Below are 67120 nucleotides of genomic sequence, written 5' to 3'. Positions count from 1 at the left end.
GAAAAACGCTCCATGTCAGCAACCCCAGAATTTCCCCAAGCAACAACACTTTCTTTTACAATTCCAAAAGTTGTTTCATGAACGCCAAAACACCATCACCTCAAATCCTTTCCATTTCTCCTCTCACTCAAAGGATTGAAATTGAAGTACCTCTTTGTGGATCCGAGTTCAGATCTGAGGCTGAGAAAAAAATAATGAGAATGAGGACCAAATTAAAGAGATTAGTGCAGTAATACAGAGGACAGAGAAAGCAAAGCAACCAGATCTGAAGGGAATGACGCGAGTTCCAGATTAGAGAGAACGACCAGCCACACAACCAGATCGAACCAAATTGAAGAGAATGACAACGAGTTCCAGATCTGCTTTCTTCTTCATCTTCTTTGTTATGATCGAAAAGGACGACAGCTAGATCAAACATTGGTGGGTATGTAGAAGAAGATGAAGAAGTGTTGCTGCGAGGTCATTGATGGAGGAGGTAACAATGCAAATGGGTTCGGTGGTTGAGGAACCTGGGGTTTGACAAAGGATAGAAGAGGTCGAGCTTTTTATTTTCCTCTGTTGTGGAATTTCTGGTTTGAGTTTGAGAAATTTCAGAGAGGGTGGCTTGATTGAATGTTAGCTGTTAGGGATTCTGAAAATCTGGAAAAAAAAATGAATTTTTTGGTTTTGAAGAAATTGAACTTTATGGGAATTTTTTTTTTTTTGAAGAATATGATGAAGATGATGGAAGGATGCATGAAGAAGATGAAGAAGGGGATGAGTTTTCTGGAAAATCCAGAAAACCGTTAGTTTTTGGATGGAAAAGTGAGAAGGGACCAAAAGTGTTGACGGAAGGTAACGTCGGGGATGCATTATGCTATTTTTAAAGTTTAGGGACCATATTTGCACACATAGCATTTGTGGGGGACCAAAAATGTTTTTAAGCCTTTTATAAAACAAATGGATTAATTGTGTTCTCAAATAAATAATTTACTCTTTCAAAAAATATTATTAATAATTAACTGTTTGCACATGAACTTTTTTACTGTGCATATCATTTTTACTAGTGTTCTTTACCTGTGCGTTGCACGGCGATTAAATTTATTCTAAAGATGAATCAGTAGAAATATGTTTTGACTTAGTTTAAGCTCTTTTAAGTAAGTAGAACATATATGAAACCAAACATATGTTACAAACATGTAGATGAATGAACCACAACAAATATATTAATTTGATGAGGTTGTATAGACCTCACAATGTCAACATTTGAATAGTAATAAGAACCAAATTTTTAAGAAATGCATTACATTGAAATTGAAATAAGATAAACATAACAATGAAAACAACATGAACCCTTATTAGAAGTTGTAGTCCATGATCAATGATAAAAACTTCATAACCGATCTTGTAGTCAATCAAACATATGTTACAAATATGTAGATGAATGAACCACAACAAATATATTAATTTGATGAGGTTGTATAGACCTCACAATGTCAACATTTGAATAGTAATAAGAACCAAATTTTTAAGAAATGCATTACATTGAAATTGAAATAAGATAAACATAACAATGAAAACAACATGAACCCTTATTAGAAGTTGTAGTCCATGATCAATGATAAAAACTTCATAACCGATTCTTGTAGTCAATCAAACATATGTTACAAACATGTAGATGAATGAACCACAACAAATATATTAATTTGATGAGGTTGTATAGACCTCACAATGTCAACATTTGAATAGTAATAAGAACCAAATTTTTAAGAAATGCATTACATTGAAATTGAAATAAGATAAACATAACAATGAAAACAACATGAACCCTTATTAGAAGTTGTAGTCCATGATCAATGATAAAAACTTCATAACCGATCTTGTAGTCAATCAAGCATATTTGAGCTATAGAACCTACAAAAGAAAAAATTTATATAAGAGTAATAATCAGTAACCAATACAAATATAATCTGTATATAATTTGAAAATTTTTAACAAACCTTTTAGAAACTACAAAGTAACAAATAGGTAAGAGGAAAAGAAATTTAGACCGTATGTAGGGGAAAGAATGATAAATAAATAAGGTAATGTGAATATATCAATATTAGATTTCCTAATCTACGAAATTTATGTTGTTCCAACTTATTTTGATTATAGAATAAAACTCTTCACATTATTATTTAGATTTTATTCTAATATTAATCATATTTTTACCATTAAAACGTGGATTTCCTCCAAAAAAAAAATAGGATTGGAAAAAAATGAAGTTTCATAAGTTGTTGTAAAGAAAATTAAAGGTAACACTGAATACTGGTTGATCAATAATAGAGCATATCTTGCATAATTTATCTTCCATAATAGATGCAACCACCTGATTACTTAAAATTAGATTTTTTTTTTAAAAACTTATTGAATAATCCTTCTCTGATATTCATTTAAAAAATTCATTTTTTCATAAATACGAATCAGGTTTTAAAATTTTAGTCAAACCTTAATTAATTGTTTAGATATTATTCGAATATATGTTTCCTCATATACCAAAAAAACGTGGGTTCCTCCACAAAAATAGGATTATAAAAACTTGACTTTTCCTAATTTGTTGTAAAGAAAATTAAAAGTAACATTGTATACAGGTTGATCCCAATTAGAGCAAATCTTGCATAATTTATCTTTAAATAAAGAAAAAAAATATGGAAGATTAATTATGGTTGATTGATTTAATCTATTTGAATTTGAATATTGATTTTTTTTGAACGAAGCAAATTTGAATATTAATTTCAGATATATAACTTTTATAATTGGAGCGAAAAACGGTGTGAACAACATAAAAAAATATCCGTATAACAATTTTTTTTTGAAATAAGAATATTAATGAATTAATGCAATATACGTATAAGAAAAGGGAATATTAAAAATCGTATAACGAAAGACAAAATTTGTTTTTAGCATTAAAGGATAGTTTTAAAAAAATATATGAAAAAGAATAATATTTTAAATGATTATTCCATAAGTAATTTGTGATGAGTGGAGATGTTTGATTCAGCATTAATGAACGGTTTAAATAATCATTAAACAACAATTAATAAGTTATTTCAAGATTATTTGAATGCTTGACAATGATTGGACATAAAAATAAAATCAAGGAGAAATTAATCTGGCCATAAATTAGTTAAAATGAATTAGAGCTTGACACTTGTCAGCTAAAGAGGAGGGTGAGTGAGAGTGAACTTGGGAGTGCCACCTCATCTAAGTGGGTCTCACAGAGTTATTCTTTTCTATATAGTATATAGATAGATTGTCACATGATTTTTTTTTTTGATAAGCCAATAATTTGTATTTAAATTGACACAAGGGGTGCCAAACCCAAATACAAGAGAGAAAAAAAGAGTAGAAAGAAAAAGCTACAGAACAGAGCCTGATTCAAGAAAGCTATACCCAAACCCAATTACAAGAAGAGAGGCAATAACACTCTCAAGTTACACAATCCCACCCCTGATATTATCCACCATCCCAAAATCAAGGCCCATCCAACGACAAGCAAAAAGAAGCCTCCATATCATATCAGATAGAACCAAAATTGGAACCAGACTTGAAATGAAAAGCCACAAATAAATAACACCTCACACGCTGTCAACAAATCCTCACCCACGGGTAGCTTCATGGTAAACATCAGACTTGCCAATTTTAGAGAGATGCAAGGCACGCCATCGGAGATGATTTCCATTCAAATAGAGAATAATGAAAATCCCTAGCCTTTGATTTGATCCAGTGCCAGGTGCGAACTTGATTTAATTTCAAAGCAGAGCTCTCTTCCAGATTTCCATCCTTGAAAACAATGTTATTACGAATAAGCCAAAGTGTCCAGCAGGTAGCTAGCCAAACCGCACTTTCCACCGATCTCTGGGTTTTGTTCCTCCCAAATGCAGAGAATTGTGTAAAATGCATCGAAGCGGAGGCTGGTAAGACTACTGAGATACCCCACCAGCAAGCCACAGATCGCCATAAATCATATGAAAACCCACATGTGAAGAAAAGATGGCTGCTACATTCTGCAGCAAGGTTACAGAATGAGCAGCGGGCATCCTCACTGCTTTGAATGACCCTTCGCCGTCGTAAATTCTCTTTAGTCTGTACTCGATTCAGCATTAAGCGCCATGAAAAGGCTTTAACATTGGAAGGTGCAAAGCCCGACCAGATTGAGGTAAAATCAAGCTCCAAGTCTGTCAAGTCATGTACCTGCAAAAAAGAATAAGCAGAGTTAGTGGTATAAACCCCCTCCTCACCGGGCTCCCACAACCACCTATCCGGCTTCCCCTCGCGAAGGTTCCCCACATTTATGGCCCCCAGCAAATCAGTCATCCAACTCACTTCCCGCCCCATCAACTCCCTCCTCCAACTAAACATCCAGCGCCAAACACCATTGTCCCACTCACCAATGTCTGTAATGAGAGCGTACTTATTTTTAGAGAGGTTATACAGACGGTGAAAGCGGTCCACCAATACCCTCGTTCCAAGCCAGTTATCATGCCAGAATCTAGTCATGTCACCTGCTCCCAGGGATTTCTTTATCCCTAAATCAAACCAATTCTCATTGGAACACAAAGCTAGTACATCCCTCCACCAGGGAGAAGAGCACCTCCCATCAACAGATTGGGATTTAATGACCCTACACCAGAGACTGTTGGGCTCAGTTAGAAATCTCCATTTCCACTTGCCAACTAGAGCTTTATTAAAGGTATGTAAATCCTTTATGCCAAGGCCTCCTAGCTCTTTAGATTTGCAAACATCAGACCATTTCACCCAAGCTATCTTGTTTCCGTTATCAGAGCCTCCCCAAAGGAAGTTACGCATGATTCGCGTGCACTCCTTAAGCACACCCGCTGGCATTTTGAAGAATGAGAGGAAAAAAAGTGGCAAAGCCGATAGTACACTCTGAATGAGACAAATCCTGCCCCCAAAGGACACAAATTTTTGTTTCCAGCTAGACAATTTGTTCCTGAATTTCTGTATAATCGGTTCCCATAATTCCAAGCTATTTGTCCTCCCACCAACTGGAATACCCAAATACACAAAGGGAATTGACATCTGTTTACAGTTCAGCATCGAAGAAAAAATAGATAAAAGTCTCCCTTCTACTGCTACACCTGCCAATTTGCTTTTATGGAAATTAACCTTCAAACCTGAGGCCAGTTCAAAACACCTCAGAACCCCTTTGATAACAGCAATATTCTGTATATTGGCCTCACCAATAAAAATTGTGTCATCGGCAAATTGCAGCATAGAGATTTCTAAGCCACTTCCCCTTCCGAACTTGAAACCACTGAATCTGCCTCTGCCCACAGCCTGCTGAAAGAGAGAATTGAGTCCTTCAGCAGCGATCAAAAATAAGAAAGGGGCTAAAGGATCCCCTTGGCGAAGCCCCTTTTCCATCTTAAATTCACCACCTGGACATCCATTCACTAAGACAGAAACAGAAGCATATTCAAGGTAGCTTCTGATCCAACTAATCCACTTTGAACAAAAATGCATACGCTCCATCATATACAACAGAAAGTCCCAGCGAACTGAATCGTACGCTTTCTCATAATCCACCTTGAAGACATGATAACTCTCTTCTTCTTTTTAAAGTCACATGAGAACCTCTTCTTTGTTCTTTTTCTTTTTATTGGTCTTTAGTCACATGATAACTCTCATTAAGAATTTAAGGTGACAAAGAGAAAAAATAAGAATAAAAAGACAAAAAAAAGGTCAGATTTAAATTTTTGGTCAAGTTAGGATAATTTTTTATTTTAGACTGATTTATGTTTACATAAAAGTTAAAAAAATTACTTGTATTATTTTCAAACAATGTTAATTATATTATTACAAATTAATTCTTAAGTATATTTTTTGAACTCTTTTTTTATAATATAAAAATAATGTTAGTTCAAAAAAAATGCATAACGTTTTATTTTTACATTAATGCATCGGGTTATCATTTGATGAATTTGAATTCTCATGTGATTGTTAATGTAGTCAAAATTCACATAAGGAGTTAACTTATGCTCCCATTAAGATTTTCAAATGACTATATTAACAAATTACACCTTTTTCTCATGTTGATTCTGTTTTAAAAACAATACAATTTTTGATATTACTGTAATTTACATTTCAAAATTAAAAAAATCAAAAAGATAATATATCCCTGATCCTGCCACTAGTTTTATTTTTTAAGTAAAGCATCATAATAACAAAATATTCTTATGTAAGTTCAAAAAATACAATGACGTTAGTTTAGTGGTAAAAAAATTAAATTCTTGTAAAAATAAGAGTACAAGTTTGGATTGTTAAGTCAAAAACTTCCTATGTATACACCAGAAAACCAAGAAAAATAGAGAACAAAGGAAAACTAGAAAACCAGATTTCACTGCTATTGTTCGAGTCTGATTTCTCCCACCTTAGACAACATCTCACTGATGCAAGTGTCCAGGTTGAAGTACCAGAAGTCATGAACCTTCTGTCCAAATTTCAGCCTGATCTAATATTGAACAAGGCACAACCGTAAATCTCGTTCAACTTCTTTAAGTTCTAGCGAAAATCTCTTTTTTCTTCTTCTCTCACTTTTCTTTTGCCTCTCTTGTTAAAGTGAACTCTCTCCACTAATCTGACCCATATCCACCAAAGTATGTGAGACATATAAGGTTGACATATTTGAGTCTTTCTCCACATAAAAAAGGAGCCCAAAATCCAACACTCTTTACCGATATATAAATTTATAGTGTCTATTAAAAATCTTCATCTTTGAACAAAAGATTTTGTAACGCAACTCAACCCCCTGTTGCTGTTTGTTTGTGTTTCCTATGGTTTTAAAGTTGTTATTAGAGCTTGATCTCTCTATTTAGAGAAGTTTAAACGTTGTTATTAGAGCTTGATCTCTTAATTTATGAAGTGTTATAAAATGGTGAAGAATTTGAAAATGCAAACTTTGGACTTAAAACTTCTTTGAACCAACTTTGAAAGATTCTATAATAACCAGGTATTAAACAATTCTGCAAAAGAGGAAAAAATATTGTCTGGAAGATAGGTTCATAATGAGGAACTAAAGTTTTATCAATGAGACATTTGTTAAAAGGCCAAGTTTAGTATATAATGTATCGTTCATGCAATGAGCTTTCTCCTCTTTTGAACTTTAATTTGTATTATCCTTTCAAAAAAAAATGTTTGATTTGTATTATTGACACAAAGTCACTCCCTCAACTTCAATCACACTGAGGACAATGACTTTTGACACTTGGACTATGTACAAGGAACACCAACGACAATTTTGGTGTGGACAAGTGGGTCTAACTTAAGCATTGATAATAAGATTGCATGAGATTTTCAAATGTAAGGATTAATATGAGAAGAGTAATCACGAATTCCTGCTCCTTCCCACCCCATCCACTCTTCCCACAAGTCCTCCAAATCTTGATCATTCACTCCCTTAATTGCCTCATCAATGCCTGCCTCATACATTAGTGATGTGTTGGATTCACCTCTCAAATTGGCCATCACAACCTGTTTTTCCACATATGCAACACCAAAATCCCAATTAGACAATTGTTTACTGTTGTCCGAGTCTAAATTCTGCTAGAACCTGCAGGCCAACAAAGATGGTAGGCTATTGCTTTTGTTGCCTTAGAACAATGCAAATCTAGGCACTTATCAAATCATACAACTTCGTAATCCAATTTGTAAGTTCAGCATTATTATTCCAATTAAAAAGGATATGATTCAGCTCAGTATAACTTTCCTAATAACCAGCCCAACCTACATAAATGCTCATAATGCAACTGAAATTCAGAGAATACTAAGCAGGATAACTCACATCATAAGCCTCGTTGATGTGGTGAAACTGCACCCCACATTTGCTGCCTTGGCACACGTCTGGATGGTACTGAAACACAATAAAAATTATAAAATAAATTGAGTTTTTTTGTTCTCAGAAAGAGTCTCAGACACACATGAATCCGAAGACCAAATAATGTCAAACATCCAGATTTCAAAGAGACAAATTAGCAGCTGCATTAGGGAAAAAAGAATAAGATAATTTCATAAAATCATATTCATAGAACAAAATTGTTCTTGCAATGAACATTGATAAAAGGTATAGTACCTAGAGAATGGAGAATTGCGCTAGAGAGAGAATGCTGAATTTCATGTATGATTTCATCAAATGAGCAAAAGTCTCTTACAACTGATAACTACCTCCAATTTATAGAGCTCGGGTACTACCTATTGGGCCAATTGGGCCTCCGAGATGAAGGCCCAATTTAAGGCCAGGGCCCCGCCACGGGGCGGGCTATATGCTGGGCGTTGCCCCTCTAGGGGCTCGCCCAGTCCAAAAATCTAAATGCCCCCTTTGTTTTCGAGTTAAATGTGCATCAGCATCATTGAGTTCAACGGAAATCCAATGCAAAATGAAAAGAAGGGTAGAAAGAAGCCTCATTGAAAATAAAACCAACCTGCAGAGCAAGGTGCCGGAAAGCTTTCTTAACCTCAGTTTGGGAGGCACCTGGTTGGACTCTTAAGGTCTTATAAGAATCCATCAAAGAAGAAGAGCAACAAATCATAACCCTGTTGTGATTCCTTTCTCTGCCTTTGAATTGCATCCATGACAATGAATAACCACCAATAACCCCAGCAGCAGCAGCAGCCATTGCAAAATCTACCCTTTTAAAGGTTGTTAATAATCAAACTATCAAAGTTTGATCTTTTCAACTGGGCAAGACTAAATTAATGAGATTGATTCTTTGGAAACTCAGTAATTGCAAAAAAAAAAAAATACATCAAATTAGTGGGAATGAAATAGAAATAGAATTGAATGATTAGAATGGAGAAGGGAGAAGGTATATATAGGAATAGAACGGTGAATAAGGGGCATCTTGATCTTCATCTTCATCTTATCCATTGTGTAGCAGCGTGGCGTGACACGGCACACGCTCTATTTTGAGAGAGAGACAGAGACAGAGTCAGTCTCCGACAGAAGATGAAATAGAATTGCAGTCTTCAGAGATTATATTTAAGGTTGTTTAAGGGGACCCTACATTCAATTAAAATGGTTTTTACTTATATCAAAATCATCGCTTCATTTATTAAACTAATTCTATTTTTGTATAGAATAATAAATAAATAATGCAATCATTAATACTAATGCTTTTTTAAATTGACACAAAAATGAAAGAAATATATAATATTTAAACTTCGTCGAAAAAAATATAATGTGTAAATAATTACTTATATTAACTTGAGTGAAATCATGGTTGTTTGAATGGTTTAATAATATTTTGACAAGTGTTTTAAGAAATTCTAATTCATAACCGCGATTTGGGTGACAGAGGTCAGGATGGTGAGGGCTTTCTACGGGAGTGTGTCACCCTATATTTATCATGCTTTTATTTTTTGATTTTTCAATGTCTATGAGTTAGATTTGAAAAATTTTACCACACAATTTTATGTTTAGCTTTTTATCACTGCATAGCCCAATCTTTTTGAATGAATGTGGTATGTATTTTGCAGCACTAAAGCAGAGCCTTATATTTACATTTGCCAAACAAGCCCTTGTATAAGATAATGTCGATTGAGAAGGGCGGGTTATAAGGTGCAATACATGTTAGGTATTGCACCGGTGCCAAACAGCTGAGGGCCAATGGGATTTACCATCTGGCAAGAGGTTGAATGGGAAACCGGTTTCACCTGTTATGTATTTTTAAAATTTTATAACAATTTTAATTTGTATATTACCATAAAGCCCTTTTAGTGTGTGTCTTCTCCTTTCTTTCTCAATCTTCTTCAGCCTCATCACCAGCAAAACCCAGAACATACGAGATGGCTAGCCACTTCCAGTATTCCCCAACATCTCAAAAGCATTTTAGAGTTCAAACATCATCACCAAACATCATTATCTTTAGAGCAACCAAAACAATGAACAAATAAATTAAAAACTAAATTGTTATCTTGATCTAATCGAACAACCAAACCCTCTCCTTCTAAAATTAACCAAACTGAAAAAAGCACTAGCACCCAATTCATGATCTTGCCAAAAAAAAAACACATTCCTCCTTAGTCCCAAAGTCTTGATCTTGCCGTTGGATAGATAGATTGAGTTATACCAAGCACTTGAAGGGAGGATATCGTAAGATTCCATAAAAGGCTTGGTCTTACCAACAAACACAGGGATTGCATTTGGGAATCGGAACAACCACCATAGCCCAAACATCAAGTTGCACAACACCATGGGTCTGATTTCGTCCAGATCTGAAGACGCCATGGGTCTGATTTCGTCCAGATCTGCGAAGATGCCACGGGCTCCAACACGGTGAGGATGCTCTGGATCGAGCCACGTTTCTCTTGTTCGCGTAGATGTCAGGAGATGGCGTTGATAGAACTGGCCTTTGAGGTAGGGTATGATGTTGACAGAACTGAGCTTTAAGGGTTGAAGAAGGCGGCTGGCGTAATTGTGCGCGGTGGCCGGAGGCAGTACGACGTGGTGGTGTGCAGTGGTTGAAGTGGTGGACTTGGTCTTGGGTTGATTCTGGATAGCGGTTTTGAAGTGGGGGCTACATTGTAATCAACCTTTTTTATTTTTTTCTCAACAGGTTACCAATACCCATTATTGTGGGTTATTTTTGCTCTTGCATGGTGCAAGACCTAGAGTGCACTTGCACCCTAGAGGCCACCATTGAGAAGCACAAAAAAGTGTACTTTTTTTTTTTGGGTACATAGAAGTGTACTTTTCTAGCATAGAAGAATGTAAAACATGTTTTTATGGAGAATACTTTTAAACAAAATTGGCTTAATAGCACTTTTGGTCCCCCACGTTTAAAAAATGTGTAAAAAGAGTCCCCCACGTTTAAAAATAGCATAATAGTACCTCAACGTTTATCTCCGTTAGCAGTTTTGGTCCCCCACCTCATTTCCGTTAAAAACTTAACGTTTTTGTGTGACATGGCTTTTTTTTTCCTGATGTGGCACTCAGACTAGGAGAGAGAACCGGTTTTTTAAGGAGCTCATATGCCCTCACGTGACCCTAACCTCTTTACATCTTCATCTTCATCATTCATCTTTACATCTTCATACATTTCTAGTAAAAAATAAAACCAACCCAGATTTCTTCATCTAACCCCAAATTTCTTCATCTTCATCTTCACTAGAATCCCAAAATAAACCCAGATAAAAAATCCAGATCTTTCAACATTTCACAAATTATACAGACTAGCACTCAATAAAGAATCAAGGGAAGGAAAGCACCACAGATACAGATATTCAAAAGCAGCAGAACAACAGGAAAGAGGAACGGGGGAAGGAAACTAGGCAGTGACAAAAGGACAGAAGAACCCAAAATCTTAATTGCTTTCATTCCTTATCTTTTCTCTCAACCAACCAACCCAAACTGCCATTGTAATCGCGCCACTTGCAAGGGAAGAAGAAGAACCGATTCAATTAACATCACACACGAGTACAGGCCCTAAACCTAGCAAGAGGGTTGGAGATCTGGAGACTCGGCCACCCCTGGTACTGTAGCCAGACAACCCATGAGAACCATCGTTTCTTCTGTGCGATTCAGGTACCCTGCGACTCGAATCAGCTTCTAAATCCCTCCAATTAGGTGTGGCTGAAGATCCTCCCATGGTTAGAGCTCGCGATATTGGGATTTGGGGGAGAAGAAGAGGAATTAGGGCTCGCGATTTTGGGTTTTGAGGGAGAAGAAGAGGAATTAGTTTTGGTGATTTTGGGATTTGAGGGAGAAGAAGAGGAATTAGGGTTAGTGATTTTCAGATTTAGGGAAGAAGATGATAAAAGAGAAGGTGTTTCTCACGTGAGGGGCATGTGATTTCCCCCCCAAAACCTTTCTCTCTCCTAGTCTGAGTGCCACATCAGGAAAAAAAAGTCATGTCACACAAAAACGTTAAGTTTTTAACGGAAAGGAGCCGGGGGACCAAAACTGCTAACGGAGATAAACGTTGAGGTACTATTATGCTATTTTTAAACGTGGGGGATTATTATTGCACATTTTTTAAACGTGGGGGACCAAAAGTGCTATTAAGCCAACAAAATTATATATAAAAAGTATCATAAATTAATAGATAAAATCCAAAAGCTTTCATGGGAATATTAATTTGTCTTTTACTTTTCTTTGCTATTTTTATGTGATTATTCTTATTATGATTGAGATTTCTTTCATAATTTTTGATTAGTTTATTAGCAATTAATTAATTGGCTGGTGAAATTAATAGAATATCAATCTTCGCACATAGGGGTGTGCATGGTTTGGTTAAAAACCAAACCAAACCATATCCAATTAAAAAAATTCCACTTATATGGTTTATGTTTAAAATCGGATAACCTTGTACCAGTAGAAAGAATCACCTCACCATGTTCCATTCCTCCCAACTTCGTCTCGGTAAAGAACCACAACAGTAGAGGTTGAATTAGAGCCAAAACATTGTGCTTTCAACAAGTTTTACCTCCATGGATGAAAAATCTCCATCCCTGAACCACAAACCCTAGGTTCCCCACATGCTTCACACCAAATCTTGGTTCAGAAACAAAACGAGAAATTGAAGGATTCACAATAGTCTAGGCTCGCAACAGAAACAGGGTTCACAACCCTATCACCTCTTCGCTCATTCTTGCTTGAAGGACCCATGAGAACCTTCTGATCCTCTTCCCATTGAGTAAAGGTGCAAGTTTTGATTCTTTCTACTGGTGGTTTTTTGCTTTGTTTAGCTGAGAGAAGGCATAATAGGTAGAGAGGGTGAGAGGTCGTACGTAGAGAGCAAGGGTAGATAACCGTACGCCGTCGTCGCTGCATGCCCTAGGTCGCTCGTGTTCTCTTTCTTCAGAAAATCTGAATTTTTTTTTGAAACCAAAATCTGGATCTCATGTTTTTTTTTTTTTTTTACTTTTTATTTAAAAAACCGGTTTATAAACATGTTCTTCAAATCTGGACCAGATAACGGAACCGAATTTTTAAAATGGACCGGTCTGGTTTCTTAATCAAATAAATTGTATTTTTTTCAAACGGTTTGGTCAGTTCCGGTTTGGTTCTCATGTTTTTTTTTTAATTTAAAAAACCGATTTATAAACTGGCTCTTCAAATCTAGCCCAAATAACGGAACCAGATTTTTAAAATGGACCGTCCTGATTTCTTAATCAAATAAATTGGATTTTTTTTTCAAACGGTTTGGACAGTTCTGGTTTGGTTCACTAGAACAGGTTTTTTTGCTCACCCCTATTCGCACGGGTAAAAACACTAGTAAATTAAAGGTTTTCCTTCGAGAACTCCATAAATGCAGAATAGGTCAAAAGGCTAAAAGAATAGAGGCAATCAAAATCATATAGAATCAGAGAGGAAGAAGAACCATAAGGTATTGAGTTAACAATGAACCGAATAGGAATATATTTTGCTGACAACAATTTCACCTTCATCTTTAGAGAGATAAGAATACAAAATAGAGAAATAAGAGATACGAGGGTGATGTGAGAGGAAGAGAAGAGAGGAATAAAATAAAATAAAAGAAAAAGAAAATAAATTGACATTGGAAATGGAAAAAAGAGAGATATATACATATATCAAAATTGAACTACATATTAGGATCATCTCATTTGATCTTATCCATTGCAGCGTTGTGACGTGATACATTGTATTTTGGATGAGAGAGAATGATAGAAGTCAAAGAAAAAACAAAATTATATTTAAAAATATAAATTTAATAATATATTTGTATAGTCAAAGTCAATAAATTAATAATTATATATACATATTGAGTTTTTTTTAATAAATATTCCATCTTGGGGTTCTCTTTATGCATATAAATAGGTTCGTTTTTAGACATCAAAAGTGAGCATCTTTAGTTTTAGTTTTATGTACAAAACAAGTTGGGATATAATGAGAATTTCTCTGAAGATGGTGTTGAAGATCATGGTATTGCTTTTTGCTATCGTGAGCGTTAATCTTGTGGGAGCTGCACAAGACTCAGTAAAGCCACAAGAGATTTCTATTGCACACAACATAGAAAATGCACAAGAAACTGGTAATGCACAAGGGATAGATCCTACGCGATTAGGACCAATTTGTTGCGGTTGCCGGGCGCGTGGAGTATGCTGCCCATGTCCTTCTCCTACCTAAAACAATAATATATAAAAACGTTGTATCTCTTTCTGTAATTTGACAAAAATAAATTTGGGAGTTAGAGAAAAACTCATCCAGGATGTAATAATTGTTTTCACATGATTCAATGAAAAAAATTGATCTTTTTTAATTTCATTTGACATTAGCATTTTCATGAAAGATTTTAAAGTGAGCATTTTCATGAAAGGTTTCCACATCTTTGCTTGAAAATGAGAACATACATAGGATTATATGAAGCATGTCATGAGAGTATCATCTTGTGAGATAATTTAATTTTATATTACAATAGCGATGGTGATAAAAAATTAGTTCATAAAAATGGTTTACCACTAATACTTTGGGGTTGTCTAAATAACCTTGATAAAAATTGGGTTAAATCACCCTTGATGAGGTGTCCCAAATAATTTTGTAACATGTGGTTTTATAAATTTCAACTCATTTCATTTTTTTTATAATTTTATATTTTCATAAAATTATATCCATGTTATTAAACAATCAATTTGCACAATAAATCAATCAATTAGGATAATAACACATAACTCATTTTCTCAAAAGAAACAATTTAGAACCCTAATCCCCAATTCTTCCATGATTTCTGATTTGTTTCGTTCGTTCTTCATCTTGGCCTCCTTGCTGAAGGCATTCGAAATGCAAGCATCATGGATGATACTAGATTCCATTATTGATACAGTGCTTGAACAATTGGAAAACGGTGATCATGGTCGGATGAGAACTCACAGGCATAACCCAATTGAAGTACTATTATTTTTTTAAACTTAAAAATAATTGATTTAATTGTTGTTCCATGACAATTATTCTTATATTTTATAATCATTTAGTGCTGCGGTTATGGCAGATTAGAAAAAATGGCAGAGCTTGGATAGCTTCCAAAATATCGCAAGGGTTCTGAGGTTTTTTTTTAAGGAGTTATGTGTTATTATTCAAATTGATTGATTTTTTGTTTAAATAGAATATTTAATAAAATGAATAATATGAAAATATAAAATAAAAAGAATAGTGAAATGAGTTGGAATTTATAAAACCATTTGTGATAATATTATTGGAGACACCTCATCAAGGGTGATTTAACCCAATTTTTACCAAGAGTTATTTAGACAACCTCATATCTTTGATATGAATATATTTACATGAAGGAGAACAATAATGGAAAACTAGTTGATATTGAAAATAAAACGGTATTAAAACAAATTTTGACAACAGAAAAGTGGTTTATTGAATTAAAGATACAATCTGGTATGCGACTGTTTGGAGCATATGGCTACATAGGAATGCTGTCGCCTTCAAAGGGGAACAAGTGGACATTGAAGCTCTGAGATCCTGGATATGGCTTAAATCATTGCTGTAGGGTTTTAAATTTTCCTTTTATGATTGGGATAGGGAGCGTTGGATTTGCATATTGGGAATTTGAAAACAGGGAACGTAACATGGACTTTGGGGTATTGCACTGTGTTAATTTGAGTGTCTTTCTTGCTAGTTGCAATACAATTGGGGCTGTTGTATCCTGTATCTTGGACCCCTTATTAATATGGTTGGGGGACTTAGTACATGGCGTAATGATATTAACACTACATGGCAACTCGTTCAAAAAAATTACCACAGAGAGTACAGGTCAAGATGGTTCGATGAACAACGACAATCACATCGACAACAAGCACGTTTCTACAACTATGGCCGAGATTACGGGAACAATAAAGGGCGCTATGGAGAGCAACGACCAATTAAGTATTCATAGAAGAATGAGTTATCAGGAGGCTTTAGTATATGGCGGCGTACTTCGAAGGGAACGATGGGAGCATGATTTTCATCGCGATGCAGAGAGGTAGCGACGAGCATGTTTTCAGTCTCGATGGGATGGTCATAGCAAGGAGCAGCGACAAGGTAGTCTGGATATGTTATCAAAAAGCTTAGGTGTGGATAAATCCTTGAGATGAATTATAAAGTGTACTAATTACCCTCATGAAATTTTTGCATGCGTACGTCACCCTCACAACTTTAATTTTTCTGTATCTGTCATTGAATGTAGAGTGTTGGATGTGAAAGAAATACTCCAGCAAATTCATAAATCGTTCAGTAGTAATGACACTTTTGATACACCTCATTTTTATCTCTATTTTACTCTTCTAGCATATCAGATCATATGAGTTATGATGTATACACACCTCTCCACTTCTTTTCCACCTTCATTTCTATCTATTTCACTTTTCTCTATTAATTAAATCAGTTATCACATCTTTACTTATTCTCTCTTTTCTTCCTATCTCTCTTCCTCCACCTCTCCACACTTTATTTTTGAGATGTGAAGATATAATTATTCCAAATCATATATCATATTTATGGCTCATTTTAAGGGATGAAAGTACGTCAGTAAACTAACAAGCATCTATGATCTAGTCTATATCAGACTCAACCCATGCCAAACTAATAAAAAGTCTATCTAGTTAAAAAGATCGGTCCTAGGCAATTCAGAAAGCCTTATATGTCTAACAGGACAACCTATTTAAATAAGCATGATAAATATAAATTTATTTTATTATTTTTACGTTAGATTTTTATTATAGTATCTTAAAATTATATACTTACTTATAAGTTTAAACATGTTAGATTGTATAGTTATTTAATCATAAAAACCTCTTTAGAAAAAAACTGATAACTTATTTATTCTCTAATACTTAATATATTTTAATTTGTTAGCCTATAAGTATATTAACATGTTTACAAATGGATTTATTTGTCTACGACTATCTTATAATATAACATACCTTCAAAACAGACTATCAAGTAATACCAGACTTTCAAATAGAATCAGGCGTAAACAAAACCTATAACAAATAACTAGCCATACTTAAATCTTAAATTTTTTAAGTAAGTCAAACCTATTTAAACAAAGTGTAGTCTATCTAATTAATTATTTCCATCTTTCTCCTTTCCTTTATCTCAAGATTAGTATTTCATCTCGTGTCCTTTTAGTCAAAGATGATAATAATGGGAAAGCAAATGAAAGGAGAGAAGTGGGTCACCATCTCACCAACTTAAACTTGTAGTGGCAGCGATGACGTGGCGCTGGTGGCTGTAGTGTAGTTGCCTATGTTCGGTGAGTGGCCCCAACCTCTTGTTTTCGTTGTTAAAAGTAAGATAATCATACTCAAACTCAAACTCAGTGCGCCACCACCACCACCACGCCGCACCCGCACTACACAGTGATTCCTCATCCACTCTCTCTCTCAATTAATTTCATCTCCTACCACCTTCCACCACCTTTTTCGGTGGTAATCACCTCACTTTCTCATTTCTTAACTTCCTTCATTGCCGCCTAATTAATCCCTTCAACTATCGTTTCCAAATCTTAATTCTTCAATAAATATACACATATTTAGATTCGTTTCTAAACATCTATATAGATTGATATTAATACATGCATAAGCATATAATAATAATAGTACTTGATTTGTGTCATTGTGTGTAGTGGGAGAAATGTTGATCAATGTGAAAGCCTCGACGATGGTGCGTCCGGCGGAGGAGACACCGCGTACGGCGTTATGGAACTCCAACGTGGATTTGGTGGTGCCGAACTTTCACACGCCGAGTGTCTACTTCTACAGACCAAACGGCGCCTCCAACTTCTTCGACGCGGTGGTTCTGAAGGAGGCTCTGAGCAAGGCACTTGTTGTCTTTTACCCGATGGCTGGCCGCCTCCGCCGTGACGACGACGGTCGCGTCGAGATTTATTGCGACGGCCAAGGGGTGCTCTTTGTTGAGGCTGATATCGCCGCATCCGTCGATGACTTTGGTGATTTCGCTCCCACGCTTCAGCTTCGGCAGCTTATCCCCACCGTCGATTACTCTGCCGGCATCGAAACGTACCCGCTCTTGGTGTTGCAGGTGCGTTTTTTACCACTTCAGATGTTACTTTGTTCTTTGGGCCATACGTTTGGCCTTTACTTTATTTTATTTATTTTTAAATTTAAGATAATTCCCTGCTGATTATTTTTTTAATTTTGTCTCTTTTCTTTCCTTAATATTCTTCTTTTTTTTAAGTTATGAATGTTTAGTTAGTGTGTAATGTAGACTCTTAGAATCAATTGACCCTAATCAGTTTTAATTTTAGTAGGTATATAAATATAAATATAAATATAAATATAAATGTTTTAAGAATCAAGTAGAAAATACATTTTAGTCATGAAGGAAGCTAGAGTAGATAACTTCTTTTTTTGGTACATCGAAAAGATAAATGACGTCCTCCAGGGTTTGATTTCTGGATCTTTCGCTCCCCAACTCATATATCGTCCGACTCTTACGACTTGAGCTATTATTTGGGGACATAATGAATAACTTCTACAATAAGCCTAATCAATTTAAAATTTTATAACTAGATTTCAAACCATTATTCTGTAAAACTCACTTTTTACATAAATGCTCATCTAAACATAATAATTCATTTCATTTTCAACTCACTCTAACATACTTTTGCCTCAATCAATTGAAAAAAAGAAACTCATTTTATTTGTAGTGACATAAAATTCAAACTTCAAAGGTGTGCATAAAAAACAAAATATGTGGTCATAAAACTTCTAAAAATAATGATATGTTTTTAATATGCAAATTTGATGACTCGAACAAAACCAACCTGATTTTACTTTGATCGGTTTTGTTTGGATTTGTTAGATTTTTTCAAAGAATCAAACCAAACAACCCAATTAGAGTTAATGCGTTCGGTTTGTATTTTACTCCAACTCGTGAATACTCTTACATATGCCAATGTTATAGTGAAACATCGTGTCAATTTATTTTTTCTGTAATATTCAAAAAGTCATATGCATTAAATAGGTATGAAAAATGATGAGAAACTATTTACATTGGAAGATTCCAATCCGAAAGAAAGTGATGAGAAAAAATAATAAAATTTTAGGTTATTTTGTATAAAAAAGAAAGAAAGAAAATAGACATAGAAATATGTCTAGTCTTTCAGCTCATTTGGTCCAACAGAAGATAGAAATGTACAATGTTACCTTTACATGAAATAACATTTTTACCAATGTTAACTATGTTTGTAAATGATAAGTACAATTTTAAGAATTGCTATTAATTTTTGTTCTTGAAACAGTATTTTCCGTTCATTTTTGTTTATGAAACAGGATTTTCCGCAAAAAATATTTTGAGGTGGATTTGAGTGGTGAATAAATTGTTTTTATTTTAATAAACGAGATTAAGAATAAAAAAAAGGAAACTTAGTTATGTCTGTTTCGATTCAACAAACTGGATTGATGTGTGAAGCATGCTGATTGTTATGATCAGTTAACTTTGTTATATTTTGTTTAGAAGACTGAAGTTTGAACATGGTTTAATGAATTGGATCCAAACGTATACATCAATTAAGTCACAGCGCTGAACTGCTCAAGTAGGTTTAGACATTTAAATTTGATTGAAGCATTTGTTGACAAGGGGTCTACATCACAAAGTGTTGGGAGAGATTTTTGAATGCTAATCACCAAGGGGTCTACATCTATTTTGAATGTTATTTCCCTTTAACTTTAGCTATGAGATTTTGGGAATAAAATGATCTGATGTATTTAATTTCATAATATTCAGAAGTTAACATTTCATTTGTCTCTAGATGTATATTACCGGCGATAAAATAAATGCTTGACGGGTGAATTGTGAGATTGATCTTGAAAGTGTTGGGTAATGACAAGTTTGTTTCTCGACTTAGAGAATACTTTTGGCGTTCTTGATTGTGTAAAATGTGAGTCAACTAAGCAATTGGGGTCAGATAAAACGTAGATCAAGTTAGCCACCGTATGAATTAACTTGACCGACATTTTACACAATGAGAGACCGTTGCGGGTTCTAGCAACAAGCTTGCCGGCGCTTAACACTTTCAAGTACCAATTTGATTATTCAGTGATCCTATCCCTTATTTTTATTTTCTCAATCAATTTAGTACTCAACACCACATTAACTATTTATAGGTAACACATTTTAAATGTGGAGGAGTCTCATTAGGAGTTGGCATGCAGCACCATGTAGCAGATGGAGCCTCTGGTCTCCACTTTATCAATTCATGGTCAGATGTCGCTCGTGGCCTTGACATTTCAACCCCACCATTCATTGACCGAACACTACTCCGTGCTCGTGATCCACCTCAACCAGTGTTTGATCACATTGAATACAAGCCCCCACCAGCCTTGAAGAGTAGTACTACTCCCCTGCAACCAGCAAAACCAGGCTCAGACAATTCTGCAGCGGTCTCTATCTTCAAATTGACCCGTGACCAGTTGAACATCCTCAAGGGTAAGTCCAGAGAAAATGGCAACACCATCAACTACAGCTCTTACGAGATGTTGGCTGGTCATGTATGGAGAAGTGTGTGCAAGGCAAGATCACTTGATCCCAATGACCAAGAAACTAAGTTGTACATTGCAACTGATGGCAGGGCAAGGCTGCAACCTCCCCTGCCACAAGGGTACTTTGGCAATGTGATCTTCACAGCCACGCCTATTGCGATGGCTGGTGATCTCATGTCAAAGCCAATATGGTATGCTGCAAGCAGAATCCATGATGCATTGTTGAGAATGGACAATGAGTATTTGAGATCAGCTCTGGATTTTCTTGAGCTGCAACCTGATCTTAGAGCTCTGGTTCGTGGGGCACACACTTTCAGGTGCCCGAATCTTGGGATCACTAGCTGGGTAAGACTACCAATTCATGATGCTGATTTTGGTTGGGGAAGACCAATTTTCATGGGACCTGGTGGGATTGCATATGAGGGGCTATCATTCATAATTCCAAGCCCTGTAAATGATGGGAGCTTATCAGTGGCAATTGCTCTACAGCCAGAGCAGATGAAAGTGTTTCAGGAATTGTTTTATGATATTTGAAGGATTGAACTTTTAGCCCATTTTTGTCATGGTTTGCAGCCCTCTGAAATATCACAATGCTCCTAAGATGGTGTTTTGTTTACTATTTTTTTTCCTATAACTTCACTGAATCTATCAGAAATATAAAACAAGGAAAAGAAGACAAAGGATTGAGTATATGAGATGAATTTGATTCATTCAAAACTACTATTCAAAGATAGAAAACCACACATTTAAATACACTGCTCTACATAGAAAAGGAAGATGTGAGAGGATTCTAGAATAGAAGACAGCTGTATAAAATAACTAAGAGTTTATCAGAAAAGATCATTCCAGAATAAAAGGAATAGGAATAGACATAGTCATGTTGTTATGTTAACTTCCTTCTAGAAGCCTTGAGTCAGCTACTTCTTTTGATATCCCCCGCAAGCTGGAGAACATATGTTTATGAGACCCAGCTTGGCACAAATCTGATGAAAATTTTGTGGACTGAGAGCCTTAGTGTAGATGTCAGCCAATTGCTCAGATGATGATATAGGAAGCAGATGAATTAATCCTTTCTGAATCCTTTCTCTTACAATGTGGCAATCTATTTCTATGTGTTTTGTACGCTCATGAAAGACAGGGTTGGCTGCGATATGCCTTGCTGAATTATTGTCACAATAAACTAATGCTGGTTGTTCAAAAGGAACCTTCAAATCCTGTAGAAGATAAGTTAACCATTGAATTTCGCAAGTCACGCTTGCCATCGCTCGATATTCTGCCTCACAGGAACTCCTTGATGTGGTGTTTTGTTTTTTTGATTTCCAAGATATGAGTGAATTCCCAAGATAAACACTAAATCCTGTATCTGATCTTCTTGATTCCTCACATGTGGCCCAGTCACTGTCACAATATGCTTTAAGTTGAGGAACAGATTTACACGGAAAGAATAATCCAAGACCTGGAGCACCTTTGATGTATCTTAAAATTCTGAGGGCAGCATTGTAGTGGGTTACAGATGGCTTGGATAGAAATTGAGACAATTGCTGAACAGAAAAAGCAATATCTGGTCTTGTATTAGTCAAATACATCAACCTCCTTATCAGCCTTCGATAAGAAGCAACATCTGAATATTCTTCATCTCTCATCGATGACAGTTTCTTAACATTATCAATTGGTGTTGCAGCCGGTTTACATGCCAAAAGACCTGCTTCTGACAACAAATCTAAAGTATATTTTCTTTGATTCACTGTGATACCCTGCTTGCTTCTAGCGACTTCCAACCCGAGGAAATATCTCAAATTTCCCAGGTCCTTAATTTTGAAGGTCTTGTCCAAACCCTGCTTCATTCTATTAATCTCTTCACTGTCATTTCCAGCCATAATAATATCATCCACATAAACTAATATGGCTGTAAAAGATCCTTCACAAGAGTTAATGAACAAGGAATGATCATTCATTGATTGAGTGTAACCAGCTGATAGAAGAAAGGATGATAATCGGGCAAACCACTCTCTACTTGCCTGCTTGAGACCATATAAAGCCTATTTTAGCTTTAAAACTTGACCTGGCTGTATAGAGTTCAAGCCTGGAGGAGCAACCATATACACTTCTTCTTTCAATTCCCCATGCAAGAAAGCATTATTTATGTCTAGCTGTTGTAATTCCCAATTGAAAGTTGAAGCAAGAGAGAGAAGCAGTCTTATAGTTGTCATTTTTGCCACCGGAGAAAATGTTTCAAGGTAATCAATACCTTTGGTTTGGGTGTATCCTTTTGCCACTAATCTTGCTTTATGCCTCTCAATAGTTCCATCAGCTTTGTATTTTATTTTGAACACCCACTTGCAACCTATAGCAACCTTGTCCTTAGGTAGAAATGAAGCTTCCCAAGTCTGATTTGACTCCAGGGCAGATATCTCAGATTGGATGGCTTTCCTCCAACAATCACTTTTCACAGCTTCTGAATATGTGCTTGGTTCAGTTTGTGAGGACAAAGACATGACAAAAGAACCATAGTTAGCAGACAAATTATTGTAAGATATAACAGAAGACAATGGATACTTGATGCTAGATGAATTGTTAACAACATTAGAACTGCAATGATAATCCTTTAAATAATCAGGTGCCTTTCTTATTCTAGTGCTTCTTCTATTCATGGCTGGAAGGGGGTGTGGTGATTAATGTCAGGCTGATTCAATCCATTTTCTGGTGAAAGGTTTTCAGGGACAGGATTTTCGACATTTTCAGGGATATGATTTTCGCTGGTTTCATCATTTGAGGGTGTTGGTTCCAAATGTGAAGCTTCAACAACAGGAGATAAATGAAGATCAGTATCATAATTGAAATGATCTTCCTCATGGATGGTGGGGATGTTAACTTCACTTTTATTGATCTGAGACTCTCTATAAGGAAACAAATGTTCATGAAAGACAACATCCCTTGATATAAACAACTCCCTAGTTTGAGTATTTAGCAAAACAAACCCCTTTGTCCCTGACTTAAAACCAAGAAAAACACACTTACAAGCTCTTGGTTCAAATTTCTTTCTGTTCACAGATGATGTATTGGCAAAGCATAATGACCCAAAGGTTCTCAAGTGTGAAAAATCTGGTTCACTTTTGAAAAGAACTTCATGTGGTGAAGAGTTATTTAAAACAGGTGTGGGAAGTAAATTTATAATGTATGATGCATGTAGAACAGAATATGACCAATAAATGTTGGGCAAATTTGATTGTAACATGAGAGCTCTAGCTACATTCAATAGATGTCCATGCTTTCTTTCTACAATGCTGTTTTGCTGAGGAGTATTGACACGTGATGTTTGATGTATAATACCTTTATTTGCATAGAATTCTGACATGAAGAACTCAGTTCCATTGTCACTTCTAATAATTTTTATACTAGTTGAAAACTGAGTATGTATCAAATTAACAAAATTCTGCAGAATTTTTGTTGTTTCAGATTTTTGTTTCAAAGGAAATATCCAAGTGTATCTAGAATGGTCATCCACAATTGTTAAGAAATACTTATGTCCATGAATAGATGGGATGGAATATGGCCCCAATAAATCAACATGTATGAGATCAAAACAGTGAGCAGTATTGGAAACTGATAAGAACCTTGGGAGAACCACACCACAAAAGCTAGCTGTTGTAGTTGGAGAGCCCAAGGCCTTATAAACCCCACATTAGAATCCCATACTTCCAATGTGGGACTCAAGTCCCATACCTTGCAATGGGGTCCTAACATCCCACCACGCTCCGCAGCCCCGGCGCCCACGCGGGCTGGCTGTGCACTAGCCCCTTGACTAGTCCCGGGTGAACACTGCAATGCCGGCGTCACCACCTGCGCCGCTCGTTTGCAGCTCAGAGACATGGTGGAAGGCTCTGATACCATTGATAAGAACCTTGGGAGAACCACACCACAAAAGCTAGCTGTTGTAGTTGGAGAGCCCAAGGCCTTATAAACCCCACATTAGAATCCCATACTTCCAATGTGGGACTCAAGTCCCATACCTTGCAATGGGGTCCTAACAGAAACACTAACAGGAAATGGAAGTCTTTTTTGCTTTGCATAATGACAAATGTCACAAACATAGGATTTATCACTCTTCACATAGGAAAACTTGCTTTTGATAATATCCATACACTTGTTTGAAACATGTCCTAATCTAAAATGCCAAAGAGTCTCATGATCACTAGAAATAAAACTAACAGCATTAGCAAGGAGGGCAGGTGATTTTAAAGGCCTGATGAATTGAAGGTTTTGTTGTGAAGGCACCCTGAGTATATAAAGTCTATCATGCACTCTAGCTGAACCAATCATCTTCAATGAATTCTTGTCCTGAATGTGGCAATGAGTGGAATCAAAAGTTAGAATGCAAGACAAATTACCAGTCAATTTAGCTATGGACAAAAGATTGCAAGAGAAACAAGGAATGTAAAGAACATCATGTATCACATGATTTTGATCCAAGAATATACTACCAGAATAATTTGCTGTTGCCTTATTTCCATTTGGCAACTGAACATGTATTGGCTTAATTTGATGAAAGGAGATAAAATGGGAAAGAGATGAGCTAATATGATCAGTAGCTCCACTATCAAGTATCCAAATGCTAAAAGGAAAAGAAAAAGAAGAGGATTTGTTACCAGAATGTGATGACTCTTTCTGAACTGAGGATGTGGAAGGCACAACTGAAACCTGATTTGAAGCGTTGTTGTTGATTTTTGATTGTTGGAGTAAAGCCATTAATCCTTGATACTGCTCTGCAGTGAAGCTAGTTTGGTGACTTTGCACTTCATCCTTTGGACTTTCATCCTTTTCAACATCAGAATTATTATTTTGGTACACTGCATTGGCATAACCATGATCTTGATTCTGTTTTGTAGACTTAAGATGTGGTGGAGGACCATGTTTCTTATAACATGTATCCACAGTATGCCCAGGTATACCACAATGACTGCATATTTTTATGCCCTTTCCTCGACCATAGCTCCCTCTTCCTGCTGCATTAAAACCAGAATTACGTGCATTGTTGTTTCTAAAATTTCTTCCTCCTCTTCCAGCTACTGCTAAGGCCTGTGAAAGAGTACCTTGTTCACCAAAAATCTGCCTTTCCTGCTGAACAACGAGAGAGAAAACTTTATTTAGAGCAGGTAAAGGATCCATCAAAAGAATCTGAGTCTTCACAGTGGAGTATTTTGTCATTTAGTCCCCTTAGAAATTTAATGACTTGATCTTGGCTTTTATACATAGCATGGCTGGAAGTTGCACTGCATGTGCACTTGAAGGCACAAACACAAGCAGGTAGAGGGCGAAAAATGTCAAGCTCATCCCAAAGGGTCCTCAGTTGTGTAAAGTAATCTGTCACAGTCAGCTCTCCTTGCTTGAATGAAGAAATCATCTCTTGCAAATCTGCTACCCTAAGCATATCCCCTTGAGAAAATCTGTCCTTCAAGTCATTCCATATGGCAAAAGCAGTGTCCATCCATATCACACTCTGGTATATGGTTGGTCATAGAGATCTCAGAAGCCAAGAAACAACCATCATGTTGTTCCTTTCCCAAGCAGTGTAGAGAGAATTGGTACGTGCAGGAGGTTGTATGGTCCCATCAACAAATCCTAATTTGTTTCTGGTTATCAAGCCCATCTTGATTGATCGTGACCATTGATGATAGTTGGGGCCTTCCAGAACAATGGAAGAAATAGAGAGATTAGGGACGTCAGAGGATTGCAAATAATAAGGAGAAGTTGGATCTTGAATTGGATCAGTCATATTGAATGTAGCTACCAGAGCTCTGAATAGAGCTCTGATACCATATCAGAAATATAAAACAAGGAAAAGAAGACAAAGGATTGAGTATATGAGATGAATTTGATTCATTCAAAACTACTATTCAAAGATAGAAAACCACACATTTAAATACACTGCTCTAGATAGAAAAGGAAGATGTGAGAGGATTCTAGAATAGAAGACAGCTGTATAAAATAACTAAGAGTTTATCAGAAAAGATCATTCCAGAATAAAAGGAATAGGAATAGACATAGTCATGTTGTTATGTTAACTTCCTTCTAGAAGCCTTGAGTCAGCTACTTCTTTTGATAGAATCAGTAAAGATGTTAACTAGGGAGTAGGGACTGTTTCTGGTTAAAGATTAGCAAAAGTGTGATTATCTGTACACAGATGAATTTCAAGTGTGTATTATTGATTTGAAATCACATTTGGACAAGATTTGTGAGTAAATGCAAGCCGTGTCCTACCACTAGCTGATGCTAGGTATGGTTTCTATATATCTACAGATATGCTTCATATATTTGCAGTATTAAGATGTGCTTTTTTTCTTAACTAGTCAAGATTTCTCTGCAAACTATGACAGCTTATTTGTTTGGCTTCTTGCATCAAGGTATTTGTATTTAGTATTACTTTTGTATTAAGTATTAGTTTTTTGCTTTTTGGGGAGATATCATTGACTTCTAATGTAATATTTTAGTTTCTTCTTTGTCATAATCCTAATCTGAGTAATATGTCGAAAAGATTGTGGATTTATCCTTTTAGAAATAATGTTCGAAGTCCTGCTAATAGTACATTCAATTTGCCTTTCCAAGCAAAATCACGCATTGACTTAGCAGAGAAATTTAAACAAGTTAAGCAGGACGAAATAGATAAGGAAGACTTGACAACTTGTTATTCTATGCTACATTCAATCAATTTAGTAATCACTTCTTTTGTTGTTTGTGTACATGTATGGAATGCACAACTCTTCAAATTGAAGTAATCCACAGTCTTATAATTGTAGTTCTTAAACCTTTAGCGACAGTTGGAAGTGTTGCGTTAGAACGATCTGACAACCCTTCCCCATTTTATATAATAGGCGACAGGTTCTAAAAGTGGTGCCATTGATATCGAAAAGCTGTAGCCCTATGAATATTGAACGGTTGAAAAATGCCTATACTTTTTGGAAACACATTCGTAGGGTACACTTTCAACTGTAGGTGAAAGCGAAAAATATTGCAGTGGCTAGATGAATGCTATGGAATCTGGATGATAACAAGACAAAAGAAACAATGTCAAAGGGAAAGGGAATAACAAACATCAATAAGAAATCCTTCTGAAGAGGATTTGTGCACCATATTCAGGCTGCACACTTATAACTAGTGTAGGAGCATGTCTATAACTTGGAGATACCATAAAAGTATATCGCTGAATGATCAAAGCAAGAGTAATCTTTGCCTCAGCTATTGCCAAATTTTTCCCAACACAGATTCGAGGGCCTAATCCAAAAGCAAAGAATGCGGCTAAATGTTTCTGAGGTTCGCTAAATCTCATTGGATTAAACTTATGACAATCTTCTCCCCAGATTTCACTGTCATGATGCAGAGAAGTCAATGCCATGATGAGTTGAGTCTTAGCAGGGACTTCAATGCTCCCTAACTTCACATTTTTAGTGGTTCGCCTCATCAACATTGCAGCCGGCGTATAGAGCCGAAGTGTTTCATTAATTATCATGCTAACCTGTTGGAAAATGTAAACCAAAAGTTATGAATAAATATAAAGCAGAATTTTGTATTCATGCATATATATTACCTAAAAAATAGATTAGTCCATGAACTCATCTGGTTGTTACTGATTACTTTAGTATACTGCACTATTTTGCCATGTGTTGATTACATTTTTAACTTATAACATAAAACAGATGCATTATAAGTGATTCTTATGCGTCAAGATAAGGCAGATTAGATTATGAAAATTGAACTTACAATCTTAAGGTCATTTAAACTGTCTGCAACCAGAAGTGGATCGTGTCCAATGACTCGGAGAACTTCTTCACGCGCTTTACTCTGCCATTCCTGATGTTTTGCTAATAGCAGAAGGGCCCATGTCAATAAATTAGCTGATGTCTCTTTTCCACCAAAGTAAATGGATTTGCATTCATCTATAATTTCTTCGTCCCCTAACTTATCTTCTCCACCAACTTCATTCTTGTAGGAACTCATCAATGAACTTAGTAAATTTCTTTCCCTCATGTTTCTCTTGGTCTCAATCAGCTTGCGAACTGATTCATGTGTTTCTTTATCAAGTCTCCACCTACCCCTATTCTTCTTAGTCGGCAAATATCTATCATTTTATCAAAATTTCACAAAAAAAAGTGGAAAACTCAATCTCTCCATGTCAAGAAAGCAAAATATATGACCAAACTCAAATTTACACACACTGCAACATTTAAAGCCTCAAGTCCTCAACAAATAATATATACGCGGCCTTATTTCTCATCTTATATTTTGTACAATAAACAAGAGATCGAATGGAACAATCAACAATTTTAAGATGTAGAATCAAATTTATATATAGCACTGAGAAATAATCTGCAGTTGGTATATTAGGAACATCTAAAATTATGATGATTTTATTTTGCTTATTGATCATATTGATAGGTTTGATATAGTTAACGATCTTTCTTGTTGGATTGTATGTAAACACCATGGTCTTGTGCTAAATTCATATAGTTATTTTCAGTTTGTGAGACTGTAACTTAAAATAAAAATAAACTAATTAAACAAACAGATTCAGAACCAAATTCATATTTAAAAAAAAAAAAAAAAAAAAACTCCTCAAGAAAAGATGGGTTAGTTACCTAAATCCAGGGATATAGACATTCATGTTTGCCTGTAAGAAAAGATGCAATTGCTGGTCCTGTAACTTGAAAATATGCTTGCCCTCTTCATAACTGCTGCCAAAAGCAGTCCTTGATATAAACTCTGCTGAAAGGTCATGGAACTCTCTGTGCACATCTATCTCAACTTCATCTTGTTCTCCTCTTTGATCTTCCCATTTCTCCAGCATCTTTGTCACACTCTCCACAATATCTGGCACCCATCCCTGCATTGGTTTTCACAAGCAACACTATTATCATCTATTGAAGAAACATATAAGAATACATAAATTAAAGCTGCTTATTATAAGATGGGATCTCAGTCACTTACCTTAACAAGCTCCATGTTGAGGGCCATTCTTATCATCCTTCTGTGAATTGTCCATTGATCACCCTTCAACCCCACAAGCCCCTTTCCAAAAAGCAACTTAGCCAATGGGTTATAGGGAACTCTTTCATACTCCCCACCCTTATTCACCAACACCTCCTTGATCATGTCAGGGTCTGATATAGCCAAACGGGGCGTTGACCCAAACCAGCAAAGGAATGTTTTACCATACATGCAACTCCATCTGTGGTAGAATGGAAGCACACGTTTTAAGATGTCATGCTCAAACGGGGTTGCCTCTGATTTAGCTTCTATATGCAACCGTCGAGTCTCAGACATGTTCCCGAAAATCGGACGGTAGCCAGGGCCATCTATCCCTTGCTTCTGAAAGTGGCACTGGATTTTCCATGGGACCCAAAGAACTGAGTACAAAAATTTCAGCAAGTACAAAGCAAGGACAACTGCAACAAAAGGTTCAAGATTCATCATGTTGATTTGATACTGAAAAATAAAGCACAAGAGACCCTTGATCCAACTCAGACTCACAAGCTCGTTGGACCTTGCTTTTAAGACAGTAGCAGTTAGCAACTTCTATTTCATAGAATATTTTAGTCGGTTATTAATTTATTATGACCAAAAATTGTCTCTTCAATGCTATCTGATCAGTTTGAATAAACAACTAACCCAACTTTGGCTTTTCAATGCAGTTTTTGTTTTGATTTGTTAACACTCATTTTTTCTTTTATCTCATATTTCCATTCTCTCAAGGAGGCCTAAGTCAACCCAAAAGCTAGCTCAAGAGTTATGGTTTGCACAACCATATATAAGCAATTGCTTGGCCACATCTCTAATTAATGTGGGACTCTAACACACCCCCTCACGCCCAGTGTAGAACATCTGGAGCGGGGAATGAAACGGGTAGCCCAAATATGAGAGGTCTCCACAACAAATAGATCTAGGATAGGGGCCCAGGCCCACGGTCAAACAACCATTGGCTCTGATACCATGAAGGAGACCTAACTCAACCCAAAAGCTAGCTCAAGAATTAAGGTTTGCACAACCATATATAAGCAATTGCTTGGCCACATCTCTAGTCAATGTGAGACTCTAACATTCTCATTCTATTTCAATCTCTCTCTTCTACTCCTATCTCATCATTCATTATATTTCTCATTTCTCTATTTTTTTCTTCCTATATTTCTAATTGAAAATGTGCGTGTGAATAAAACTATTGACATGCAGTTGTTTTTAATACAACAAGTAAACCAATATCACGTGGCCTTCCCTGAATTTATTAGCCAACTTGAACTATTAAAACCGGATTTGGATCCCTCATATGGAATCTGGGCCTTTAATGAATATATGGAGAGAGAAAATTAAAATTAAAGATTCAAATTTCACATAAAATTAACACATGAGAGGATCTAAATCCGTCTATTAAAACCTCATGCAAGCTAATCAACCAACTTGAATTATTATATATATAAATATATAATTAATGTATCATACGAGAATAATAAAAAACTAACCATGCTTTGGGTTTTCACTTTTCAATGCAATTATTATTAATACAATTAACCAAGTAAACGCTTACAGAAAATAAACAATTAACAAGTAAACCAATAAGACGTACTTTTTATGGAACCAAAAAAAACCAATAAGACGTGATGTCCCCTGAATTAATAGCCAACTTGGACTACATGATCACATGCAAGCTAATCAACCAACTTGAATTAACATATATATATATATATATTAATGGATATGCACCGTCAGTGTAAAGAAGTTTTACACTCTTCTTTACACTGATGTCCAATCACATTATGTCACATAGGACTAAGTGGTTACAAATCTTTTTAATTTTAATTAGTAAATTAATAAATTGCTGATGTGGCGGAAATCAATTTGATGCATGTGTAAAATAAGTTTACACTGTCAGTGCATCTCTCATTTTCTCTCTATATGTATATATAAAAGAAGGAAAATACATAGTTTAAGAAATGTAGTTAAATTAGATAAAATACATTAAATTTGTCCTAAATTAAAATAAACTTTCAAAAATTAGCCTTTGTTCTAATGTAGTATGAGTGTTGGAGAGTGGGAAGGAAAAAGAATAATTAATGAGACACATTTTACGGGTTCATTTAGTGTACACAAGGATTTCCTTGTGTAAGGTTGCACAAACCTAAAATGACCCATCATCATAGGTCCATCCGGTTAAATCATTTTTTTTTAAATCTTTTTGTTTTTTGTTTTCTTCAAATATGATCTACCTTCACCACCCTCAACCTCCTTGCCCTCAGCCCCAACCACCACCGCCAGACCTTCTTCTCACCTCTCTCTCTCCCCCAAATTCAGTGGTTCTTCATGCAGATCTGGTTCTTCAGTTCTTCTTCCACCTCCTCACCCTCCACCCAACCACCACCACCAAATCTTCTTTTCTCCTTCATCTCCCAAATTCAATATTCTTCACGCAGTTATGGTTCTCCACTGATGGGAGGCGACGAATTTGATGAGTGCGTTGTTTCTAGAAGAGACCAGCGAGTGGGTCTCTAAGAAAACCTTGGTTACCATTTCCAGAATGTTGCGGTGGGTTCTCCATGTATATCTGGTTCTCCTCTGGTGGTTTTCGTCAGTTTGTGGTTGGATCTTGTCGGCATAGATGCACCAGAACCATCACAAGTCAAACACACATAAGTCTAACACTTGGTGATGAATGCTTGCTCAGTACTGTTAGTGGATCTGAGCGGATTTACCATCAACACCCACCACAGATCCAGATCCAACCTCTTCTTCTCCTTCTCTTGCCACAACAACAACAAGCACTCAAAGAATAGATCCAAGGTTGAAAATTTATGGGTGCCACGGTTGGATCCAAAGGAACATTTTTTTAGGGATTGCAAATCCTCTCTCTGGTAAAGGAAGGGGAAGTTATGTTCAATTGATAAATAAGAGTCATAGCACAAGTTTCTTCCTCCGGCGCCGGAGCCGGTGCCGCCACTTTCTTCTCAAACCACTGTATGTGGTGGTGGTTAAACAATATTTTTGGGTTAAATGATAATTAGATAAAAAAAAAATTAAAAAAAGTATTACCCGAAAAGTTACCTATTATAACAGGTAAATGTAGAGTCGTGCAACCTTACACAAGAAAATTCTTGTGTACACTAAATGAACCTGCATTTTACTAGTTATAATTATTAAGGGCATCATTGAAAAGTGTTGATACCCAATAAAAAAAAATTACTATATATACTAGTGCTTTTACCTGCGTTGCACAAGTAAAGGGAAATGAAATTCATTGAAGGGTGAAGAGTCAAGGTTCAAACTCTGGTGAAGGAACCAATTACCTAACAATTAACAACTAACACTTGCTATCAAAAAAAAAAACTTTTGCTCGGTGCACGACAAGTTGATTCATTGTATAGATACATCAGTGAAAACATCACGTAGAACGAGATAGAACTTCCAATCATCTACCGTCATATCATATCCTATCATATATTATATATTATTTTGGAAGGCAAAAAGTGACAACTCTGACAAGTGTCACCCCCTCATTCTATGTCTTTCTTCTTAAATTTTCTCTCTTATATTGTAAATAGTAGGTAGATTATGTCATATTTATATATTATTTTAGTAATTTAAATATTAAATAATTCTATATTTTCAAAAATAATTCATATATTAATATTGTATATAACTGTTATTAGTGATATTACAATAGTTAACAAAAGTCAATTATAACTTTTTTCGAAAATAACTATTGTATAAATTTAACATTTAATGATTTTTAATAACATTAGAATAATTAATAAAATTCAATTGTGATTTTTCTACTATTAAGACTATGTTTGGATTTCCGTTGGGTTAATGTGAAAGCACATTCACACAACCCAACCAGTGTAGTTTCGTGAACGTGCATTGGAAATCATGATCTAGAATTTCAATGCTTCAAACAGACTTTCAAACTGAAAACCAAACAGGCACTAAGATGTAAGTTCACAAATTCTTTTTTTAATGATTATGATTATTGTTTATATAAAAATATTGAATATAATATCTCATCTTCAAAAGGATATCAAATATGCCATAAAAAATTGATGTTAAATAGTTTTAAATGATTGATTTGGAAATTAACTCAAAAAATTTGTATTTTATATTTTCGTATATACATCTAAAAAATTAAAATGGTTTTGGTATATTGATTCAAAACATAAAGAATTAGAATAAAAGGGAACTATAATGTAACTAGAATTAAAAAAAAACTCAAAAAGGTGATATACGTATTTTTAAAAAAATGAGACAGAATATGAAAAAGTCTGATGTATGCTGACAAAGTACTCTTATTCCATCCTTGCATTTCGCGAAACCAATACTTGTAAATACTAACACAAAAATCAATTTAAATAGAACAGGATAGATATTCCAAACTCAACATGTAAACTTTCATATTCAATCCAAGTTTTTGAGGAATCCATTAGAAAAACGATAAATTATGATAAATAATAAAATTGCAACAATTTGAACCATAAGTTAACCGATTGCTCCAATCCCACTCATCATTAATGGTGAATATAGTAAGTTGGGTAGACTTTGTGATACAGTGAAAGTCGTACTAGGATTGCAAGCGCAAATCCTAAAAAGAATGTTTCTGGAATCCACCAGAAAGGGAGTTAGCCAGCGCTAAAACCCTAGAAAATACACTGGAATCCACCAAAGAAGAAGAGAAAACTCTTGAATTTTATTATCAATTAAAAACTGAATAGGCTATTGCTTTACAAGTGCTTAAATAGGTAAAGAAAATATCCTAATAGAAAAATAAATAATATCCTAAAATATCCTAATTGAAAATAAAAGATCCTAATTGCAAATAAATAAGTTCCTAACAAAAAATAAATAAGATCCTAAAAAATTCTAATTGAAAACAGAATAGATTCGGAATAGATCCTAAATATATTTAAAAATACTAAAAATAATAAATTCCTAATTAATCTGCTCCTGCATCAGGCTCCTCTTCTTGTGAAGAACTCGACCCCGAGTTCTAACGTAACAAAAAAAAAACAAAGGAGGCCTCTGTCCGGAACTCATGAACGACATTAAGAATGCCAGGGTCAAATACCCAAATTTGTGTAGAACTATCTGATGCCCGCATGAATACGTCATAACCAAGTGCCTCTGATGTCTTTACATTCTCTTCTTCTTCCAAAGAACTTGACCGCAAGTTCTCTTCTAAATAAAAGGCTTCAATATACAAACCAACCAAACGAACAACACCATTACTACAACTCCGAACTCTTTTTTCATCATCTCCTTCAACAAATATCTCATGAGCATCATCACTATCTTTAATCAATCCTAACCTCTCCAGTTTGTCCAAAATAACCTTGTGGGCTTTTGAATTATAGGGTATAGTGCTTTGTACTCCTGTAGGAAGCGGAGTTGAAGATTTGAATGTAAGAAACTCTGAGGACTTTATGTGGCCAAAGTTTTCATCTTTTGTAACGTCAACTTCCCCTGGTTTCTGCGCAGATGGAACCAAATCATCCACCAACGTTTTTGCCTCTTCTTCCATCTCAACAATAGAGGATGGCGCAAATGAAATTTGAGAATCCGATTCCGAAGAAGTTTCGTACATAGGTCTTGCAGATGGACATGAATTTGAAGTAGGTTTTGGTAGGGGTTGTGGCAAGAAAATTGGATTTGCAATCGATGATATGTTGGGGTAAGGATTGATAAGGTTGGATGTAGCAGGTTGGGGGTGTGGAATTTCAGTGGTTTTTAGAGGTTAGGTACTGAACGTGGTAATAAGGATGAGATATCGATGGTGAAGGTAAGGATTGGGAAGGTAAGTATGTAGCGGAACGATTGTTGTTGTTGTCGTGCGGAAACCTATGTGGTTTTCCTCTCCTGTCTTTCCAGTTCCGATTCACGTTGTAGGTGTTGTTGATCTGCGCCGTTATAGCCGCCGTGAACGTCGCCATCTGTTGCGTCATAGCAGTGAGGGCCGCGGTAAAAGCCGCGGTAACATCCTTCAGGTCTGCTTTGGTTGCTGTTTGATCTCCCATGATTGATCAAGCTATGAAAAGAGACAGGAGAAACCAGGCTCTGATACCACTTGATACAGCGGAAGTCGTACTAGGATTGCAAGCGCAAATCCTAAAAAGGTTTCTGGAATCCACCAGAAAGGGAGTTAGCCAGCGCCAAAACCCTAGAAAATACACTGGAATCCACTAGAGAAGAAGAGAAAACTCTTGAATTTTATTATCAATCAAAAACTGAATAGGCTATTGCTTTACAAGTGCTTAAATAGGAAAAGAAAATATCCTAATAGAAAAATAAATAATATCCTAAAAGATCCTAATTGAAAATAAAAGATCCTAATTGCAAATAAATAAGTTCCTAACCAAAAATAAATAAGATCCTAAAAGATTCTAATTGAAAACAGAATAGATTCGGAATAGATCCTAAATATATTTAAAAATACTAAAAATAATAAATTGCTAATTAATCTGCTCCTGCATCACTTTGCGTAAATAGGTCTGGCCTACTTAAAAAGTTTTAAGGCCTAAGTTTGACTTGTTACTTGTCATAGGTTTTTATCCGGTCTTGCCAGACCTTGCTGATATCCTAATATGACTTGATAACAAACTTAGTTTTTTTTTTTTCGAGAACAAGAAGACTGCATTAATATAAAAATAAGCTATAAGAACAATTCTCTCATGTAGATTATCTACCGAACAAGAGAAAAGGACACAGAAATAATCGGAACAACTCAATGTCCTAACAAACTCTTGTGCTAATTTGGTGAAAAGAAAAGCTAGTGTGGAAGCCTCGTTAAAACATCCCTAAGAAAAACCTAGTGCGAAAAACCCTAAGAAGAAAAAAAAGTACTCAAACACAGTACTCAAACACAAGCCGTCACAAACGCACTAACAAAAGCTGGATTTTAAATTAACAATTGCTACAATTAGACAGATAGCATTTATGCAGGAAGTGGAACCGGGATCAAAAGATATATCAATTCTAATCACCAAAGCATTTTGGAGTTTCATGCCTATGTCAATAGAGCAGTTCCCTGGAATAACAAATAAAAGCCACTTGTAATCTAGCAGCAAACACGACTTGCAAACTGGTCCAGCAGCTTGTCATTATCCAGAATATCTTGATCTTCACATGAAAGAATAAGTCCTGCAACTAAGAAACCTGCAACTCTTCGCGACTTCCTTATAAAACCATATATGCTCCAAATATCTTAGCAAGGGAATCTTCAAAGAAGTGTCACAAAAGAGATCTTTCTATAAAGACTCTAACAAACTTATAGACTAAAAAGTTGAATAATACTAAAAGAGATCTTTCTATAAACAAGTTAGTAAGATTATAAACTATTTGTTGGAGATAAAAATAAGTTAGACTATGTTCGGTTTTTTGAACTTAATTAAATATTAAAAAATGTGATTAAGTATATAATAATATTAATATATTAAAAGAAAATTCGCACGATCGTGATTTATTCTCATCTCATGTTATATAAAAACAATTTTCTCATAAAATACATCTTTTATATGTTTCACGATGGTCGGATGACTTTGACTTAAGATAATATATTTCTTAATTTTAGAATTTGATATTTGTAGTAAATACATAAATACTACCCAAATATTTGTAAAATATATTTGAATATTTTTATATATCATTAAATATATTTAAAATTATTATTTTAATATAGTAATTAAAATATATTATTTTAATGAAAAAAATAGTATTTTATCATTAAATAATTTTGATACTAAATAAATTTTTATATGTAAAATATATTACTTGATTTATTTTATTATTTTTAATTTTATCCAGATGATAATTAACATAAAAATAATTTTAATATTTAATATTTTAATTTAATAATTTTAAATATTCTATTATTCATTAAAATAATAAAAATGTAAAAATAATAAAAAATTAATTAATAATGTTATTAATGCAAAGTTTGTTCTTTCCATTATTAATGCAAAGTAAAGTCAACTTTAGTTCTATAATATATTTAAATATTATATTAATAATTAATATAATAATAAATAAAAATTAATTAATAATATTATTAATGCAAATTTAAAGTCAAATTTACTATATATGTTTTAATTAAATATATTTAAATATTATATTAAATAATTAATTTTACTCAATATATAAATAAAAATGGTAAAGTAGTTAATAATTATATTTTTGAAAGTAATTATATTTCTTCTAATATGTTGAATTTTGGTTGGAAATGTGAATGTGGAGGGCAGAAGTGCATAGATTAGTGAGGTTTCTGAGAATCGTTCCGAAGTATTACATTACACGCGGTACAAAACGTGGCAGCATGGTAGACCCCACACCGAACCCTTTAAAATCCTTCCCCTTTCTCTTCTCATGAGCTTTCATTCAGCTGAAACAACAATAACAACAGCTAGGGTGGAAGCTATAAACTCTCTCAAATCAAAACCCCCAAATTTCTCTTCTCTGATCTCTGATCACTGATCACTCTCACTCTCACTTCCATTCTCTCTCAAAACTGGTACACCCTCCTCCCTCTCCTTTCTCTTCTTTTTCTGATTTCTTGTTTTTTCGCTTCATTTCCACCTCCAACCTCCTCGCATTCCTCTTCGAATTTAGGGTTTGCTTTTCTTTCTCAACAATGCTTATCTGTTAACCATGATATCTTATCTGTTAACCATGAACTTGTTTTATGCACATTTGCAAGATTCATTCGTTTATGGAAATTTTCACTTGTTTTAAAACTTCAAGCTTGCATCTTTTCCATGTTTCTATGTACTGTACTGTACTGTACTGTACTGTACTGTCTCCATTTCCTCTTCTTGCTTCTATTCTGCATACCCTTCATTTCAATGACATTAAGAATGCTTATAGGCTTATGTTTATGTGTGCTGATTTTGGGTCTCACATGCATTGCTGCTTAATAGAACCATTAGCAATATTTTGAATTGGATGAGTTTTCAATTTTCATTCATCAGATATGACTTTTTACAAGTGGTTTTTCTTCTTTCTTTATGGCAGAATTGTTAGTGCTCAAAGAATGTGATGTGCTTCTTGGTTCTGCTTCCATGACAAAGACAAGTGAAGAGTTTTGGTTAAACTTAATGAATTCCGATTCTGCTAACCATGATGATGCTACTGCTACCACCCCTTTACCTGTGCTTTCAGTGTCTCCTTCTCCCCTCTTGAATATGAATGAAACATCTTCTCTATTTTACAGCCAGGAACAACATGGAGGTAGTTCCATGACTGCTGTTTCGTCTCAGTTCGGGGGTTCTCAGAATTCCCAGATGGACCCCAGTTGCTTATATGAAGGACAGGAACATGTATCCCTTCCGTGTCCGGTAGGATACATGGGGTGGCCATATCAATATTCTAGGCATGGTGATCTACCAATCTCTGATGATGTGACGAATGTTAACTTCAATTTGAATAGTTCTGTGAAGCCTGACAGTGATGGAAAATGTGTGACCCCAATGGATAGTTTGGCCACCAGGCTTCAAATGGGCACCCCTAGTGGAACAGCAATGAGCAGCAATATTGGTCAGCTCAATACAAATTTGGGAATGTCACTGTTTAATCAAAACCAAGGTGGTGCAGGACCATTGCTTAATGCAGGAAAACTTGATGAAAGATTATCCACTGCTGGTTCTGGAAGTAACAAAGAGACCAGGTCCAATGCTATTATGCCAAGAGTCAATGTGAGTACTAATTCCCAGAGGGCACATCTTCTTCCAATTAATACTCTTCACAATCAACCGGGTAACAGAATCTTAAGTCCTGGTTTAGATATGAATAGTGCCTATTCTGGTTTTCAAAATGACAGTGGAGTCATATCGGATTTAGCACAGATGAGTGGTCAGGAAGTTATGTTTGATTCCAGACCTGGTATACAGTCGGGACTATGGCCAGCTGCTGCTGACCAAAACCATCATTTTAGGCAAGTCAACAGGGATTCAGGTCTTGGAGGTGTGAAAGACAGAGATCCAAGACATGGCTTTGAAAGAAGCATGGTTCCCTCTCCATTTCCAGTTGTGGGAAGTCCATCTGTGCCTTGTGACAGTAGACAGAGATCAGTGAACAGACAGCTAGTTCCCTCTTCAATAGGAGTGGTAACTAATCAGTTACCTTTTGTACAGCATCAACAACAACAAAAGCCTTATCCTTTTCTGCAGCAGCACCAACAACAACAACAACAACAACAGCAGCAGCAGCAGCAGCTACAAAAGCCTTATCCTTTTCTGCAACAGCACCGCCAACAACAACAACAAAAGCCTTCTCCTTTTCTGCAGCAGCACCAACAACAAGAACAACAAAAGCCTTATCCGACACCTTTTGTGCAATCACAGTCTTTGGCTAGTGCTCCCTTGAGAAGCATCAGAGGGCAGGATCCTCCAATAGGAGAGGTAACTAATCAGTTACCTTTTGTGCTGCAGCAACTGCAACAACAGCAGCAGCAGCAGCCTTATCCTACACCTTTTGTGCAACTACCTCAAAATAATTTGAAGCTCTTATCACAGTCTCTTGATAGTGCTCCCTTTAGAGGCATCAGAGGGCAGGATCCTTCAGGTATGTGTTCTACTACCTAATTCCTTATAAACGTTGATATATGTAATAACCCCTTAAATTCACCGCATTCTTAATAAACAGACATACTTTTGATAATCTTTAATAGTTCTCTTGATACTAAATAGAATTTAACTTTTTGCTTGGGCTGCTCCTTTATTTTTGTGAGTTATACTATATATGTTTCAATAGTAGCAGATGATTTTTAGTTTTTACCCTTGTCGTAAAAGATTCTTGTTAATGCTAGTTTCTATTGTTTTTGTAGTACTTTTGAGTTTTGAGCTCTTACCCTTTCAAGCATTAGCAGACCATATTCTTCCATCTATCTTTCAGTAGAGATAAGTTATGTGTCTCTGATCTTGAGTGACCAACTAATTCAGTCAGAGATATGACACCTTTTTCTTGGAATTTGTAAAATTGTATGCCAAAAGAATTAAGAAACAGTATTTGGAACATGTTGAAGGGACCACATCACAAACTACTCAGATGGAGCCCGTTACTGTTTCTAGCCAAGTCATTGCATTTTCGTGCTTGAAATTATTCAGAATGTATTGAACTTTCCAATATTGAATTTAGTCTCTACCATTTGCTGAAAGATGTTTAACATCATTATCTCTAGTTCACTATCATCTGTTTGTCTATGGAATACCTCATGACTTTTTCAGAAGTTTTATACACAATATAATTTATGCTGCTGGCTTTTCCCCAAGTTTAATGAATTGTTGGAAAATTGCTTATTTAGTTTTCATCAAACTTAGTAATTGTGGTATAGCCAAGCATTGACAAATGGTCTGGCAATGTGTTGAATTTTTTTTTTATGTATGATGTAATATGTTAAAGGGAGAATTTCATTTTATGTATAGACAGGTATCACATCTCTGTTGTTCTTGAAAAAATTGTAGGTGTTTAAATACCCTGTTATTATTTATTGATCAAGATTCATGACCTCCTGTAGGTAATCACGGTCAATCTCAGGTAGATGGTTCTATTCAGCAATCAAACCCTCCTCTTGGACGACATTATGCTCCTGGTGATTGCCTTCTCATTCTCAAACATATCATGATATCAATCACTTGCAGACATCTCTCTCTCTCTCTCTCTCTCTCTCTCTCTCTCTCTCTCTCTGTTTTTATACAATAACAGCAACAAACTAATCTTTTTCAGATCAAGGGATGGTAATTGGAAAGGGAAATATGACCGCTCAAGTTTCAAGGCAATCCACCATACCATCTCTAAAACGACCTGCTTCCCAACCACTGTCATCCACTGTCCAGGAACAACGGAGGAAGACTAGACCAACTCAGACATCCATTCATCCGCCAAATCCACCTTGGACCAGGCTTCCTCCATCAGCCCCAAATACACCCCAAGCAATTGCTCCGTTGGTCTATGCACCCCTATCACTCACACCCCATGCTACGCAATCATTTGTTCCTCCATCGTTGCCTACTAAATCTGCTTTCCCAGCCCCGAACCCAACTCAGACCATTCCTCCTCCATTTGTCCCTCCAATTGACCAGAGAATCTCACCTTCCCGCCCCTTATCCCATCCTGCTCCTCCTCTTCTAAACCAACAACAGTTGATAGCTCAATCTCTTGCTCGCCAACGGTTGATGAATCAAATTATACAATCTACTCCTGCTACTGCTCACAATTATATCAAGTATAAAGGTATATTTTGGAGCTTATTCCTGCATAATACTTTGCTACTTTGTTTTGTTTCATTAAATGATTGTTTCGACAAGTTTATTTATTTGGTTTTTCTTCTCAATATATCTAGGTAGAATAGCATTCACTTCACTGGGGCATTGAAATAGTCTTCATTAAAACTAAAATTGTTATCATGAGAAGAGTATGCTCTTAGATTTCGTTCTGCAATGAGATTGGTTGATTCAAGAAAGGTTTTCATGAATTGGCTTTTCATGTATTGTCCCTGAAAAAAGAGTAACAGGAGAACTATTTCACTTATAAGGTTGTTTAAACTTAGTAATATTGGTAGAGGTATGGCATGAACATCTTACATATTTTTTGCAGTAAATCCAGCTATCTTATCGGATGAGAACCCTGGGCAAGTAGGGTCGCTCATTATCAATGAAACAGGAAGATTGCTGAAATTTTTCCATAAATTGAGCCATGGCTCATTAAGCTCGATACTTATCTCTTGCCTACTGGGATCAAGATCCTCTCATGTGGAAACTTCACGACACTGTCATGTTAAAATAGTGTCTATCTCTCACTTCATACCTATTATATAGGTGGAACCCTCTACATATTTATGTAGATAGAAATAGACACCAAGTTTCACATGATGAGAGGATCCTAATCCTCCACTGCGTGATTTCTAATTTACCTTAAAAATGTGGTCTGTCAATGTATATGAATTAATTTCAACTAGTGCTTCTAGCTCCAAAAAAGGAAAACAAACTGATGCCTTATTTAGATATTAATTTTGTGGAGCATGACATATTACATATTACTATGTCTATCTAATTGGTTTGAATCTTATGCTGGGTTTTCAGATCAAACACCTGAACCACTTGGATATAAATGCATGTTGTGCAAAAGGGATCTCTCCTACGTCCCAGAAGGGCCAATTTCACAGCCACCTACTCCGCCTGCGGCTGCTGTCCTGTCATGTGGCCACACATTTCACCAACATTGTTTGGAGAAAATGACTCCTGATGGCCAATCCAAAGACCCTCCATGCATTCCCTGTGCTCTTGGAGAATAGTGAATTTTGTCTTACTTTTTGAATTCTTCCTTTTGTGGATCTCAAAGGTTATTCAGTATGAAGAAAAAGAGGGGAAAACAGAATTTAGGAGCAGAGTAGGTAGGTTTTTGTTTGACTATACCTTAGTGAAGATTACCATATTATACATGGTCTGACATGTCTGAGTATATAGTTGTGGAGATTATTATGTAAGAAATAGTGCTACATGTACCATTTTGTATACCTCCTCCACATATATGCTACTTTCATTCCTTGAATACAGTGGGTCTCGCATTTTAGCGGGGGATAGTCTTGTTTAATTGAAATTCGATAAGATTTTTAGATTTTGGTAAAAATCGATGATAAGGCAATTTTGAAAGTATTAATTCATGCTGGTTATTTTAAGAGTAAATTTGGAAAAAAATGTTTGAATGAGAAAAAAAAAGTTTAATATTTTTGCAGAATTACTAGAGTACTATTTTATATGTGAAATATTAAAATTTCAAAATCTATTAATTATGTGAAATATAAAAGTATTACTAGAAGTCCTCGATTGTCGGCTCAAGTGGTAAGAGCTAAAAGAAATATGGATTAGGGGGAATGAAGAGTGAATGAGTCATAGTTCAAACCTTGATGAATGAACTAATTTACTAACAAAAACTCACCTAAAATGATACTTAGCACAAATGAGAAAAATATTTTGTGCACAGAGTTTGGTGACTCTATAATAAAACAACTTTCTTAGAATAAGATCATAAGTTTAATTACATAAATATATGTTCTAGCCGGCTCAAATGGTCTCAATGTCAAATACTATCCTGAACGAGTCCGAAGGCTTCACAACCAGGTGAAGACCATGTTGGTCCGTCAGAACGACCAAAGCAAGGTTTATATCGTCCTAAAGTCAGTCGAGCGGAACAAAACCGCCAAAGCACCTTGATTGTAGGTTTCATTATGTCTGTAAATACATATTTGGTCATTCATTTACAAATATTACTCACTTTTCTACTTAGATATTCTTCTAAGTCTCTTTTTTTTTTTAAAATAAAAAGAGAAATTCATTGATAAGGAATAAATCTTACGAACATACTTTCCCAAGTAAGTTATGATTCAAAGCATCAAGAAAGGAAAACTACAGCAAAGAAAAAACTACATTGCTTAACAAAACAAGACACAGGTTACAGAAAATTAGCAAAAGAAAAGAAGAACAAAACAAACAGCAGCAGCATAGTCAATGAGTCTAAATATTCAGCTGATAATTCATGATCCTCACGTTACTCCTTCTCATGTACCACGTTCCCAGTGCAAAAATACAATCAGCAGACAACACCAATCTTATCAAGAGACAGCAAACTTTGAAGGCAGAACACAATTGGAGACAACACCCACAAATGAAGACAGCACCCACCAAATGAAGTTTAGAACAGTACCAAAAAGGAAAGAAGCAGGACAGCAGCAACACAAATCTTCAAAGGACCAGCGGCCAAAGAGATACAAAACAACAGCATAAGACGTTCCACCAAAAGAAAAAACATATCAGTTGCATTGGTTGCTTCACAAGGCAAGGCTCGCTTGAAAAACAAACAAGGTAGAACAGCTCAACCCGAGGCTCCGACTCATAGCAGCAAAACTCCACAGGAGGCATAAGCCATAAAAAAGAGAAAAAGAGGAGGCTGGCACAAGGTCCTATCAGCATATCAGTAAAAAATTCCTCTCAGTTCAGACCATAAAAGAGCAATGGACCACAATGAAATAGTCACATAAGCCACCAACAATTGTAAGGAAAAAATATCAGCTTTGAACCTGATGCATAAAGAGACTATATCAAAATTTTGCCCAAATTGGATTGGCTCTCTGAGCACCTGATTTTGCCCGTTTGTCAGCATGGCTATTTGCCTCCCTATAGATGTGATTAACCCCCATGCATCCCACTTCAATCATCAGCATATCAATTTGTAATAAATCTTGAATAAGCTTCCAAAGGTCTATTTTGGTTTGAATTAACTTTTATCAAGAAGTTGACTTGAGCGTTGAAGTGTCTTTTGCATGTACACCCCTATTGTGCCTCATCGTGGTCAGCAGTGAACATTACTATCGCCACCAAAGCATTCTGCCTGCGTAAATCAGATATGTTCATCGTTATATTTTTGGAAGAATGATACCCATCTTATATTCCTATTTATCATTTGAGTCAATATAAAAAAATTGAATTGAACACAATATTTTTCTAAATATATTATTTTACGATGACTATTTATAAAAAAGTAAATATTATTATACATATTTTAATTTATGATAAAATTATATTTTACAGTAAATTATATTTTATAGTAAAATATTATTGTATGATTTATTTTGTAATAAATATAAATTCATAACAAAATATTATTCGATATTAATACTATTTATTAATATTCCTTTCAAAAAATATTAATTATTAATATTCTATGTTTTTTTATTTTACAAAAAAACATTTCTTTGTATAACTTATAATAATAAAATTTTATTATTATTTAACTAAAATGTTTCATACTTTTTTTTATTTTATTTTTTATAGTTGAATTCTGTTTTGTTCTCACATTTTTGTTCTTGACAATTCTCTTACTTACAAACATAGTGCAGTACTGAGTTGTGTTGCTGTTGCTATTGCTATGGACACCCTTCAACTTGTTCAGACACAGCCTTATGCCACTACCCTTGCTTTGGGTGTTGTGCTTCTCTTCTTAGTGTTCTGGTTCACTCACAAACGTTCCAAACTTCCCTCAGTACCAAGTAGGTACCTACTACTAATTGATGTTTGTTATTTTATTAACACGTTTTAATTTTTGTATATATAATCAGTCATCATTCATCACATCACATGGGCATCTATCTATCTAGTTTAATCAATCAATTTTTGTGTTATTGGTTGATATTTGAAATTTTGAATATGAATAAAGAAGCAAGGTGATGGTGGTATAAGTATTAAACTAGGTGGTTGGTTAATTTGTTGCATGCAGCGGTTCCTGGGCTTCCAGTGATAGGGAATCTGCTGCAATTGAAGGAGAAGAAACCTTACAAGACATTCACTCAAATGGCTGAGAAATATGGGCCAATTTATTCAATCAGAACTGGTGCTTCCACCCTCATTGTTCTCAACTCTGTCCAGCTTGCCAAAGAGGTTAGTTGCTCTTACCTATACCCACATAATTACATGCTCTTACCATATCAATGCTGCTGTTGGTGGAGAATAAAGCTGCTGAGCTGCTTTTATGATTTTCTTTGCAAATCAGCGGAAAAGTGATGGCCATTGTCTTAACTTGATTTCTAGTCAAAACCTAATTGTTTACTGAACAATACGGAAAGGAAATTTAAGATTAATCTTCATCCTCATGACTAAAAGGGAAAACTTGGTACTATAAAGCTCCCGGTAGACACGATATCCGGAGGGGCCGGATCCACTTTGTGGATCTAATGTAGGCATTATTACCTTGCGTTTACCGCAAAATCACTTGACAGCAACCTTACTGTTGCGCCATGGCTCATCCTCTTGACTAATCTAGCAAAGTGACCAAATCTGCATTTTGTCACTGTCTTCTCTTTGAAAATAAAATATCTTCATACTCCTATTTCATATGAATTATACTGTTCTGTTGACAGAGAGTTGGTAAAAGTATTAGCTGGTTTTATGATTGACCAACTGAAGGAAAGAAACTTCAATTAGCATGCCATTTGTACTTTAAAACACTGACCTACTGCTTTATATATGCTGTTCAGTTTGTTTCTCTATTTTTCAGACTAATAGGAGGAGCCTGGGGAAATGGTGTTAATTGTTCATAACCACAGTCCACAAAATTCTTTTTGTTTCTGGTTAATTAGACTATAATTTTTTGTGGTTATCTCAGGCAATGGTAACCAGATATTCATCAATTTCATCGAGGAAGCTATCAAGTGCACTGCAGACTCTGACTTCCAATAAATGTTTGGTTGCTATGAGTGACTACAATGAATTTCACAAAATGGTTAAAAAACATATTCTTGCAAATCTTCTGGGAGCCAATGCACAGGTTGGTTGCAATAACTTCACGGTTACCTCATCAGCATTTGATCAAGTAGAAATCTTATTTTTGTTTTTTGGTTGCTGAGTGGCTCTGATAGTGTATTTTTCATTTTGCAGAAGCGACATCGTCTCCACAGACAAGTGATGATGGAAAACCTTTCGAGGCAGTTTAATGAACATGCGAAGTCCTCCGATTTGGCTGTTAATTTTAGGGAAATTTTTGCATCTGAACTTTTTGGACTAGCAATGAAGCAAGTGAGTTTCTCCTTGAGTAAGATTAAATGAACAATTTCTGAGAATAGAAATAATTGTCAGATTTGAGAATTTTAACTTTCTCAGCTATGATAACCTAGGAAGTAATGATAGCCAAGTAGTATTGATGATTTAGTAGGTCATAATGACTTAATTACTTTATGTATTGGTAAATGTTATTTTACTGTTACATACTTTTGCTTTGCAATCTATCAGTTTAAGTATCAATGTAATCTTCATAACCTTCACTACAGCAGCTTGTAATTTCTCTTGATTGTTTGTAGTTCTGGTACCTACGTTTCCTCTGTTTTATTTACAATGACATATAATTTGCAAGACCTCATGGGGAATTTGCAGGCTTTGGGAAGTGATGTAGAATCCATTCATGTGGAGGAGCTTGGTAGAAAATTGTCTAGAGATGACATTTATAAGATTCTAGTGCTTGATTTAATGGAGGGTGCAATTCAGGTGGATTGGAGAGATTTCTTTCCATACCTTAAATGGATTCCAAATAAGAGCTTGGAGATGAAAATTCAAAAATTGTGTGATCGTAGAAAAGCTGTCATGAAGGCCTTGATGAATGAGCAGAGGAAACGATTGGCCTCGGGAAAGGTTCGGTTTTTCTTGTTTACAACTTCAAATCTGTGAACTGATTTCCTCCTAATTTGATTGTTTGGGATGTCACAGGAAGAGAATTGTTATTTTGACTACCTGTTATCTGAAGCTAAAGAACTAACTGAAGAACAAATTTCCATGCTGATATGGGAGACCATTATTGAGACAGCTGATACAACCTTAGTTACAACAGAATGGGCTATGTATGAACTTGCTAAAGACAAAAGTCGCCAGGTTGTTTTTCCGCTGTGTTTAGTTTTTAATTATAGCACGTTTAGTTTCATGGTGAAATGATCTAGAGTCACTTGGGAAAAAGCTACAAGTTTTAGCTTCTTAGCAAATGTGCCTTGAATCCTGAGCAAATCGTGAAAGCGTGCTACTAGTGGTTTCTCCCCCATTATTGACAAACAGTTGCTGGTTTACTCTTTGTGTCTGGTTGGTTAATTTATAGCATGTTAGATCAGTTTTCTCTTTTCTCATATAGTATGTGTCGAATTGCTTTGAGCAACTTGAAATCGATTCTCTATCATAGAGTAGCTTCTCATTTACCCCTTCATTTCAACATCGATTCTACTAAATGTGAAAAATGATAGCTTTTCGCTAAGAGTCAGTATCTCAGAAGTTTCTTCACATAATTAATTTTGGCTTTACAATTAATTGTTAGAATGATTTTCAAACATGCACCTAAATTGTTGCCAGTCTCCTCTTTATATGGCAGGACCGTTTGTATGAGGAGCTCCAAAATGTGTGTGGACATAAAAAAATTACAGAAGACCAATTAGCTAAGCTACCTTATTTAGGGGCTGTGTTCCATGAAACTTTAAGGAAGCATAGTCCAAGTCCAACAGTACCACCAAGATATGCTCATGAAGATACCGAGTTGGGTGGATATCATATTCCTGCAGGAAGCGAGGTGCAGAATTTAGCTTCTTATAAATATTAAATATTATGTTTATATGTATGATTGCGAGCCAATATTCACATAAATTTATATGCCTCATTCATTCATGTTAACTGCAGATTGCAATAAATATATATGGATGCAACATGGACGAGAAGCAGTGGGAAAATCCTCAGCAGTGGACGCCTGAGAGATTTCTTGATGAGAAATATGACAACACGGATTTGTACAAGACAATGGCATTTGGAGCAGGAAAGAGGGTGTGTGCAGGGTCTCTTCAGGCCATGTTGATTGCTTGCACAGCAATTGGCACATTGGTTCAGGAATTCGAGTGGAAGCTCGGACAAGTGGAGGTGGAAGAGAATGTGGATACAGTGGGCCTTACCACCCACAGGCTCCATCCTTTGCAAGTCAAACTCAAGCAAAGAAATTAAATAGGGAAGATGAACTTTGGAACTATATTTTTTTTTACAAAACTTTAGAACTGTGTTGGAAATAAAGTTAATAACATAATTAGAAAATAAAAAGTCGCATGTTTTAAAAGAACCACATGTATCCTCTTTGAGGCAATCATATTTGACCTTAGTAAAAGTTTCCCTAAAATTGCATCTCCTAAGGTTCGAACTATTGATCTCATAGATTCAAACAAGCACTTTTTACCACTAGGACCGGTACCTATTAAGTATTTTTTTAGTATTTTAATTGAGTAATTATATAACGGGTTTTGAATTATAGAGGGCAACTATTTTGTGTGGCAAAATAATATAAATTTTCATTTGTATAGTATCTTCATCTTTTATGTCTTTTATTTTTAAACATGTGGTTGATTTTATAGCTATATATTTACTTAGTATTATTTTTTTTGTAAATCGGAAAGAAAAATTGCACTCATATGTCTCATAACTCTTATCATTTGACCTATCATTCAGAGATATATTTACGTAGTACTTTGACATAAACAACTTTGAAAAAATAAAATTACTTAAATATGAATATGTATGGAAATTATCCAACTGTGTATAAAAAACTAATAAATTAATTTAACGGTTCTAAATGCTGACAAAACCCTAACAAAACCCTTTTTATTAATTCTTTATATTATTAAATATAACAATTAACTAATGTACCAAAATATTAAAAAAATGTTAAATTATTGTACATGTATAATATTTTTAACTTACTTTAAAAAAACTTAACTTCAATTTTGAATATGAATCCTCTCCAGCAGAATTGTCTCCAGCATCATCCCTCTGCAGGTTTCTAGTCATTGATTTTTAAAATCAAAGGCCCATATTACTCAAACAAAATAAACACCTTATTAATTAAATATGTACATGTGATTTAAGTGGCTGGACTGAAGGATATCCTGATAAGTATTTCTTTAAGGATAAAACTTACATTAAATTCCTTATATTCGTTCCATCAAGTTCTTCAATTATGTAGTGGCATGTCTCTAATTTTTTTTAAAAATTTAACAATTAAGTCTTAATAAATCATTTACTTTTACAAATAAAGTCTATTTGTCATTGTTTCAATGAAGAACATGACAAAATGAAGATAAAGAACTTGATCTAAGTTTTTTCCTTTTTTAATATTTATTAGATTCATAATTAGCAAATCACTAATATTATTAAACATGTTAAACATAACCAAAATAAACAGCTTATTAATTAAATATGTACATGTGTTTTAAGTGGCTGGACAGAAGGAGAGGTAGGAGAGGATCTCATCCTGATAAGTATTTTTTTCTTGATATAAGATTAGACCCATGATTAGCAAGTCACCAAGATAAAAAAGATCATGATTAGAACGACTAATATCACTAGTTCTTTATATTTTTAATTTTTTATGGCCCTGTCATTGTATCTTGTTGCTGACACCGTGACACGAATCTCTTGGCAGAGATGCTGCAATTATAGCCTCCAAATTCCAAAAACTGACACGCTTTGTGTGTCTATAAATAAACATTCATGATTATGATGGTTCCCTTACAACTGAGTGCAGTTCAGAGTTGTGTTGCTATTGCTAATTTGCTATGGACACGCTTCAACTTGTTCAGACACAACCCTATGCCACTACCCTTGCTTTGGGTGCTGTATTTCTCTTCTTCTTGTTTTGGTTCACCACCAAACGTTCCAAACTTCCCACAGTACCAGGTAGCTATCTTTCATTCATTAATGTTTGTTGTTTTATTAGTAAGTTGCAATTAATCATTTTCTATGTTTTGATTGAACTGGTGGTAAAAGTATTAAACTGGTTGGTTGGTTAATTTGTTGCATGCAGCGGTTCCAGGGCTTCCAGTGATAGGGAATCTGCTGCAATTGAAGGAGAAGAAACCTTACAAGACATTCACTCAAATGGCTGAGAAATATGGGCCAATTTATTCAATCAGAACTGGTGCTTTCACCCTCATCGTTCTCAACTCTGCTCAAGTTGCCAAGGAGGTTACTTGCTCTTCTCCTTCCCTATTTTTTCTATTATCACTGCTGTTGTTTTCAAATTTTCAACCCTTTACTTAACAGATGCATGAATATATTGATGTTTATATTAAATCTTCATGGAAGTGTTTTTAAAATGTCTGTATTGACTAGAGATATGACCAAATAAATTTTTATAAAGGATAGAGCAGTTCTCACCCCAAAGCTAGCTTTTGGGGTAAAGTCTAGCATGAATTCTAAGATGATATCAGATCCTATGGTATCAGATTTTATATGGATTCCCAGATCCATTTATCGGAGACTACCCATATATGGACCACTTGTAACTAGAGATATAGTCAAATAAGTCTTTGTCAAGGGTAGAATAGGTGTAGAGTTAATGAATTATAGGGTTGATTTTATTTCTCTATTTGAATTTTATGATTCCTGTGGCCATTCGTGGTCCTGCTTGATATTGTGTTGGACCACAACCTACTTTTAGCTGAAAAAGAGACCAAAGAAAGACCAAGTACCAAAAAGAGAGCTGGTACTTGCAAGAATACAATCACAATTCAAGGAATCAGCTGATTTAAGGATTGATCCTCTGATTCAGCTTCAATTACCATGCCATATGAGTCCTACTCCTCTTATGTAGGAGATTAATTTAGAATTGCACAGGTTGTTTCTCTATTATCCAGTTTAATTATTACGAGTAGGTTATGGAAATATTAGTGTTAACTGTCCATGAAATTATTTATGTTTCTGGTTTGTTAGATTATAAACATTTATGGTTGCCTCAGGCAATGGTGACCAAATATTCATCAATTTCTTCGAGGAAGCTATCAAGTGCGCTACAGATTCTGACTTCCAATAAATGTATGGTTGCTATGAGTGACTACAATGAATTTCACAAAATGATTAAAAGACATATTCTTGCAAACGTTCTGGGAGCCAATGCACAGGTTGGTTGGTTGGTTACAATAACTTGATTAAATGTAAATCTCTTTTTTGTTGTTGTTTGGTTCTGAAAGTGTATTTTCCAATATTCAGAAGCGACATCGCCTCCATAGAGAAGTGATGATGGAAAACCTTTCGAGGCAGTTTAATGAACATGTGAAGACAACCTATGATTTGGCTGTGAATTTTAGGGAAATATTTGCATCTGAACTTTTTGGACTATCAATGAAGCAAGTAAGTCTCTGTTTGGAAGATTTTTTTTGAACTTATCTTATAGCATAAACGTTTATGCAAGTGTTTGTGACTTCTTATGTAAATAGCTTATGGTCTACCTATAAGCTGTTTTGAACTTATTTTTGACTTATGAATAAGAGTTTATGTTTATCAATAACCTATTTTTGGCGTATTTCAATACATTTATCAAATTAGTGCATAAATAAGCGTTTATGTGATAAGCGCTTATTGCCATAAGTGCTTAAATAAGTTGTTTATCCAAACACACCCTAACAAATGACCTCATGGCGAACTTTTAGGCTCTGGGAAGTAATGTAGAATCCATTTATGTAGAGGAGCTTGGGAGTACATTGTCAAGAGATGATGTATACAAGATTCTCGTGCTTGATATAATGGAGGGTGCTATTGAGGTGGATTGGCGAGATTTCTTTCCATACCTTAAATGGATTCCAAATAAGAGCATAGAGATGAAGATTCAGAAATTGTATGATCGCAGAAAGGCTGTCATGAAGGCCTTGATGAATGAGCAGAGGAAGCGATTGGCCTCGGGAAAGGTCTGGTTTTTCTTTTATAAGTACAAGTTCAAATTTTGTAGAATCGATTCTGTGAACTCTAATTGATTGTTTGGGATGTCACAGGAAGAAAATTGTTATTTTGACTACCTGTTATCTGAAGCTAAAGAGCTGACTGAAGATCAACTTTCCATGCTGATATGGGAGACAATTATTGAGACAGCTGATACAACCTTAGTTACAACAGAATGGGCTATTTATGAACTGGCTAAAGACAAAAATCGCCAGGTTGTTTTTCGATCTTTTTGTATGGTTTGTAAATTTATAGCATATTTGGATAAGTTTCTCTTTTCGAATTGCTTTGAACAATTTAAAATCGATTCTCTATAGTTTACCCCTTTATTTCAGAATCGATTATGCTAAATGTGAAAAATGATAGGATTTCCAAACATGCTGAGAATCAATTCTGGCACCAAGAAGCTACTGAGTCAGTTGTATCAGCTGTCATTAGCTTGTATCAGCTGTCTCACTGGTGATAGAGTTTGACTTGCAAAGGATTTGCAAAGTAGTACTGACATTAGCTTCTCCCTATAATTCATTGAATCAGTGATTTCCAAACATGCAATTAGTGGTTTACCCCAGTATTGATATAATGTCGTCGGTTTTGTCTTAAAATGGCAGGAGCGTTTGTATGAGGAGCTCCGAAATGTATGTGGACATGAAAAAATTACAGAAGGCCAATTAGCTAAGCTACCTTATTTAGGTGCTGTGTTCCATGAAACTTTAAGGAAGCATAGTCCTGCTCCAATTGTTCCAATAAGATATGCTCATGAAGATACCGAGTTGGGTGGATATCATATTCCTGCAGGAAGCGAGGTGCTGAATTTAGCATCTTATTACAATTAAATTCTCTGTTTATATGTATGATTGGCAGTCATTATTGACATAAATATATATGGCTCATTCATTCATGTTAACAGATTGCAATAAATATATATGGATGCAACATGGACAAGGAACAGTGGGAAAATCCTCAGCAGTGGGCACCTGAGAGATTTCTTGATGAGAAATATGACAACGCGGATTTGTACAAGACAATGGCCTTCGGAGCAGGGAAGAGGGTGTGTGCGGGGTCTCTTCAGGCCATGTTGATTGCTTGCACAGCAATTGGCACATTGGTTCAGGAATTCGAGTGGAAGCTCAGACAAGGGGAGGAGGAAGAAAATGTGGATACAGTGGGCCTCACCACCCACAAGCTCCACCCCTTGCAAGTCAAACTCAAGCCAAGAAAACAAGTAAGAAGATGAACTAGTTGTTGATTTGGTAGCTATTTCCACTCCGTACTTTGATATGAACTACTTTGTAAAATAAAACTCCCTCAATAAATTGATTTAAGAGAGCTGATATGATATCATCTTGAGTTGGTTAAATTTAAGAAAGGCATAGTTCTCTCCCTCCCCCTTTTTTGGTGTGTGTTATTTCCTCTGGTGGGGGGAGAAGGTACCAGTGATTTTTCTTTCTAAACACAAGGGTGGGTGGGGGAGCAAAGCCAGAAGCATGCATGCATATATATATAAAATGTGATGATCTATAAAATGGTGTTGTCTAAATGACCTATAGTAAAAATTAGGTTAAATCACCCCATACTTAAGTGTACCAATCATATTATAACATGTGTTATTATATTTTCCACCTCACTTAATTAACCTATTTTATTTTAAATTTTCATAATATATATTTTATTAAATAATTTAATTGCAGAATGATCCTATCAATTTAGATAATAACATATGATTCATTTTCTAAAAAAACATAAAATCCCTAATCCCTATTTTCTTCCATCTTTCTTCTCTGTTCGTCTTCTCCGTGGAAGCAATTGTGATCTGTGTGTTTACAGAATTGTGGACTTGTGGTTACATACAACCACCCCCTTGTGATAATTGCATAAGTGCCGAAGCAATTTGCCTCTTGATTTTTTTATTGAAAAACAATCAATAATACACACAGCATACACTGCTTTTTAGTCTCACCTAATTGTTGTTTCAAATTCTGTGTACAAAGTATGAATCGAAATCAATTTATAAGGGTTGGTATCATCTCGATCAGAGTTTCAAACGAGGGCCTAACACACAGCATTTTGCCTCTCTATAAAAAGAGGACCAAAACTGAAGAATACACACAGCAACATTTCCCCAATTATAGGAGTACTCAAACGTATCGTGGGACTCTCACAAATCATCAACCAAATAAATGAAGTTCAAGCAGAAGAACACAAACTAAAGTAAAGGAACAATAAACAACGAATATTGCTTCCGAGGAGAAGAGCGTACAGAGAAGAAAGTTGGAAGAAAAATGAGGATTAGAGATTCTCTGTTTTTTAGAAAAGGGCTATATGTTATTATCTAAATTGAAAGATTTATTATGCAATTAAATTATTTAATAAGATAAATATTATGAAAATGTAAAATAAAATAGTTTAATTAAGTGAGGTGGAAAATATAAGATCACATGTTATAATATAATTGGTACACCTAAGTATGGGGTGATTTAACCCAATTTTTACTATGGGTCATTTAGACAATCCTATAAAAAATTATAAAAGTCATTCAAAGGTTTTCGCAAATGCATATTATCTCATAGAATCACAGACAATCTGTCATGTTGTATCAATCATTCGATCCTTTAGCATATCATAACTTTTTTTTTATCCAACTCATGTTGTTGGCATATTTTGTACGAATAACAAGTATTAAGTGAGTTTGCGATCACACAACTTTATGAAGAAAAAAAGGGGTTAAATGTGTTTTGTCCCTATAAGTATTGGTTCATTTGATTTTAGTCCAATGTCGAACAAATGACGACGGTACTGGGGACTATTTAATTTGTCGCAACTTGGGTCGGCTACTGTAGCTCTATTCCTATTTTAGATCCCGGCTTCATTTGGATTGATGGAGGGGGAGGGAATGGAGCGGAAGGGAGGGGAGGGAGGAAGAGGTCCATTATTTGGATTATTTAAAAATGAATGAAACTCAGTGGTAAACATTCCATCAAATACTACTCTTTACCCTAAAGGTGTTGAAGCATTAAAATTATGAAATTATTAGTTTGCCTCACTGAAACCACCAAGCCTAATGTAACCGCTCACGTAGCTGCCAATCTGTCATTCACGTTGCTGCTAATTTATCAAATTTTTCTTAATAATGCTAGACTCATCTTCAAACAATCACTTTTTGATTTGTTGGGGGCTTGGCTTTCATCACCAATATACAAAACGTTTCTGTCGATCAATGAAGTGGTTGTTGGAAAACAATTTCTTCAACTGGTAATTTGTAGGGCTACCTATTCAAAGTATGATTACCCAGCAAGGTAGTATAGATGGAATTCTATTCACTTTTTGCAATTCTATACATTTTGATAGGAGATTTGAAACTACACTGTGTCTATTTGTGTTATTTGCAAAAGGAATGGTTATCGAGTAAGGCACCACCAAAAGACTTTTTATAATTAGGGTAGTAAAGTGATGGAAAAATTTAAACTCATTTCATTCCATTCACTATCCAAATAATAGTGTGGTAAATTTATTCCATTCCACAATAAAATACCAAAACAGTGGAAAATGATTTTCATTCTGTTCCGTTCCATTATATTACATTATGTTCCGCTCCATTGTGTACTATCAATCTAATCATAGTCTTGGGATCGATGGTTAAAAAATGCTAGGGTCAATATTTCTCTGGGATCAAAATTACCTTTCAGCCCATGCATCATTTTCATCAAGCCATGTGTCCCTTCTAGAAGCTGCTGATTTTGAGCATTTTTCTTCCTTTTTTTTTTTGGCGCTCTTCGTAACTATTTTTTGAATTTTAAATAATAAAGAGCACAAATAAAGAAAATATTGAATAAGACTAAAAACAAAGCTGGATAAAATAGGGTATGACAACGACTATGGTAGATGGTGGTGGGGTGACAGTAGATTAAATCTTTTCATGTAGCTTACACATCACACTCATATCATGTCTTATTCATCATCTATAGGGTGGATTAAATAATTCACCATTTTAATCTAGAAAAGAGAATTGTTGTATAAGTTTATACAATACAATGTTTACATGAAACAATGAATAAGTTCATAATATATTTGTATAAACTTATATATTCATGCCCTACGACGTATCAAATAAGTTCTAGACTTAATTGCACTTTTGGTCCCCCAACTATGGCCTTCCTGCGAAAATCGTCCCCAAACTTCAAAATTAGCAAAAAACGTCCTCAACGTTTACAGTCAGTTGCAAAATTGGTTTTCCGTTAAATTCCGTCTAAAAACTAACAAAATATTCCGTTAAAAATGAATTAAAAAATAAAGAAAAAATAAAATTGAGAAAAAATAATATTTTAATTGAAAAAATAAAGAAGCTCATGAACAAACTCATCAGACCAACATCTTCACCTCCATGATTCGTCCACCATCATCTTCCCCCTCCCTTTCCACGAAACCCTCTCCCTCTTCCCTTACCTCCTCCTCGTTTCCCCTTCCAATGGTGGTTCCGAACGAGATCTAGGTTAGTGCGACGCAGATCTGGTGTCGCGGTTGTGCATCGGTTCTCGTATGGAAAGCCAAACACGATGGGGAAGATGAATAAGGGTAGCTCCAGCGAAAAAGATTCCGATCTCAGGTGGTGGTGTCGCGGGATCGAGAGGGAGAGCGTCGAGGTTGTGTTCTTCTTCAGTTTCTCCCTCCCACTTGCCTGTTCATCTTCTTCATGTTGATTTTTGATTGAGTTTTGGGGGATTTGTTTATGTGCTGGTTGCGGTTGTTGTCGGGGGAGCACTGGTGTTTCTGGGTTTGGATCGGTGGAGGTTGGCGTTTCTGGGCTTGGATCGGTGGAGGACGTGGTGGTCGCTGGCTAGGCGTGGTGGCGGGGTTCCGGGTGGCGGGGTTCCGACACCAAGAACAGAAGGGCAGATGGCAGAGATGATTGAAACCCCTTTCTCTCCAGCAATCCGCTCCAATTCAATTTCAGTATGGAGAGTTTGTGTTGATGGTTGAGGGAGGTAGTGGTGAAGAAGAATGAAAGGAGAAGGGAGGGGAGGATGGCGGATTGAGGTTGATGAAGATGAAGAAAGTGAGGAATGAGGAGGGGGAGGATGAGTGGTGGTTATAGAGTGGGGGACTAAAAATGCAACTGACTAAATGTTATTTAATTAAAAAATTATTTTGTTTAGTTAAAATTAATTTAGAAATGCCATGTCATCATTTTCAGTTGGATTTTAGACAGAATTTAACGGAAAACCAATTTTGCAACCGGGTGTAAACTTCAGGGTTGTTTTTTGCTAATTTTAAAGTTTATGGACGATTTTCGCAGGAAGGCCAAAATTGAGGGACCAAAAGTGCAATTAAGCCTAAGTTCTAAATGTATGTATAATATATTAAATAGTAACAATAGTTTTTTGCTGCGCCTAAGGAGTACAGGGATCTTATTGATCAAGGAAAGATGAAGGTATCACTCGTGGAAGGCAATAGGCTTTTACCGCAGATAACCACTGATACAGAGGTTCTTGAGGATATGTGTGCTCCATGGAAGGAATCTCTAGTTGTTTGCTTGTTGGGTAAAAAACTGGGATACCGTATCATGAAGCAGAAATTGACTGCGACATGGAAGCTTGCTGGAGACTTTGATATGCTTGATGTAGACAATGGGTTTTTTATGGTGAAGTTCGACATGCAGGAAGATAGGGAGAAGGTGATAAATGGGGGACCATGGATGATTTTCGACCACTATCTAGCGGTTTCGACGTGGAGTCGAGAGTTCATATCTCCTGCGATGCGTGTTAATTCGACTCTTGCTTGGATACGCATCCCGGGTCTTAATGTGGTATTCTATGATGAAAGCTACCTGCTCTCGGTGGCCAGAGTAATTGGTAGGCCAGTGAAAATTGATAGGAACACGCTCCAAGCGGAAAGAGGTCGTTTTGCGAGAATTTGTGTGGAGCTTGATCTCACACAGGCTGTGGTTGGGAAGGTATGCTTGGAGGGTCACTGGTACAAGGTAGAATATGAGGGGTTGCATGTCATATGCACAAAATGTGGGTGCTATGGTCATAGGAGTCGTGAGTGCAAAGCCCTTATTCCGGCGAGGACGGCGCTAGCACAAGAAATTGCTCCGAGCACTGCAAACCTTCCAAGCCCTCATGAGGTGGCGGCTCTAACCATGGGGGATCCGGGTCAGAAGGAACCAATGGTTCAGGAAGGTAACCCGGGCCCAACTAATGATGCAATGATGGTGCAAGATTCCGCAGGCGCACCGGAAAAGGAAACTAATAATGTGAAAGCTACAATCCCGGAAACAAAGCTTGCAGAGGATTTTGAATTATTAGGTGATTGGATGACAGTTACTAAACGCAAGAAAAAACCTCCCAGCAATCAAGGCCGTAAAAGTGTGCCTGGAAGTAAGGGAGCCAGTTATGGAAAACCGGTGCACAATAAAGAGGTGAACAAATCCAAGGAATCAGATGTTGTGAATTCCATGCGGAAGGTGGACCCAGTCTTTGTGATGGGGATTACCAAGCCTATTACCCAAGTGGCCCCACAGGAGAATAAAAAGAGAAGATTTCGAACTAGTGAGGCTGACAAGGCAGGTGGGACACAAGTGATGGCCAGCTCCTCTAAAGATCCTCCTAACGACTCGACGTGGGAAGCATCTCAGCTAGAAAGTATGGTCTTTGGCCAAACTATGCAAGCAGGAGAGATTGAAGACGATTACAACAAGAGAATTGGTGCAAATGGGCTCCATGACTCTCTTCATATCCAAACTTAGCATGCATGTGAACAAGGGGCAAGCCCCCTTACTAACTCAAATCCTCTTAATGATAGGGTTTGAAGATTGCAGAATTATTGCTTGGAATGTGTGTGGTGCCATGCACGAGTCTGGTAAACTCTTCATCAAGGAATTGATTAGGAGTAAAAAACCAGAGTTCATTTTCCTTTTTGAAACTAGATGTCAATATGCCCAAGCCAGTTTCTTCTGGAACTCTTTGGGTTTTACCTCATCCTTTGTGGCGGAAGCTAACGGCTTCAGTGGAGGGATTTGGGTCATGAAGCGATCGAATTCTAGCCTCTCAGTTCGTCTTCTCCATCATCATCCTCAAGCGGTAACGTTTGAAATTTGGCAGGATAACATGTCTTGGGCCTGCAGTGCTGTCTATGCTTCCCCTGCGTCATCCCAGCGTGACATCTTGTGGCAACACCTCTCTACCATTCGTGCTTCTATCTCTATTCCTTGGCTTCTAATTGGGGACATGAATGAAATTTTGTTTCCTTCAGAAGTTAGGGGAGGTGAGTTCCACCCTAATCGAGCCCAACGCTTTGCAACTGTCCTGGATGATTGTAATTTAATTGACCTTGGCATGGTAGGTGGCAAGTTTACTTGGTTCCGCAAAAGAAACAACAGGTTGATCCTCTCTAAACGACTTGATAGGGCTCTGAGTGATATCGACTGGAGAACAGCGTTTCCAGATGCAACCGTTGAAGTAATTACCCGTGTGCATTCAGATCACAGCCCGTTATTAGTGCAATGTGGTGGACCTGAACTTAGAGCAGTTTCCAACCATCCTTTTCGGTTTGTTGCCGCTTGGGCTGAGCACCCGAATTACAAAAGAGTGGTGGAACAGGCATGGCAGCGTGGTGACGATGTCATCACTACAAAGCTTGATTGTGTGAGGAAGGATTCTGAAATTTTCAATAAAGAGGTCTTTGGGGACATCTTGCGGAGGAAGCGTTGGGTTGAAGGGAGATTAAGAGGGGTCCAGCGGGAGCTAAACTTTAGAGTTACTTCTGACATGACTCAACTTGATGCTGCACTTCAGCTAGAATATAATCAAATTCTGAAACAAGAGGAGTTATTGTGGTTTCAGCGTGCTAGAGGGAATAATGTGAGGTTTGGAGATCGCAACACCGCTTACTTTCACACTCATGCTGTAACTCGCAAGCGTCGGAATCGCATCCATCGTTTGAAGCTTGCGGATGGAGATTGGTGTTCAGATCAAGGGATGCTAGCCGCGGAGGTCCTCAACCATTTTCAATCTCTCTTTGCTGCTGGTTCTCCTCGGGTGGCAGATGCTTTCAACCATGAGCGATTTCCATCCTTAAAGGCTGCCGAGAAAATGATTCTTAGTTTCCCGGTGATCACAGAAGAAGTTAAACAAGCTCTTATGTCTATGAGATCTTTCTCAGCCCCTGGACCAGATGGGTTCCATCCGGTATTTTTTAAAAAATATTGGGACCTGGTAGGCGAGGATCTGTGGAAGGTGGTTAAGGATGCTTTTGATACAGCTAGTGTGAATAATCATTTATTGGATACTCTTGTAGTTCTCATTCCAAAAATTGATAATCCTTCGTCAGTCAAGGAGCTCCGACCAATTAGTTTATGCAACGTGACCTATAAGCTCATCACTAAGGTAATTGTGAATCGCATGCGTCCTATTCTTTCCCACTTGATTGGCCCCATGCAAAACAGTTTCCTCCCTGGCCGTGGCACTATGGACAATGCTATCTTAGCTCAAGAAATCGTCCACTACATGAATAACTCTCATGCAAGGAAAGGGAGTTTGGCATTCAAAATTGACCTGGAAAAAGCTTATGACAGTGTATCTTGGGATTTCTTGGAAGAGACCTTAGACTTGTTTGAGTTCCCTAGGCCGCTAATCGATCTTATTATGAGTTGTGTTCGTGGTTCCAACTTGACAATCCTTTGGAATGGATCTCGTCTGCCTACTTTTAAGCCGGGACGTGGGCTCCGTCAGGGTGACCCTCTATCTCCGTACTTGTTCGTGTTATGCATGGAGAGATTGTCCATACAGATCCACCACTTAGTGGACTCAGGTGAGTGGAAACCAATCAGGATTGCTTCTAAGGGCCCTCCTATCTCTCACCTATTTTTTGCAGATGATGTTTTGTTGTTCTGTCAGGCTACAACGAGACAAGTCCAGTTAGTGGCTGACACTCTGAAGGCCTTTTGTGATAGCTCGGGTCTAAAGATTAACATAAGCAAATCCAAAGCGATATCTTCTAGAGGTGTTTGCTCCACGGTTCGGGATGAAATCCGGCAAATTGCTCCGATTCCTTTTGTTCGTGACCTCGGAAAGTACTTGGGATTCCCTCTTTCAGGGGGGAGGATGTCCAGGGGAAAATTTAACTATCTTCTTGAGAACATCACAAGAAAGTTAGCCTCTTGGAAAACTAATCTTCTTAATCTCGCAGGGAGAGTTTGTCTCACAAAGTCAGTAATGGCTTCAATACCTACCTACACAATGCAAGTGTTTTGGCTTCCTAGGAGCATCACTAATAGCATCAATCAGGCCATGCGTCGGTTCATTTGGTCCAAAGGGAATGGCAATCGAGGTTGGCATCTAGTGAAGTGGAAAACTATCACCAAGAATAAGGAAAATGGTGGACTGGGTGTGAAAGATATGGGTGACCAAAACACAGCCCTCCTTGGTAAGTCAATTTGGCATCTCTTGACTGATTCTAACAAGTTGTGGGTTCAAGCTCTTAGCCATAAGTACCTTCAAGGGAACTCTATCATTTCTGTCCCTTGCCGGAACAATGCCTCCCCCGTTTGGAAGAGCATCATCAAAGCCCGTGACCAGCTTAAAGCGGGATTTCATTTCAGATTGGGATCGGGGGACACCTCGATTTGGTACAGCAACTGGTCTGGTGAAGGGAATTTGGGAGAGCTGCTTCCATTTGTTCATATTACGGATACCAAGTTATGCTTGCGTGATGTGGTCGTTAACAACCAGTGGAACTTTGACAAGTTGTATACGTGGTTGCCCGATGAGCTAAAAGCCTATTTCTCTAGGGTGACTCCTCATCTGAACCCTGCTGCAGCTGATAACTGGACTTGGAACCATACTAATGATGGAAGGTACACCGTAAGGGAGGGGTATCGTTGGCTTCGGGATCGCACACCATTGCCAGCAGCTGTCCAGAACTGGTCGTGGGTTTGGAAGCTTGTTGTCCCGGAAAAGATTCGTGTCTTTGTCTGGCTTTGCTTGCACGACGCTCTGCCTGTCAACACTAATCGCTTTCGCTGCAATTTGGCCTCCTCTGAAGCTTGCACTCGTTGTTCTGGTCCTCGTGAAGATGAGCTTCATGGTTTGCGTGACTGCCCTCACTCGAAGGAGCTTTGGGGAAAGCTTGGCGCTTGGGCTTGGAAAGATTTTTGGAATTTGGAACTTCATCCTGGATCCAATCCCAGGCTCGTGGCAGCCATGCTACTCGTTTTCTGGTTGGTTTGTGGAACGTCTGGAAATGGCGGTGTAACATGATATTGGATCCTCACCCTTGGTCGTTGGATTGTGCTTGGAGGAGGTTATGCCATGAGCATGATGATGTAACTCGCATTTTGGAACCTGATCTGATTCATAGTGATAATCACCTTCTCATTGATAGGTGGCAACCTCCTTCTCCAGAGTTCTTGAAGCTTAATAGTGACGGGAGCTATAGAGAAGATGCGATTGTCATGGGAGGTGGTGGCGTGCTTCGAGACTCTTCGGGGAAGTGGGTTAATGGCTTCATATCTCAATATTTGGAAGCTGCTAGCTGCTCCTTCCTTGCTGAGGCGCTCGCGTTGAGGGATGGTCTCCGGTTAGCTTGGGACAACGGTACTCGTAAGCTGGTTTGCAACTCTGACTGCAAAGAATTGATTGATGCGATAGCTGACCCTAGCCGTGCAAGCTTTCATGCCCATGGGTGGGTGCTGCGTGAAATCCATGCTTTGATGACAAGGAACTGGCGAGTGGAGCTTTTTTGGTGCTGTCGAGACGTGAACATGGTAGCAGATTGTCTGGCGAAGATAGGGTCTCTTCTCCCCGTTGCTGGCTACAGTGCGTTGGCTACCCCCTCCCCGGAGCTTGAAGTCCTTCTGTTGAAGGACATTATTGGGTTTAGTTAGTTCGTTTTATTTACTTGTTAATCTTCCGATGTATCAAAAAAAAAAAAAAAAGTCTCGACTAAAGATATGATTAAGATCGCTCTTATATATGTCCATAAAAAAAAAAGATAGCTCTTATATATGAGATGACAATCCTTCTCTTTTAAGCTAGTTTTTGGAACAGAATTACGTCTCTCAAATTTTAATTTAGTATCAGAGTCTATTATAGATTTTTTTTTGAAAGTCTATCATAAATCTATTTAATATATACCATGCGTATGTAATAAAATAATAACCTTAAAATTTTAACGTTTAATCATATAAAATATCTAATCTTTATATAATTTATATAATTTTTTTTTTGACAGGGACAATTTATTATAATATTAATCATTCGTAATAAATGGAGAAAATATGTAACAACAAATTAAAATGTTAAATTACCTTTAACGCTTTTCATTTTTACCTGATATTTGAAACCACTAATTAAAATTTTATGTTAAATATGTGATCTTTTTTGTAATAATGTATAATCTACTTTAAATTCGGTCACTGATTAGCAAATCACCAAGAAACGAGTTCATTGACTAGTATTAGGGGTGAACATGGCCGGGTATATCCAATGAACCCGTCCAACCCAATCCGATCCAATAGAAAAAATGCGGGTTGGATCGGGTAATCGGGTTAATCGGATGGATTTTACTACAACCCAACCAAGTTCTGATCGGATTTCGGATTCAGTTCAAATCTATCCAACCCAACCCAAAATCCATACATATAATAATAATTTTTTTTATAATTTTACTCATACTTGGAGTGCTAGTGTCGAAGTGATGACTTTTTGAAACTTTGAGACTTAAGTATTTGTAGTTATTTGTCATATTTGAACTTAGAGTATTTGTTCGTAGTTATTTGTTACATGTCTATATATATTATTTGGCATGTTGGAGACATCTAAGTTCCAGGTGTCATGGCATGACATTTAGTGTTGCTTTTCACTTTTTTGGTACTATTTATGTTAGATTGTTTCATGTCATTTGGAAATAAAATTTTATGTTTTCATGATATTTAGTTGTATGTCATTTATGTGGTATTATTTCATGCTATTTGGTATAACTTTTTGTGTCATTTTCATGCTATTTAGTATTATAACATATTTAGTATTTTTTATAACTTTTTCTTGAATTTATAATAATATTTGCAAGATTTTTTAATATTTCAGATATATTATTATTTTAATATTGTGACCCAATCAATCCAACCAACCCAATCCGAATTTCGTCGGGTTGGTTCGGATCGGGTCCGAAGAATAAATTCGTGAAATCCAACCTAACCCAACCCAGACAATTTTGATCAGTTCGAATTTTATTTTGACCAAAATTCATCCAACCCAACCCATGTGCATTCTTAACTAGTATCGCTAGTTCTTTTATTTTTTATTTTTATGGCTACTATACCCTATATCGTATATTATTTTTGAAATCAAATGTGCACCCCTAACTAGTATCGCTAGTTCTTTTATTTTTTATTTTTATGGCTACTATACCCTATATTGTATATTATTTTTGAAATCAAATTATAGTAACTCTTACATATATCACCCTCTCATGCAATGTCTTTTTTATATTTTTTTATTTTTCATACTGTTATTAGTAGGTAAATAATGTTATATTTGTATTTTATGAATTTCTAATAATTTAAAAATTCAATAATATCTTATGTCTTTATTGGTATCGTTATTTAATATAAAAAATTAACAAAAAGTCAAATATTATTTTCTTTCAATGATGATTAACTCCTAAAAGTTTAGCGTCCAAGAGTTTGTTCCGCTTTCTTTTTGAGCGGGTGTTTCTTTTTTTTTTGATACATCGGAAGTGTAAAAGACGCAAAAAAGAAAAACTACGGGATGCCTAGAGCATCTTTCAGGATAATAACTTGGAGCTCAGGGTCTGGTAAGTTCACCATCGTAAAACCCATGGCTTGATCATGGCAGCTAGCCCTATTAATAATATATATACTTTTTGCTTTATAAAAAAAACTCCTAAAATTATGGTAAAATTTTGCCTTGTCAATATTGTTAATTTAAAAAATGATGAACTCCTAAAACTATGGTAAAAATCGATAGGTAAAAAATTTAATTGAATTTGTAACGATTATTGACAATTAATTTTGAATTTGACTTTTTTCACTCACAATTTTTTTTTCCAAACTTGAATTTTCTAATGGCAAGAATTTCAAAATTTTGATTATAAATATATGGTATTATATTGTACTCCAACCACATCATGTGTTTACTTTTCATACTTTTCTATGTTTTTCTTCTATGTTTTTCAAAAACCCTAACCTCATGACTTTTCTATGAAAATATCATGCAAATGATGTTTTCATCTCTCTTTTTTTCAACTCATTTGAAAATTTACTTTTCTCCTTATTATTTTTTGTGCAAATGTTGTTTTCTCTATTTTTTTATTCAACACATTTGCAAACCTCCCTGTTTTTTCTTTTTGCGTTTATAATACTTGGTGATTCAATTCAAGCTTGCATTAAAAGTTCTTCATCGGAAGATTTTTTTGAAATAACTAGAAGGAGACCAAGTCTATTATTAATTTCATCATTTTGGCGTAGGAGCAAATCTATCTAATACAAGGCGACAAAATATAAGTTTGGTTTGATGTCAATGTATCTGAATTTGGCTTCCAATTTGTAGCTGTGCCCAAATATATGATTCCAAATTTTTTGATAGGAAAGACCTAATATGTTTGTCACATTCTTTAATTGTTTACTACTTTTTTTTTATAGAAATTCCAAATTTAATACATTATTTTATTTTAATGTTTTATTATTATTTTTTATGCTTCCAAAAAACATAAATATTTTTGTTAATATTAATTATATCATTATTTGATGTAGTGACTGAGTTTATGCCGGCTTTTGTTGCCTCGACTATTGTATATTTGTACCCCATGTTGAGAGGGATTTTTTCTCAACTTTATCTATATTAATATATCTTTTAACGTTCAAAAAAAAAAAATATCATTATTATATATATAATTTATTTTGAAATTATTTATTTTTTAATTCTACAAAATCTATGCTAATCATTATATTAGGTATAGTATAAATTTATGGATGAAAGGACTATGAAGTAACAGTGTATGCTTTGTTTACCCAGACATTCAATTGAATTTCGCCAAATTAGAAAATATGTTTTCTTTTAATTAAAATTAAAATGAATGTGACTCTCTCCTACATGATATACATTGATTGAATGAAAGTGTAAGTGCATATCCATTAAACTCTAAATTTATTTATTTGTAATTTTTTCATGAGAAATTTCATATGATTAATGTAATAAAATATATATATATATATCATTAATATAATAAATGCGGATTTTGGGCTTATTTTCTTTTAATTATTTGACATAAAATATTTATTATTATTATTTAAAATTTTATGTGGAGTTTCAAGAGTTACAAACAAA

The 67120-nt window shown here is 35.8% G+C and overlaps 7 protein-coding genes across 7 annotated transcripts; 4 read left to right on the top strand and 3 right to left on the bottom strand.

The window, feature by feature from the left end:
• Positions 1–7096: 7096 nt before the first annotated feature.
• Positions 7097–8987, bottom strand: LOC130749474 (chaperone protein dnaJ 8, chloroplastic-like). The gene is made up of 3 exons (XM_057602842.1): positions 8463–8987; positions 7826–7894; positions 7097–7515 (listed from the first exon to the last, which is right to left on the bottom strand). Exons 1-3 carry the CDS (start codon positions 8655–8657, stop codon positions 7339–7341), a joined length of 441 nt encoding a protein of 146 aa, XP_057458825.1. The 5' UTR covers positions 8658–8987; the 3' UTR covers positions 7097–7338.
• Positions 8988–17258: 8271 nt separating this feature from the next.
• On the top strand, positions 17259–21112 carry LOC130748076 (shikimate O-hydroxycinnamoyltransferase-like). The gene is made up of 3 exons (XM_057601171.1): positions 17259–17418; positions 17616–18031; positions 20119–21112. The coding sequence occupies exons 2-3, from the start codon at positions 17624–17626 to the stop codon at positions 21025–21027; spliced, it is 1317 nt and encodes a 438-aa protein (XP_057457154.1). The 5' UTR covers positions 17259–17418; positions 17616–17623; the 3' UTR covers positions 21028–21112.
• Positions 21113–21176: 64 nt separating this feature from the next.
• Positions 21177–25698, bottom strand: LOC130748077 (uncharacterized). Its single transcript, XM_057601172.1, has 2 exons — positions 25140–25698; positions 21177–24831 (listed from the first exon to the last, which is right to left on the bottom strand). The coding sequence occupies exons 1-2, from the start codon at positions 25696–25698 to the stop codon at positions 24797–24799; spliced, it is 594 nt and encodes a 197-aa protein (XP_057457155.1). The 3' UTR covers positions 21177–24796.
• A 1693-nt stretch (positions 25699–27391) lies between these two features.
• On the bottom strand, positions 27392–30057 carry LOC130748075 (cytochrome P450 734A1-like). The gene is made up of 4 exons (XM_057601170.1): positions 29473–30057; positions 29124–29368; positions 28249–28606; positions 27392–28003 (listed from the first exon to the last, which is right to left on the bottom strand). Exons 1-4 carry the CDS (start codon positions 29956–29958, stop codon positions 27584–27586), a joined length of 1509 nt encoding a protein of 502 aa, XP_057457153.1. The 5' UTR covers positions 29959–30057; the 3' UTR covers positions 27392–27583.
• Positions 30058–37744: 7687 nt separating this feature from the next.
• On the top strand, positions 37745–43098 carry LOC130709477 (uncharacterized). The gene is made up of 5 exons (XM_057558846.1): positions 37745–38023; positions 38524–40071; positions 41024–41098; positions 41233–41739; positions 42588–43098. The coding sequence occupies exons 2-5, from the start codon at positions 38571–38573 to the stop codon at positions 42797–42799; spliced, it is 2295 nt and encodes a 764-aa protein (XP_057414829.1). The 5' UTR covers positions 37745–38023; positions 38524–38570; the 3' UTR covers positions 42800–43098.
• Positions 43099–45414: 2316 nt separating this feature from the next.
• On the top strand, positions 45415–49099 carry LOC130748504 (ent-kaurene oxidase-like). The gene is made up of 8 exons (XM_057601736.1): positions 45415–45550; positions 45778–45938; positions 46663–46824; positions 46935–47072; positions 47427–47681; positions 47757–47918; positions 48403–48597; positions 48705–49099. Exons 1-8 carry the CDS (start codon positions 45430–45432, stop codon positions 49017–49019), a joined length of 1509 nt encoding a protein of 502 aa, XP_057457719.1. The 5' UTR covers positions 45415–45429; the 3' UTR covers positions 49020–49099.
• Positions 49100–50558: 1459 nt separating this feature from the next.
• On the top strand, positions 50559–54116 carry LOC130748709 (ent-kaurene oxidase-like). Its single transcript, XM_057601951.1, has 8 exons — positions 50559–50741; positions 50869–51029; positions 51803–51964; positions 52053–52193; positions 52493–52747; positions 52832–52993; positions 53387–53581; positions 53686–54116. Exons 1-8 carry the CDS (start codon positions 50621–50623, stop codon positions 54010–54012), a joined length of 1524 nt encoding a protein of 507 aa, XP_057457934.1. The 5' UTR covers positions 50559–50620; the 3' UTR covers positions 54013–54116.
• The last annotated feature ends 13004 nt before the right edge of the window (positions 54117–67120 follow it).

The sequence above is a fragment of the Lotus japonicus genome, chromosome 3 (assembly GCF_012489685.1).
Source record: "Lotus japonicus ecotype B-129 chromosome 3, LjGifu_v1.2".
NCBI lineage: Eukaryota > Viridiplantae > Streptophyta > Magnoliopsida > Fabales > Fabaceae > Lotus > Lotus japonicus.
This window is presented reverse-complemented; position numbering and strand designations above follow the sequence as displayed.

Bases quoted from the DNA above. Each gene is read 5' to 3' on its own strand.
- LOC130749474 (XM_057602842.1), bottom strand. From the start codon at position 8,657: ATGGCTGCTGCTGCTGCTGGGGTTATTGGTGGTTATTCATTGTCATGG. The intron at 7,895-8,462 runs GTTGGTTTTATT...ATTGTGTTTCAG, and splicing joins TCCGGCACCTTGCTCTGCAG to TACCATCCAGACGTGTGCCA. The intron at 7,516-7,825 runs GTGAGTTATCCT...GTGGAAAAACAG, and splicing joins ACATCAACGAGGCTTATGAT to GTTGTGATGGCCAATTTGAG.
- LOC130748076 (XM_057601171.1), top strand. From the start codon at position 17,624: ATGTTGATCAATGTGAAAGCCTCGACGATGGTGCGTCCGGCGGAGGAG. The intron at 18,032-20,118 runs GTGCGTTTTTTA...AACTATTTATAG, and splicing joins ACCCGCTCTTGGTGTTGCAG to GTAACACATTTTAAATGTGG.
- LOC130748077 (XM_057601172.1), bottom strand. From the start codon at position 25,698: ATGACAAAATACTCCACTGTGAAGACTCAGATTCTTTTGATGGATCCT. The intron at 24,832-25,139 runs GTAACAAATCCT...TGCCACATTCAG, and splicing joins GAAAGAGTCATCACATTCTG to GACAAGAATTCATTGAAGAT.
- LOC130748075 (XM_057601170.1), bottom strand. From the start codon at position 29,958: ATGATGAATCTTGAACCTTTTGTTGCAGTTGTCCTTGCTTTGTACTTG. The intron at 29,369-29,472 runs GTAAGTGACTGA...AAACCAATGCAG, and splicing joins TCAACATGGAGCTTGTTAAG to GGATGGGTGCCAGATATTGT. The intron at 28,004-28,248 runs GTAAGTTCAATT...ATTTTCCAACAG, and splicing joins GTTTAAATGACCTTAAGATT to GTTAGCATGATAATTAATGA.
- LOC130709477 (XM_057558846.1), top strand. From the start codon at position 38,571: ATGACAAAGACAAGTGAAGAGTTTTGGTTAAACTTAATGAATTCCGAT. The intron at 41,099-41,232 runs GTGATTGCCTTC...AATCTTTTTCAG, and splicing joins TGGACGACATTATGCTCCTG to ATCAAGGGATGGTAATTGGA. The intron at 41,740-42,587 runs GTATATTTTGGA...CTGGGTTTTCAG, and splicing joins CAATTATATCAAGTATAAAG to ATCAAACACCTGAACCACTT.
- LOC130748504 (XM_057601736.1), top strand. From the start codon at position 45,430: ATGGACACCCTTCAACTTGTTCAGACACAGCCTTATGCCACTACCCTT. The intron at 45,551-45,777 runs GTAGGTACCTAC...TGTTGCATGCAG, and splicing joins CAAACTTCCCTCAGTACCAA to CGGTTCCTGGGCTTCCAGTG. The intron at 47,919-48,402 runs GTTGTTTTTCCG...TTTATATGGCAG, and splicing joins CTAAAGACAAAAGTCGCCAG to GACCGTTTGTATGAGGAGCT.
- LOC130748709 (XM_057601951.1), top strand. From the start codon at position 50,621: ATGGACACGCTTCAACTTGTTCAGACACAACCCTATGCCACTACCCTT. The intron at 52,994-53,386 runs GTTGTTTTTCGA...TTAAAATGGCAG, and splicing joins CTAAAGACAAAAATCGCCAG to GAGCGTTTGTATGAGGAGCT. The intron at 53,582-53,685 runs GTGCTGAATTTA...TCATGTTAACAG, and splicing joins ATATTCCTGCAGGAAGCGAG to ATTGCAATAAATATATATGG.